Source organism: Cupressus sempervirens, chromosome 2 (genome assembly GCF_028749045.1).
Source record: "Cupressus sempervirens isolate cs-2001-9-10 chromosome 2, ASM2874904v1, whole genome shotgun sequence".
Classification (NCBI taxonomy): domain Eukaryota; kingdom Viridiplantae; phylum Streptophyta; class Pinopsida; order Cupressales; family Cupressaceae; genus Cupressus; species Cupressus sempervirens.
Window position 1 is genome coordinate 320544480 of NC_143119.1, and position 72089 is coordinate 320616568.

Here is a 72089-nt window from a genome sequence, read left to right on the forward strand (position 1 = left end):
TTTTTTTTAATGTATCATCCATTTGAATAGTCATGGGTTATTCTTTTCTCTCTTACTCATTCTTTATAATCTTCTTCGATATGTCAACTATTTCATCATGTAAACTTTGTACATCTTCAACAAGTAAGCTTGTGTACCTATTCTTTATTCCAAACTCTTTCTTATAAGCTTTGTAGAATGCTTTAGCATATTTTGGACTTAACTCAGGTTGTGTCTCTAATAGAATTCTTTATATTATCTCTTTGTCCATCTGTAGGTAGATGATCATCTTGCATCAATCACTTTCTATAACTCATTAGGAAAAATTGAACATGATTATCAATTTATATTATAATCCTTGACCATTTAAATTATATTATTATTGTTAAAATAACAAGAGCTATGTTGTGTAGTTGGATTCCTTGCCTTGAGTAGGGGAGAAGATTAGAGCTCTCATTTGGCAAAACATTGCACAAAATAGTGATTAACATTGGAGGAATCATTTCTAAGCTTACAATAAGGTAGGAAATGTGATGATTTAGGATAAGAAAACTTGACCATTAAAGTTGGAGCCTGGAGGAGATATATAAGGTTTTCTTTTAGCTCAACAAAGTGTCATAATAAATAGAGGTACATCTATGTATCATATCTTATAAGAATCTCATAAATAGGATGTGCATAGTGTGGCAATATTTGGTATGATGAGAGACTATATTCCACTTATGCCTCTCCTGATTGCAATAATTTGATTGAAATCCATATCACATAATAACATTGTTTCCTATCACATAAAATACTTCTACCATAGTAAGAAGATTTGTTCTCATTTTTGTGTAGTCTGAGGCAGCTCAAACACTAGACTAATAGGAAGAACCATGTTCTACACATGTAATGAAGCTATCTAACTAGGCTATTACCCTCCTTTATCATTGATTGACCCATCTAGATAAGTATGCATTACACACACATGTCTCCTCTATCTTGTACTCCCTCCTCTTTGTATATTTCCATCTCCTCATGCATGGGGTATCATTTAATCCATTGTCATTTTCTCTTCATCTCCTAAATATATGTCTTTTTTCAGTGCCTCTACATTCTATAAACTTAGTTTTTGCTCCTACACTACAAATAACAACACTAGTCAAATCCCATCAAAAGGAAGGATTGATCCAATTGTGCAATATAGAATCAAACAATTAAAAACTATACTAAACTTTTTTGTCAATTGATGTAGATCCTCATTCAAAAAATCATCCTATGCCTAGAATGGTAGAGCGCTCACTTGAGAAATGAGAGCTACAATGATTCTATCTTTACTGTTGAATTTTTTAGAAACATTTTCAACACTATGCATATACATTGTTTTTACTATTTGTCTAATAGCCACAAACTTTATTCTTTGATCTAAAGAGATTGAATTACCAAAAATCATGAGAATGAATCACCATAAGATATTCTCACCACAAATTCACAGAGATCCAAGAATTTTGTTCCAAATATCCTTCAAAAAATCAATGTGATGATTTAGATATTTAGGAAAAGGAATCCATTGATAATAATAATTTTAGAAGTTCAAAGTGAAAACCCTTTAATTGAAAATATTGTTAAAATTTTAAATATGCATTATTTATGAAGCACTTTCTAACCTCAATAAATAAATAAAATTAGGTTATACTTAATACTGCTCATATCTCTTTTATATTTACAAATTTGGCATTATTTACCCACTAAATATATTTATATAGACCAACAATTATCTATCCATGCACTTTATTTTAGCCACCATTCTTTTTATATTAAGACTAACCTTCAACATTTTTGAATTTTCAGCATACATTTCAGAAAAGATTATTTTAGAAATATTTTTGGTAATGTTTGATGGTTAGATTATCTCTTGAGTAGATACATTAGCAAGAAAATATCATTAGATTATTGAACTTTGATCTTGGCTTTCTATGCATCCTAAATTTGGACCAATTCATAGGATGAATGAAAAAATCATAGAACAAAAAGGAAAATTTGGAAAAGTGAAGAGTTATCATCACTGCAATGGCCACGAAGATATTTGATATTATTGTCATGCAACCAATATTTAACAGCTAACCTGGGAAAGGCGCCTACACCAAACTCATGGCCCACAATGCAAACTTAAATCAATACTAAAATAGAAGTTAGATATGCCATAATAATTTACAAAAAATACTAAACTTTTTTTTGAAGGATGTAAAAGCTTTGAATCAACACTAAAATACATGTCTTAAAAAACATAAAAACTTAGAACTAACACTAAATTCCATGTTTGGACCGTCATAGAAACTTAGAATGAATACTAAAATCAATGCTTTTAATGCACTAAAACCTTATAATAAGATAATAGTTTGTTAGAAGCACAACAATAATTACTAGTTGTCATGTAGCAAGATATGCATGAACCAACAATGTTTGTTATGCCAATGGAAATCATCTCTTTATTGCCATCAGCATTGTAGTTCTTGAACCCTATAAAATTTCTGCCAACTATTGTTCCTTCCTATATGAGAATCATTCAAATCAGCTAGAGGATTAGTAGCCAATGAAAAAATTGAAGGGACTAATTTTTATAGTAAGATGATGGTAATTATCACTCCCATCTCCACAAGGTTCTCTAGATATTTTCCATCAAACACAAAGTATTCAACTGTCAATGGGTTCAAGCCACTTATTAAGTGATCAAGCTATTTCAAGTAGCCACAACAATAATAGGAAAAATACATATATTTTACCTTACTAGAAGATCATGTTAAGAACTATAAGTAGACAAATAGTGTCAAGAAAATTCTACCATACCCTTCACGTTTCAACTTTGTTATATAGCTTGTATATTTTGGATAATAGTACTAAACATATAGTAAAGTTTTAGAATTCCTAGTCCATGTCTAAATGAAACAAGAAAGATTTGCATGTGCACAATCTATTGAATCCATAAAATTTTGATTCTCAATACTAATTAATATAACATTATTTATTATTATGCTAATCAAATATTGGAAAATGTATAGTTGTGAGGGTTTTTTAGTATCAATAGTTCTTATGTACATCAAGATGTATGAAAGTCCAAAAGGATAGAAAATTACTTTAATGTGATACTAAACTAATCAATATGATATTATGGTTATATAGTTGTTTATGGTTTTGATTGTTATAATATTTTAACAATAACATTTCAAAATGTTACAAGCAACCTTGGTTTGGGCACCTTAACAACTAAACCATTATATAATGTTATCCTAAATAGTGATATGTAAACAAAAAATGATATACTTTGGTGTGTTCCAAATTAAAAAAATGTTATCTCTAGGCACATATGGATAGTTCAATCTTTCTATTTAGTCTTGTAGATTGTAATAATGTGTCATTACACAAATGATTAATTCTACAAATACTTAATGTGAGTGATTTGAATACATTGTGCAAAAACCAATGGAAGACAAAAGAGAATAGTTCGTGATAGCAACACATACAATCTCAATTCAGCATTTATCAACATGTGTACCAAAAGCAAGCATAATACTAAATTTACAAAGAACTTGGATGTTAAAGGAGCAGTTGTCGATATCTATCAGATCAACCCATAAGAAGAAGAATCAAATCAACACCATATTAGACATTATTGTTGCTTCTCCTTGTGGGTATGAAATCTAGGTATTATATGGATAAAAAATGAAAGAAAAACAAGAAACTATGTTATAATGACATTAATGGTGTGTACTGGACCTTGCTAATCTCCAAAAGTTTGATGTAATAGACAAGTCATCGTTTCTTATTTCAATATTAACAATTGAAATAGATTTAAAATCAAGACATAGATTCATTTCTTTGTATCTGTGTCTTTTCTATTTTATTTTACTTTTCTTGTATACAACTTTCATAATGCAAGTTAGAAGTATATAATTGTAAATACTTTTCCCACAAGGTATAAATTATATATCCTATCTTAATAATTTGAGGAGTGATGAGTAGGAAAGAGAAAATATTTTCCAAGGACTAGAGTCTGACATCCCCACTGCATTTAAATACAAACATAAGAGGACAATAATAAGTTGGTAATATAGTTTATTCAACAAATATTTATTTTTCTGAATGCATTCAAATTATGAGCTTGTTGATTCATTGCATATAAACATACCGTGTAATTTTTTCCCTACTATTTTGTGCTTTTTTAACACAACATAATAAGTGAGAATGTCATGGGGGCTATAGGAGGAGTATAGAACAATCTGTACAAGTACCAGTGTTGAGGCCCTAACATGAAACCATCCTTGAGATGTGCCTACAGAGAAAGGATTTGTCCCTTCTATGGGATGTTCACGTATGCTTTGACTATGCAGGGTTATTAGGACATCTAATGTAATAAAATGAAAATATAGGGACCTAATTTAGAAAATCAATAGGAAAATATCTATAGAGCAACTCTTTGGCATCCATTTTTCCACCAACAAAAATTCAAGAATATAGCTAAAAGTGCATCACTGATTGGAAATAAGGAATAATTTTTTAAAATATAAACAAGCATTAGTGAAACTTGGACCTATTATAAAGAAAAAAGCTTGTGATCCCATTTGTATGTGCATTGGGAAGTAGATAATATCATTGACTTACCAGGAAAATTTGGATTCTACTTAAGCAACAAGAATTCTATAACTTTAGCTTCATTCCAAGCCTGTGCTTTCATTTCTCCTCTTACCCTAGGGTCAATGTCATTGTTATGAATAGTGAAGCTTTTAAATCTATATGCATTAGGAGCTTTATAAGTTTGAAACCTCTACTCAAAAATATTTGAAACCCTAAAATGACCAACAGGGGAAGGAATGGGAAAACTTAAATCTCCATGCAAATATAAGAAAAATGACTTGCAATCAAAATATAAATGTATAACATGGGATCAATAAATTACAGAAAAATGATACTTATAGTGCTAAAGCTTTCAAATCTGTAAGGTACACCAAAAAGAAGAAGAAACTATTGAAATACTCCAAATTCTATAGATAGAAGTGAATGATGACTATTAGTCTAGTATTAGGAACATTAACCCCAATCACATATATTTTCTACAACTACAACTACTATCTACACAATACAAAGTTTTGCCCACTATCAAGATGAAAATTGAATTACATATTTTTAAGTAAATTGAGTGAAAAGTATATCATTTCAAAACTCAAGCTATTTCTAATATTTTCCAAATAAACATGAGTCTACCTACTAAAAAATTGTTTCTATGCATGCACGATGGGATTAAAGCTAGATCTAATCTTGCTCCATTGCTAGTCTAGGCTTGCCCCATCAAAGAGTCGAAAACTATTATATATTAAATTGGTGTTTTTCCACCTGTTATGCATGCATGTGAAATATGGACACATTGAGAAGGAACATGCCATTGTCTCTTGTCGATAGTTGTTGCAAATCTTGAAGTTTAATTTTTAGAGAATTTTATCAGTGAGAAAAAGAAAAGAATGCCCAAAAAGCCAATCAAAAATTAAGAATTTTGGAGAATGAAATTCATTTTAATAGGGAGTGGTTATGAGACTATAGGATATGTGACATATTACATGATTTTTACCATTATCGAGGCTTGCGCTATTGTAAAAATAGACATTCGAAAACTTTAGTCTCCTGCCTAATAATAGGGACTAATAAAATTTTACTAACATATAAGCTAACAAAAATAGCATCATAATATCTAACTAATGAAGGGGAAGAATTCTCCACTAACATTAATGAAAAGAAGGCATAATATTTAACAAAAATAAAAATGTGGGAGAAGTGACCTTATAAAGCACCAATTGGGGACATATTTAAATAAGTCCTTCAATGGGAAAATGAACCACCACTGAAAAGTACAATTATTCAAATCATTCAATTGAGAAGAGGGAATATTTGGATTATCCCAAACACATTAAGGCAGAAAGGTAGTAATTACCTCCCTATCGTTTGCTGAAATTATGTCATTTCTTTTCGTAATTTAGGTAAAACACATAAAGGAATAAAAACTGAAGGAGTCTTAGTACAATAAAAAATATTGAACAGTGAGGAAAATTATTACATGGCCTTGGATAGAACATAAGAAATGAGAGTAAGACATGTATAAAATAAGGTAAGTATATATACCTTAAAAATATTTAAGTTCCTTATATGGGAAATATATGTTGGAGATAATTTGACTTATGTATATTATTTATTCACATAAGAATTAATTTATTTATAAGAAATTATTATTGTTATTGATTGAGAAGAGGATTATTTATATTTGAATTATAATTCTTGGATGGATTATTTATTAACAAGAGAAATATTATTTATTAAATGAACGTGTATATATGTATATATAAGAAAACTATGTGTTTTCTATAGATTGGGTGGACTACGTAAGTGATGCAGGAGCACCCAGAGGTATAAGCGCAATCCTGTGTCACCCAAAAAAAAAATGTACTTAGACTTAGTTTCTATTTCATGTGTTTTCATTTTTGGATACCCATATGGTTCAAATAAAGGTTCCAACTCTCACAGTTCCACTATCAGTGTTCTAGGATAGAGTATTAAAACACCTTGGGATACGTGTAAATGCCAAAAAAATAGGAGTATGTAATTGAGCCATCATTTTGGTGAACTAGAAGGTGTAAATTGGCTAGATGAATTTAATTGTAATTTAGAGCATTCTAGAAAAAGAATCAAGTCAAAAGGCCCCACGGTTTAAAAGTTATTGCAGTTTTTCAGTTTTTGGAGACCTCCTAAGAATGCTTCAAAGTCAGGTAAGGGGCATTAAATGACCTCAAAAAGGGCCAAAAAATGGGGGATGAGAAAATCTGGTCTATAGTATAAATCACTTCGAGAGATTTCCAAAAATGTAAACGGTTCGTCAATCAAAGCTACGATTCAAAAGTTATGCCTCTCGGAAGTTCGGTTACCATTTTTGGATTCTTCTAGATTTATACCAACTTCTAACATGGCTTCTGGAGTCGGTGGATGCCTACTAACACTTTCTAGAATGTACTCCTAATCCTTAACCCTTTGGGGTCTATTTATGGAGATTACTAGCATTGTAAAAGGCAGGTCGGAGTGGAGTTTGAGAGGAGGTACCAAAAAGAGAAATTATCTCTAGTTTTGTGCTAGTGTAAGCCCTTAGGGCATGTTTTGAAGTCTATTATCTCTGTACTGAATGTACTAGCTTATTTTCATAGTTAATAAAAATTCCCTTTTCCCGTTGTGTCCATTTTTTTCTTGGGTTGTGTCCCCATCAAGTGGTATCAGAGCTGGTTTTCCTGAGTGTGTAGATAGAGTGCCAACTGTGAGGCAGTTTGCACTAGGATTGTGTGGTTGTGGGTTTGAGTTAAGAAGATGCCTCCATGAAGAGAGTGTGGTGGAAGGGCTAGAGCTATTAATCCTGAGGAGGTTAGAGCCCTCCAAAGGCAAGTACAAGCATTACAGGAGGAGCTCCATAGAGGAACAAATGTTGTCATAGGTGATGACAGTGAGGATGACAATGAAGAAGAAGAAATTGGACCAGAAGGGGAATTCAATGGGGAAGTTCTGAATCAGGTAGAGGAAAGGCTTTTTAGGGCCATTACTAAATTTGGGAAAAGACCTATAATTGATGTTGGTGTATTTTCAGGAAATCTAAAACTAGATGAGTTGATTGACTGGATCAATGAACTAGAAGAATACTTTGAGTATGAGGATATCAGGGACCCAAATAGGGTTAAGTTTGCAAAGGCCAAACTAAAAGGCCATGCCAAAATTTGGTGGCAAGAGGTTCAATTGGAAAGAAATAGAAGAGGAAAGGAGAAGATCACAAGGTGGGATCGCATGGTGGACAAGTTGAAGAAGCAGTTCATTCCTGTGGACTATGAGCTTGATTTGTTTAAGAAGATGCATGGGCTAAAGCAAGCAGGAAGATCAGTCCAAGAATATATAGAGGATTTTTATCAACTTTTGATTAGAGTAGGGCATGCAGATGCAAATAAGGAGAAGGTTGCTCGTTATATCAGTGGGTTGCGATCTAGCATCCAGGAGGTATTAAGTCTAGTAAGAATGACCAGTGTTGAAGAGGCATACCAATTTGCCCTACGAGTTGAAGAGAAGCTAAATAAGAGGCTTGAAGGGAGAAAAAGAGGGCATGGTCAAGGAGGAAGGGGAAGTGGTAGGTCATCTAGAGGCCAAAATGAAAACCCAAAAGATAAATGAAGATGTGGGTACTAGTAGGAACCAGAGGAATGAGGGTTTCAACCGCTCCTGTGATCAAAAATTTGGAAATCAGAGAGGAAGAAGTAGAGGACATGGACAAGGAAGAGGAGGCTTCTATGGTACCTGTTTCCATTGCAATGAAGAAGGTCATCATGCCTTTGAATGCCCTCAATGACAAAGAAGGATAGATAGGAGAGCTGAACGTCAAGCTAGGGTTGCTCATGTGGATGAGGATGCATAGTCATCACATTCAGAGGATGCATAAAGAGGAGAGACCTTGGTAAATGAAAGGGTCCTACTAAGTGGTGAGATTGAACCAGGTCAAAGGAGGAGTTTGTTTCGTACCAAATGCAAGTGTGAGGATAAATGTTGTGATGTGATCATTGATGGTGGTAGCACTAATAACTTGGTATCAGAGGAGATGGTCTCTAAGCTGAAGCTCAAGAGAAGAAACATCCCCAACCCTATCAGATTGCTTGGTTGAAAGCTGATCATAAGGTCTTGGTAAGTGAACAATGTCTCATGAAATTCAAAATTGGGAGTTACCATGATGAAGTTCTCTGTGATGTTATTCCAATGGATGTTTGCCATCTATTTTTGGGTAGACCATGGGAGTTTGATACGCATGCAGTACATGATGGTCATGCAAACACATACTCTCTAACAAATGATGGAGTTTGCCACAAATTGAGGCTCATGAAAAAGGAAGGTGAAAAGGTATGTAGCAGTTCTAGGATTTGTCTTGTTGATGGAAGAAAGTTTTTAGATGGAATGAAACATCAGTGTATGTGCTATGCTTTGATTCCTAGGAAAGATAAAGAAGGTAGTAGTAAAATACCACTTGAAGTTTTAGATTTACTAGGTGAATTTGGAGATATTATCTTTGATAATGTTCCAGAAGGATTGCCACCAGTAAGGCAAATCAGTCATCAGATAGATTTAATCTCAGGAGCTAGTTGTCCTAACAAGGTTGCACATAGGATGACTCCTACTAAAACTGAGGAGCTAAATAGATAGGTTCATGAACTATTAAGGAAGGTCTTGATTCGAGAGAGCCTGAGTCCATGTGTAGTACCTGCAGTACTAGCACCAAAGAAGGATGGAGAGTGGAGGATGTGTACAGACTCTCGAGCTATAAATAGGATAACCATCAAATATCAGTTTCCTTTTCCAAGAATGGATGATCTTATGGACTACTTGACTAGAGCTCAGTATTTCACAAAGATAGATCTAAAGAGTGGTTATCACTAGATACGGATTCAAGAAGGAGACGAGTAGAAAATGGACTTCAAGATGAAGGAGGGTCTTTATGAGTGGTTAGTCATGCCCTTTAGATTGAAGAACACCCCAAGCACCTTCATGCGGCTTATGAATGAAGTACTTAAGTAGTTTTTGAGAAAATTTGTTATTTTCTATTTGGATGATATTTTAATTTTCAGCAAGACTTTGGAAGAACATTTATTGCATATTCATAGTGTACTTGAAAGGTTAAGGGAAGAGAAACTATTAATTAATTTGAAGAAGTGTATCTTTGCAAAAAGGGAGTTAGTCTATTTGGGGTTTGTTATATCACATGAAGGTCTCAAAATGGATCCAGAGAAGGTAAAAGCCATCTTGGAATGGCCCACTCCAAGGTCTGCTACTAAGATAAAATCATTTCATGGTTTGGTTAGTTTTTACAGGAAGTTTATTAAGAATTTTAGTGGCATATGTGCACCCCTAACTGACAAAATAAGAGGGGATAGAAAAGAGTTCAAATGGACTACAGCAGCTACAAGAAGTTTTGAAATGCTAAAGAAGAAGGTGACAGAACAACCTATGTTGGCACTTCAAAATTTTAGAAAGGTGTTCCAAGTGGATTGTGATGCTAGTGACAGTGCTATTGGGGCTGTATTAAGCAAAGAAGGTAAGTCTATTGCATATTGTAGTGAAAAATTGAATGATGAAAAGAAGTATTCTGTTTATGATCAAGAGTTCTATGCAATAGTTCAGGCCTTAAAGAAATGGAGTCATTATTTATTGCCAAAGGAATTTGTTTTGTATACTGATCATCAGGCATTATAGTACCTAAATAGCCAAGGTAAATTGAATTAGAGGCATATGAAGTGGGTAGAGTTCTTGCAAAGCTATACATTTGTGTTGAAACATAGAAGTGGAAAATCTAACAGGGTTGCAGATGCACTAAGCAGGAGACAGTTGTTGCTTACGGTAATGCAGGTTGAAGTAGTTGGGTTTGATGAACTCAAGAATCTATACCCTAAAGATCCTAATTTGTCTAAAGCATGGAAAGCTTGTAAAGAGCCTGTTTCTGTAGATAGAACTAAGTGGTTAGACTATTTGATTCAGGATGGTATGTTATTCAAGGGTAGCCAATTGTGCATTCCAAGGAGTTCCATGAGGGAAAATTTGATTAAAAAGAAACACAGTGGAGGGATGGCAGGACATTTTGGTTGAGATAAGACCATTGCCATTCTTAGAGAACATTATTTTTTGCCTCAAATTTCACAAGATGTGAAGAAATTTGTACAGAGTTGCGAGGTTTGTCAAGTTGCCAAGGGATTTAGCCACAATACTGGACTATATCAGCCATTGCCTGTTCCATCAAAGCCATGGGAGGACATAAGTATGGATTTTGTTCTTGGATTGCCGAGGAAACAAAGGGGTAGTGACTCAGTATTTGTGGTGGTTGATAGGCTCTCCAAAATGGCACATTTCATTCCATGCCACAAAACTCATGATGCTATCCATATTGTAGACTTGTTTTTCAGAGAGGTGGTAAGACTACATGGTCTTCCAAGGAGTATAGTTTCTGACAGAGACACTAAATTTGTGGGGTATTTCTAGAGAACATTGTGGAAAAAGTTGAGAACAGACTTGAAATTCAGTTCCACACATCACTCGTAGACTGACGGCCGAACAAAAGTGGTAAACAGAAGTATGGGAAATTTTCTAAGATGTTTAGTTGGGGATAAGCCCAAGGGGTGGGATTTGATTCTACCACAAGCCAAGTTTGCTTACAATAACTCTGTAAATAGGAGTACTGGTAGATCACCATTCCAAATTGTATATGGAAGTAGCCCAAGGACTGCACCAAAATTGAGGAAGATAGAGCAAGGGGAGAGAACAAGTGCTGAAGCTGAAGAATTTGCTGAACATATCAAGCATCTACATGAGGAGGTTCAAGCACACATTACCAAGATGAATCAAGAGTATAAAGCTAGGGCTGATCAAAGGAGAAGACATAAGGAATTCCAAGTAGGGGATCTAGTCATGGTACACTTACGAAAAGAAAGATTTTTAGCCGACACTTACAACAAGCTGAAAATGAAGAAATTTGGCCCCTGCAAAATTCTAAAGAAACATGACTTAGGAAATGCATATGAGGTGGAGTTTCCAGATGGTATTCACATTTCTCCTATTTTCAATATTGTAGACTTAACAAAGTATCATGATGATGGTGCAAATGAGGAACTAATGTTAGAGCCATGTCCAATTCCTACTTCTAAGAAGGAGGAAATAGCAGACATTCTATATCATCGTGTGGGTAGGAGTACCAGAAATAGGTAGTATGAAGATTATTTGGTCAAGTGGAAAGGACGGCCGATAGAGGACTCAACTTGGATTTCAGTAGCTGAGGTTTCCCATTTGGGATTTCCTCTACCATTCATAAAGTGATAGGGTCACTTTTTAATCTACCCTAGGTGTCTGATGCAGGAGCATCCAGAGGTATAAGGCCAATCTTGTGTCATCGAAAAAAAAAATGTACTTAGACTTAGTTTTTGTTTCATGTGTTTTCATTTTTGGATACCTATTTGGGTCAAATAAAGGTTCCAACCCTCACAATTCCACTATCAGTGTTGTAGTATAGAGTATTTGAACACCTTGGGATACATGTAAATGCCAAAAAAAAGGAGTATGTAATTGAGCCATCATTTTGGTGAACTAGAATGTGTAAATTGGCTAGATGAATGTAATTGTAATTTAGAGCATTCCAGAAAAAGAATCAGGTCAAAAGGCCCCATAGTTTGAAAGTTATTGCAGTTTTTTAGTTTCTGGAGACCTCCTAAGAATGCTTCAAAGTCAAGTTAGGGGCATTAAATGACCTTGAAAAGGGCCAAAAAATGGGGGACAAGAGAAGCTGGTCCATAGGGCTATAGAGCACTTCGAGAGCTTTCCAAAAATGTAAACGGTTCGTCAATCAAAGCTACAGTTCAAAAGTTATGCCTCCCAAAAGTTCGGTTACCATTTTTTTATTCTTCTTGATTTGTACCAACTTCTAACACACTTTCTAGAATGTACTCCTAGTCCTTAACCCTCCGAGGTCTATTTAAGGATATTAGTGGCATTGTAAAAGGTAGTTCGGAGTGGAGTTTGAGAGGAGGTACCAAAAAGAGAAATTATCTCTAGTTTTGTGCTATTGTAAGCCCTTAGGGCATGTTTTGAAGTCTATTATCTCTGTACTGAATGTACTAGCTTATTTTCATAGTTAATACAATTTCTCTTTTCCCATTGTGTCCATTCTATACTTGGGTTCTGTCCCCATAAAGTGGTATCAGAGTTGGTTTTCCTGAGTGTGTAGACAGAGTGCTGACTGTGAGGCAGTTTGCACCAGGACTATGTGGTTATGGAGTTGAGTTAAGAAGATGCCTCCACAAAGAGAGCATGGTGGAAGGGCCGAAGCTGTTAATCCTGAGGAGGTTAGAGCCCTCCAAAGGCAAGTACAAGCATTGCAGGAAGAGCTCCATAAAGGAACAAATGTTGCCGTAGGTGATGACAGTGAGGATGACAATGAAGAAGAAGAAATTGGACCAGAAGGGGAATTTGATGGGGAAGTTCTGAATCAGGCAGAGGAAAGGCTTTTTAGGGCCATTACTAAATTTGGTAAAAGACATACAATTGATTCGGGTTTATTTTCAGGAAATCTGAAACCAGATGAGTTGATCGACTAGATCAATGAACTGGAAGAATAGTTTGAGTATGAGGATATCAGGGACCTAGATAGGGTTAAGTTTGCAAAGGCCATGCCAAAATCTAGTGGCAAGAGGTTCAATTGGAAAGAAACAGAAGAGGAAAGGAGAAGATCACAAGGTGGGATTGCATCGTGGACAAATTGAAGAAGCAATTCATTCCTATGGACTACGAGCTTGATTTTCTTAAGAAGATGCATGGGCTAAAGCAAGCAAGAATACAGTCCAAGAATATATAGAGGAGTTTTATCTACTTTTGATTAGAGCAGGGCATGCAAATGCAAATAAGGAGAAGGTTGCTCGTTATATCAGTGGGTAGCGACCTAGCATCTAGGAGGAATTAAGTCTGGTAAGAATGACTAGCATTGAAGAGGCATACCAGTTTTCCCTACAAGTTGAAGAGAAGCTAAATAAGAGGTTTGAAAGGAGACAAAGAGGGCATGGTCAAGGAGGAAGGGGAAGCAGTAGGTCATCTGGAGGCCGAAATGAAACCCAAAAGAAATATGAAGATGTGGGTACTAGCAGGAACCAGAGGAATGAGGGTTTCAACCGCTCCCGTGATCAAGACTTTGAAAATTAGAGAGGAAGAGGAGGCTTCTATGGTACCTATTTCCATTGCAATAAAGAAGGTCATCGTGCCTTTGAATGCCCTCAATGACAAGGAAGGACAGATAGGAGAGCTGAGGGTCAAGCTAGGGTTGCTCATGTGGATGAGGATGCATAGTCATCACATTTAGAGGATGCATAGAGAGGAGAGACCTTGGTAAATGAAAGGGTCCTACTAAGTGGTGAGATTGAACTAGGACAAAGGAGGAGTTTTTTTCGTACCAGATGCAAGTGTGAGGATAAATGTTGTGATGTGATCATTGATGGTGGTAGCACTAATAATTTAGTATCAGAGGAGATGGTCTCTAAGTTGAAGCTCAAGAGGGAGAAACATCCCCAGCCCTATCAAATTGCTTGGGTGAAAGATGATCATAAGGTCCTGGTAAGTGAACAATGTCTCATGAAATTCAAAATTGGGAGTTACCATGATGAAGTTCTCTGTGATGTTATTGCAATGGACGTTTTCCATCTATTTTTGGGTAGACCATGCAAGTTTGATATGCATGCAGTACATGATGGTCATGCAAACACATACTCTCTAACAAAAGATGGAGTTCACCACAAACTAAAGCCCAAGAAAAAGGAAGGTGAAAAGGTATGTAGCAGTGCTAGGATTTGTCTTGTTGATGGAAGAAAGTTTTTAGATGGAATGAAACATCAGTGTATGTGCTACGCTTTGATTCCTAGGAAAGATAAAGAAGGTAGTAGTGAAATACCACTTGAAGTTTCAGATTTACTAGGTGAGTTTGGAAATATTATCTCTAATAATGTTCCAAAAGGATTGGCACCAGTAAGGCAAATCAGTCATCAGATAGATTTAATCTCAGGAGCTGGTTTGCCTAACAAGGCTACTCACAGGATGACTCCTACTAAAATTGAGGAGCTAAATAGACAGGTTCAAAAACTATTGAGGAAAGGCTTGATTCGGGAGAGCCTGATTCCATGTGTAGTACCTATAGTACTAGCACCAAAGAAGGATGAAGAGTGGAGGATGTGTACAGACTCTTGAGCTATAAATAGGATAACCATCAAATATCAGTTTCCTTTGCCAAGAATGGATGATCTTATGGACTGCTTGAGTGGAGCTCAGTACTTCACAAAGATAGATCTCAAGAGTGGTTATCACCAAATACAGATTCGAGAAGGACATGAGTGGAAAATGGCTTTCAAGATTAAGGAGGGTGTTTATGAGTGGTTAGTCATGCCCTTTGGATTGACGAACACCCCAAGCACCTTCATGTGGCTTATGAATGAGGTACTTAAGAAGTTCTTGAGAAAATTTGTTATTTTCTATTTGGATGATATTTTAATTTTTAGCAAGACTTTGGAAGAACATTTATTGCATATTCATAGTGTCCTTGAAAGGTTAAGGGAAGAGAAACTATTAATTAATTTGAAGAAGTGTATCTTTGCAAAAAGGGAGTTAGTCTATTTGGGGTTTGTTATATCACCTGAAGGTCTCAAAATGGATCCAAAGAAGGTAAAAGCCATCTTCAAATTGCCTACTCTAAGGTCTGCTACTAAGGTAAGATCATTTCATGGTCTGGTTAGTTTTTACAAGAAGTTTATTAAGAATTTCAGTGGCACATGTGCACCCCTAACTGACACAATAAGAGGGGATAGAAAAGAGTTAAAATGGACTGCAGCAGCTATGAGAAGTTTTGAAATGCTGAAGAAGAAGGTGACAGAACAACCTGTTTTCGCACTTCCAAATTTTAGAAAGGTGTTCCAGGTGGATTTTGATGCTAGTGGCAGCGCTATTAGGGATGTATTAAGCCAAGAAGGTAAGCCTATTGCATATTTTAGTGAAAAATTGAATGATGCAAAGAAGAAGTATTATGTTTATGATCAAGAGTTCTATGCAATAGTTCAGGCCTTAAAGAAATGGAGTCATTATTTATTACCAAAGGAATTTGTTTTGTATACTGATCATCAAGCATTACAGTACCTAAATAGACAAGGTAAATTGAATCAGAGGCATATGAAGTGGGTAGAGCTCTTGCAGAGCTATACATTTGTGTTGAAACATAGAAGTGGAAAATCTAACAGGGTTGCAGATGCATTAAGCAGGAGATAGTTGTTGCTTATAGTAATGCAAGTTGAAGTAGTTGGGTTTGATGAACTCAAGAATCTATACCCTGAAGATCCTTATTTTGCTGAAGCATGGAAAGCTTGTAAAGAGCCTGTTTCTGTAGATAGAACTAAGTGGTTAGACTATTTGATTCAGGATGGTATGTTATTCAAGGGTAGCCAATTGTGCATTTCAAGGAGTTCCATGAGGGAAAATCTGATTAAAGAGAAACATAGTGGAGGGATGGTAGGACATTTTGGTCGAGATAAGACCATTTCCATTCTTAGAGAACATTATTTTTGGCCTCAGATTTCACAAAATGTGAAGAAGTTTATACAGAGTTGCGAGGTTTGTCAAGTTGCCAAGGGATTTAGCCACAATACTGGACTATATCAGCCATTGCCTATTCCATCAAAGCCATGGGAGGACATAAGTATGGATTTTGTTCTTGGATTGCCGAGGAAAAAAAGGGGTAGTGACTCAGTATTTGTGGTGGTTGATAGGTTCTCCAAAATGGCACATTTCATTCCATGCCACAAAACTCATGATGTTGTCCATATTGCAGACTTGTTTTTTAGAGAGGTGGTAAGACTACATGGTCTTCCAAGGAGTATAGTTTTTGACAGAGACACTAAATTTGTGGGGTATTTCTAGAGAACATTGTGGAAAAAGTTGAGAACAGACTTGAAATTTAGTTCCACACATCACCCACAGACTGATGGCCAAACAGAAGTTTGGGCAATTTGCTGAGATGTTTAGTTGGGGATAAGCCCAAAAGGTGGGATTTGATTCTACCACAAGCCGAGTTTGCTTACAATAAATTTTTAAATAGGAGTACTGGTAGATCACCATTCCAAATTGTATATGGAAGTAGCCCAAGGACTACACCAGAATTGAGGAAGATAGAGCAAGGGGAGAGGACAAGTGTTGAAGTTGAATAATTTGTTCAATATATCAAACATCTACATGAGGAGGTTCAAGCACACATTACCAAGATGAATCAAGAGTATAAATCTAGGGCTGATCAAAGGAGAAGACATAAGGAATTCTAAGTAGGGGATCTAGTCATGGTACACTTATGAAAAGAAAGATTTCCAGCTGGCACTTACAACAAGCTGAAAATGAAGAAATTTGGCCCCTACAAAATTTTGAAGAAACATGACTTAGGAAATGCATATGAGGTGGAGTTGCCAGATGGTATTCACATTTCTCCTATTTTCAACATTACAGACTTAACAAAGTATCATGATGATTGTGCAGATGAGGAACTAATGTTAGAGCCATGTCCAATTCCTGCTTCTAAGAAGGAGGAAATAGAAGACATTCTAGATCATCTTTTGGGTAGGAGTACCAGAAATAGGCAGTATGAAGAGTATTTGGTCAAGTGGAAAGGACGGCCAATAGAGGACTCAACTTGGATTTCAGTAGCTGAGGTTTCCCATTTGGGATTTCCTCTACCATTCATAAAGTGACAAGGTCACTTTTTAATCTACCCTAGGTGTCTAATGCAAGAGCATCCAGAGGTATAAGGGAAATCTTGTGTCACCCAAAAAAAAATGTACTTAGACTTAGTTTCTGTTTCATGTGTTTTCATTTTTTGATACCCATTTGGGTCAAATAAAAGTTCCAACTCTCATAGTTCCACTATCAATGTTCTAGGATAGAGTATTTGAACACCTTGGGATACATGTAAATGCCAAAAAAATAGGATTATGTAATTGAGCCATCATTTTGGTGAACTAGAAGGTGTAAATTGGCTAGATGAATGTAATTTTAATTTAGAGCATTCCAGAAAAAGAATCAGGTCAAAAGGCCCCACGGTTTGAAAGTTATTGCAATTTTTTAGTTTCTGGAGACCTCCTAAGAATGCTTCAAAGTCAAGTTAGGGGCATTAAATGACCTTGAAAAGGGCCAAAAAATGGGGGACAAGCAAAGCTGGTCCATAGGGCTATAGAGCGCTTCGAGAGCTTTTCAAAAATGTAAACGGTTCATCAATCGAAGCTACGGTTCAAAAGTTATGTCTCTCGGAAGTTTGGTTACTGTTTTTGGATTCTTCTAGATTTGTAGTAAATTCTAGCATGGCTTCTGGAGCTTTCTACTTGGTCAGTGGATGCCTACTAGCACTTTCTAGAATGTACTCCTAGTCCTTAACCCTCCGGGGTCTATTTAAGGACATTACTGGCATTGTAAAAGGTAGTTCGGAGTGGAGTTTGAGAGGAGGTACCAAAAAGAGAAATTATCTCTAGTTTTGTGCTATTGTAAGCCCTTAGGGCATGTTTTGAAGTCTATTATCTCTGTACTAAATGTACTAGCTTATTTTCACAGTTAATACAATTTCCCTTTTCCTGTTGTGTCCATTATGTGCTTGGGTTGTGTCCCCGTCAGTAAGAATATTTATCATTTGTATATGTAGGTATATTGTCAATAATATAAATAGAATATTTAATAAGTTTAAAAGTATCAAGTAGTACAAATGAAATATATCCTAAAATTAATGTGACTACTACTTTCCAAGATAAGCTAAGGCCTTTGGTGGAATGGACTGTGTCACATCATACAAAGACACTAGGTAAGGCCTATAGTGGAATGGGCATGAGCTACATCATAAAAAGGTACTAGGTAATGAATGTGTTGGAGTGGTCATAGGTTACATCATACAAGGGCACTATCTTTGAATAATGGTCAGAGAGAGGTAACAACAATATGGGGAAATGGTGAGGCCCATTATTGGGTAACATAGCACCCTATTGTAGTTTCTCCTCCTATACCCAAGAGATGATAGACTAGAAATAATATAATATTTGAAATTATATTAATGATGAATTATATGTGCATGAGTTCTTATTAGATCATATTCTTTAATTTTAGAGTCAAATCCATTTTGCCTCTCTAAATTTAGATTGTAAATACCTTGTAGTCAATTAATATAAGGAAATCTCAAAAGGGGATATTACACTTAGTATTTTAGTCTTTGTTTTCTTAGTCATTGAGCGAGTTTGTTTTCCCTTTATTCTTATGTATGTAGAAAGTATGTTGGTTGGTTGGTATTCAATCACAAATATGGTTGTAACTAATGTGCCTACTTCTTCACCACTAGTTTGACTCGTTGGCATTGTCCTTGTATTCCTTTCTATCATCAATGTCTTTAACTCTTTTGGGGTACCTCCAAGAACTTCATTGGAAGTACCAAATATCTTTTCTTTCCTATAAAATGGTTTGGAAAATGATTTTTCAATATTCTTACTATCATAATCATCATCAAATTCATAGCCCATAGATGGAAGCCAAGGGGTTCTAGGGTCTACATCATGCATAATACAATGGTTTATATCCACTAGAAAGGAAATATCATTTTTATATTTATATACAACTTTAGTAGGGATTATTTATTATTTATGCATGTTAGATTGAAAATCTATAAATTAATCCCACATTACAGCATTTAAATTCTCACCTAATTCTCTTATTAATTCATCTATATGTGTGGTCACCAATCAATCCTTGTACTATGTAACTTGAGCTCTACCTAGAAAATTGAATAAATTTGGATTTGAAATTAAATACATACCAATAAGGCTCTGTAATTCATTTATTATTTATTTTCCTTCTTTATATATTTCATATTCTCCAATAGTTGAGTTCTAACCATCTCACACAGATTATGCATCACTTATTTTGCAACCTGGTAGGTTACATGGACGATACTGCTTAGAATATTAGTTGTTCTTCTTGACTAGTATACTCTATACACTATCATCATTGAAGAAAAATAAAATTGTTTGTCTTATATCTCTTCAATTGTCATAGCTCTTCCATCATATCTAGATTTGGTTAGGATAGTAACTAAACTAGTTTCTGTTCATCTTATCATACATTCTTCTCCATGCATTCAAAAAATTATTACTCTATGGACTATGGTTCTTTATATGTTGTACGGTTTGTCCAACCACATATATTGATCATGTACTTTTCTCTGCACATATAAAATCTAATATGGGTGAAATTAAGTAGGAATATCCACTGCATAAGCTAAACCCATAGTTAAAAAATGTTTGTGATCATCTTTCAATACTTCATCTTCACACATGTCTTTATATTCATTCTCTATTTCCTCTTCTCCCAATTATTTGATTTTTCAATGGATGTGTACTTGAACATCCTCCAACAATAATACACCTTGTGGACTAATGTACAACACATCAAACGTGTCTTCATTGACCTTCTTAATTGGTTGGGGCTTGTATTTTGGTCATAGTTCCTCTGCCTTATTGAATAAGACAAGTGTCTCAACTTTCTATGTCATTTTGACCAAATAGAATGATATATAGAATAAACAATAAACAAAAATGGTTATTTGTAATTAGGGTAATCTTTAAGAAACCCCCCTCCAAAAAAAGATATAAAATATTGGCAAATCTTTCATTATTTTCAAATAAATATTTATTTCTATTCATGAATCAATCAAAAAATTTAATTTTAATATTATTTATATTGGCTATTATTTTGGAATCATAATTTTTGTATTGAAAATATTAGTGAATCTCAATAATAATAGAAATTTTATTAATCACCATAGAATATTACAAATGAAAATTAAATATTTTTTAACTCATGGAATATTATGAGGATCATTACATTATATTTTAAATCAATAGTGAAAACTAAATATTGGTGATATATTCCTAAAATAACTAATAATTATGATAATTATTGGTGAATTAATTTTAATTTCTCCAATAATATATAATATTTAGGTGAATCAAATCTAATCATATATCAAATATTATAGCGAATCTTTGAATATATATATTTTTAATAAAATAAATTATTGAGTGATTTTAAATATTTTAGAGCTAAAATTTATAAAAATATGGCTATATAGGTTGTGTTAAATCTTAAATTATAAGCCAAATTACGAGCCAAAATTTTCTAAAATTAGCCAATTAATGAATATTAGCCACTAAAAAATACATTGTTTATAATAAAGGCTTACAAAAATACATTATCAATTCCTTGCAAAAATTTCAATTTGGTCTCAACAATTACTTGATAATACTCAAAATATCTTACAAATTCACAAATGAAAGTATAGATGCAAAATTGAATGACTTCCCTCTATTTATCATTATGAAATATATGTTGTGGTCATCAAAAATTTAAATAAAACCTTTACCAAAATTTAAAATTGTGCATTATTACAAGTTAATGAATACTCACCAATTAGTGCTTTACTAATAGTGATGACCAATAATAGCTAGATATATGAAATCTTTTAGACAAATCATCACAAAGTCATTCTCTTTTCTTAAAATCTTCATAGAAATCATCATAATAAATTCTTATAACATGATATCAAAAATCCTCTTATTACTCTTGACTATAGGGAATTGATAACTAATTTTTCTTTATGTGCTCCCCTAAGAAAGTAGTGTGCTTAGTTTGATGGCAAACCCCCTCCATCAAAGGATGATTTTTTTCTTCATGTTGGCATGACCTATTCCTCTGTCTTCTTCTTTACCCAAGTCTTCTTCATCTCATTTATAATTTCATCAAGACTTATATGATTCTTTATTTTCCTTTCCTATGACTAGTTAGGAGACTAACTCCTATATCTATAGTCTTTGGTGATGTGACCAATTTAATTTCAATGGAAACAAAGTATTGGGAGATAATCTCTAGTATTACTACTTTGTTCTCTAAATCTATAATTCCCAATTAGATATCTAAACTTACCACATACCAAGCATGTAGGATTTAATTGTCACTCTCTTCTCTTAAAGTTCACTGATTGAACATGTAATCTAAGATTTTTTACCTCAATTTTGCATTCCTCAACTTTGTGTCCATACTTGTTGTAAGTATAATAGTAGCCATTGAAACTAATATTATTTGGTTTACCATTAGGGCTAGATATACAATCATATGCAACATGACCATATTTGTGATAATTATAGCAATGACCTTCAAATGAATCAAACTTATTTGCAAGTTTACTTTAACACACATTTGTAGTATGTCCAATATTTCCAAAACAAGTAGGTTTGTTATATCTCTTACCCAATTTGTGTGTAGCTCCCTTCTAGTTGTTCTATTTCTTCTTATATTTTTCTTTGGATGGCTCAACGATAAAAAAAAATTATTTATTTGTGTAACCAATAATGGTTATGTCATTTTTTCTCTATTGGTTCTTTGATTAGTCATCAAGATTTTGCAAATTGTCATTATATTGCTTTGGCTTTTTATTTTCATCTTTCTCAGTTTGCAGATCCTTCTCCAATTTTCCATTCTCTTCTTTTAACCTTTGATTCTCGATAAAAACCTATTGATTTTGCATAGTATTTGCATGATGGTGTTCATGCATGATAGCATTCTCTTGGGATGTACTAAAAAAAAAATCATCCTTTTCCCTCAATGTATTCCTAATAGCTCTCCTTGCATCTTTAGAAAAATTCCTAACATCTCAACTTATATTTTTCCTTCAGTATCTTTATACATTCTAACTAATTGGCTTTCAAGTTATATTTTCAATTTTTCCACCTTGTTTTTTAGCTTCTTATTATTTTTCACTAATTTTGCAATTGCTTCTTTAGATTCTTTGTACACTTCTCCTTCAAATAGTTGATCAATGTAATCTTGGCTTTCATCTAGTCTGCCAATGAGTTCTCTTCTTAAAGTTATGGATTTTTTCAAATTTTCCTCTAACTTTTGAGTCATCTAGTTAGAACTTTCAACTTTCTTCTCATAACTGTAACTATCCATGATTGTGAATCTTCCCCTCAATTTTTTAGGCTTATTACCAAGTAGACCAGTGCTCTAATGTCAATTGTTAGTATTCTTAAGTACTAATTGGGGGGCATGAATAAATTCTAATGGGCATTTAAAATCTTCTACCACCAATGCACTAATTTAAAATATAGACCTCCAAATTGTTAAAAAAATATTTGATGCTAACAAACAAAATATGTAATATTGCTATAAGGGTTTAACTATGTAATTTATGAGTCAAGCTCATTGACCCATGTTTCATGAATCATGATTCACACAAATCTATCTAGCATAGGAATAAATGGAACACTTAGCACTAATTGGATGTAGGTGATGCTCACAAAGGTGAAGCATCGGGACTTCTCGAGAGCTCACTTATCCCAGTTTTACTCCAGCTTGAGTGCTCTTGACTACATAGTTTCCTCCATGGTTAAACCCACTCTACTTGTAACCTCATTTGGAAAACCTTCACCAACTATTGTGCCTTATGAACCATTAATTATAAATCCCCTTAAGCTCATCAATTGATATGTAGGAGATATTTTCCATAGCACCTCAAATTATGATATTGCTATCAAGGTTTAACTGTGTAGTTTTTGAGTCAAACTCATTGACCCATGTTTCATGAGTCATGATTTACATGAATAAATCTCTCATGAGAATAAATAGAACACTTAGCACTCATTGGATCTAGGTGATGCTCACAAAGGTGAAGCACCGAGACTTCCTAGGAGGTCACCCATCCTAGTACTAATCCAACTTGAGCATACTTAACTACAAAGTTTCCTCCATGGTTGAACCCACTCTTCTTGCAACCTCATTTGAAAAACCTTCACAAACTATTATACCTTATGACCCATTCATTATAAAGCACCTTAATCTCATTAATGAATAAGTAGGAGATACTTTCCATAGCAACCCTTGAATTATAATATTGCTATCAAGGTTTAACTATGTAGTTTTTGAGTCAAACTCATTCACCCATGTTTCATGATTCATGGTTCACAAAAATCTATCTCTCATGAGAATAAATTGAACACTTAGAACTCATTGGATCTAGGTGATTCTCATATTAATCAAGCACTAGAACTTCCTAGGAGGTCACCCATCCTAGTACTACTCCATCTTGAGCATACTTACCTATGGATTTTCCTCCATGGTTAAAACCACTCTTCTTGCAACCCCATTTGAAAAACCTATTGAGATAATGGTGTTGGATACAATTGTTAATTGTGTATTGTCTTTAATATTACACAAACGTCATATCAACCATCAGACAGAGTCTACCGAGCTCAGACGGTCAGCAAAGCAATTTATAGTGTCTACCGAATGTTCCTGAACATTACACAATAAGTTAGCCCTTACCGAGCTCACTTGGGCATCAAAGGATCTTGTAGCAGAAAGTTAATCTTAACTAAGCTCCCAAGGTTAACAAAGGGAAAGTCAATGTTTACCGAGTTCAATGTTTACCGAGTTCAATGTCTACCGAGTTCACTCGGTCATCGAAGAGAAAGTTAGCTTTTATCGAGCTCACTTGGTAAGCGAAGGAAGTTTAGCTTTTACCGAGCTCACACGGTAAGTGAAGGAAGGTCAGTGTTTATCGAGTTAACTTAGTCTCTGAAGGAAGTTGCAAGGTTTGCAGTGTTTACCGAGCTTCGCTTGGTTAACATTAGGGAACCATTCTGGAGTAGTGGTCACCGAGCTGGGTCAGACTGTGAAGAATTTTATTTTTCTAAAGAATTAAGTTTAATTGTTTTGTGTAGTTGACTGATTTAATGTTTTTTAGTTGTTGTAACTTGTAATTGAGCCGACTTAACAATCTGTAAGGTATATATGAAAGGTCAAGATGTGAATTCATAAGAGTAAGAGTGTGGATGAATAAGAGTGTGAATGTATGGATATAGAATGAGCGAATATTGAGTATATGAGAAAATGTTGAAGAAGGATTAGATATGCTTATGGAGCTGCAAAGTTATATTTGATTAGTGAGGATCTAGTGAAGCAGAACATAGATCTGTATTTAGCAAAGATAAGTTGCATATATTTCATATCACTTCATTGTTGCTTTCTAATCATTTTAACACTAATTCAAAAACTTTTAACAGAGTTAGTTTGAGAGCCATTTTGTAAATCATCTAACAAGGTGACAATTCAGTTGAATTGTTTTAAATACCTCTGACAAGGCCACTTCTAATAGGGTGATTAAATCCTATAACAGGGTCACACCTAACAGTGTGTTTTGTAACCTTTAATAGGGTTGGCTCCTAACAGGGCTCACTTCAGAAGAGTGAAAATTGGTAACTAGTTACTTGGTGGCTTTTCCCAAAATTGGGTTTCCACATTAAATTTGGTGTCTCTTGTGTTCAAGTTATCTCTTTATGCATGCACGTTAACCACTTTAAATGCTCAATAAGTTAACAAAACATCTATCAAATTTTAGCATTCATTTGTGTGGTTACCGAGTATCAACAGCAACCATATTTTAAGAAATCTTAGGATCTATGGATTGATTTTTGTGGTAATTGATTCACCCCTCCCCTCTCAGTTACTCCGTCTCTATTTCCAACAATTGGTATCAAAGCTTTTGGTGCTTACAGGAAAGATTTCAAAGATCTAAGCTAAAGATCAGAATGTCATACAAGAGGGAAATTTCAAAGCTTAACTGGAATAACTTCTCAGCATGGCAAGGGTTGATGAGACTTCATCTAGCTTCTATTGGAGACACAGGACTAAAATACCTTGATGAAAAATATGCAGAACTAGCCGGTACACTATCTGTTAATGATATTGCTGAAAAGAAGACTCAAAATATTATGATGATAGATATAGCATCTACTCTGAGTTATGAAGAATTTGATGATATAAAGGATTGCAAATCTACCTTTGAAATGTGGGAAAAGTTGAAAGAGATCTATGGAGGAGATGATAATTTTAGAAGAGCCAAAGAAGAAAATCTGAGAGGACAATTTGATCAAATGAGGATGAGAGAGGATGAAAACATTGCAAAATATGTTGAAAGACTTAAAGCATGTGTTAGTGCAATCAAAGCTTCTAGAGGAGATATTAGCGAAGAGACAGTCATAAGTAAAGTTCTCAGAACTCTACTTCCCATTTATGCAATCAGAGTTTCTGCAATTCAAGAAAGAAGATGTGAAGAAAATCACAAGATAAATCTAGAGGCTATAGTTGGAAGATTGACTGCATTTGAACTAGACAACTTTGATAACTATGTTCCAGCTTCCAAGAACATTGAATTAGCATTTGAAGCCAAATTTTCACTAAAGGAGAAAGGTAAAAAGAAAAAATAATCTCAGTCAGAAAGTGAAGATGAATCAGACCAAAGTTCAGACAGTGATCTTGAAGTAATTGAAGCCCTTCTAGCAAGGAAATATTCTAGAGGCAGAGGAAAATACAAAGGTAAAGTACCCCTAATCTATTTTTCATGTGAAGAAGTTGGTCATATTGCTGCTAGGTGTCCAAACAAGAAAAATAAAGATGAAAAGAAAGATCATGAATGGAATGGCAAGAAATATTTCAAATCATTCAAGGATAAAGGTAAGAAAACATGTTTTATGGCTAAAGATTCTAATGATTCTAATGATGAAGAAGAAGATGAAATTGTCTACATTGCTATGAAAGATGAATCTGATAATGATGAGAAAATGGCACTCATCTCTCATATGAGAAAAAATGATACATGGATCATAGATAGTGGTTGTTCTCATCACATGACTGGTGACAAAATGAAGTTTGAATACTTTGAAGACTACGATGATGGCAGTGTAAGATTTGGTAACAATGAACCTTGTTGTATAAAAGGAAGAGGAATAATCTCTCTAACCCAGGAACTTATATGTGATAATGCCTAGTTGGTAGAAGGACTAAAGCATAATTTTTTAAGTGTGGCACAGCTACTCAATAATGGATTCAAAGTAGAATTCATGCATGGTAAAGCAAGACTATTGGATGGCAAAGGAAAGTTGATTGGATCAGGTACTCAAACTAAAGGTAACTTATTCTATCTTGAACTAGGTGAATGTTCATGTTTCATTGCTCAAGTCGAAGAAAGTTGGTTATGGCATAAAAAGTTGTGTCATGTAAATTTTGATAATTTTGTAAAAATAAGTAAATTCAAGAAAGTAAGAGGCATTCCTAACATAAAAAAATCTGAGGTCGGTCTATGCAAAAAATTGTCAGATTGGAAAGATGGAAAAGACTAGTTTTAAAAGTAAAAATTATCAGTCTAAGGATATATTAGAAATTGTGCATACTGATTTATGTGGATCCATTGGAATTGAAAGCTATACTAGAGAAAAATTGTTCATTATTTTTGTTGATGATTACTTAATAATGATGACAGTCATGTATCTAAGAAATAAATCAGAAGCATTTGAAAAGTTTAGATGGTATTTGGCCAGAGTAGAAAAGGAAATAGGGAAAAGATTAAAATGCTTGAGGTCAGACAGAGGTGGAGAATTCATTTCACATGAGTTTAATAACTTTTGCATTGAAAGAGGAATCAAAAGACAGGTATCAGCCCCTGGAACACCCCAGCAAAATGGAATAGCTGAAAGAAGAAATAGATCCATCATGGATTGTGCAAGAACTTTAATGATTGAAAAGAGCATTGCTATCAAATATTGGAAGGAAGCTATCAGCACTGCATTTTATACCTTGAATCGAGTACAGCTGAAGAAAGACTCATTCAAAACCCCCTATGAGTTATGGTATGGCTATAAACCTAATATAAGTTACCTTAATGTATTTGGAAGTAAATGTTACATTTTGAAAGAATCTAGAAAAGGCAAATTTGATGTGAAAGGTGATGAAGGTATATTCTTCAGATACTCATGCAAAAGTAAGGCATATAGATTTTTGAACTTGTCTACTCACAAAGTCATAGAAAGTGCACATGTGAAAGTTGATGAGTTTGCAGAAAAGACTGAAGAAGAAAGAAAAAGGGAACTAGAAGATTATAAAAGTTTTGTCTTCAGTGAACCTGATACAGTACCAGTTACATCAGAGAATCGGGAAACTTCTACTCCCAAGTCATCTATAACTAAGTTATAGGAAGTTCAAACTGAGCCACAGCAAACCAAGTCAAATTCAATGTCTACCGAGCAAGTGTCTACCAAGCAAGTATCTACCGAGCCAGAACAGATAGAATCTAAAGTTGAAATGCAAGAAGATAATAATGAAATCCATTCAAAAGGAAAGGAACCTGTATTAGCTAAGTATGTCAGGAGACATCATTTAGCAGATCAGATCATTGGAGATAAATCTAAAAGAACCGTGACAAGAAATAAGTTGAAAGGTACTTGTTTACTTGGTGATTTTGAACCTAGAAATGTCAAAGATGCATTGGAAAATGATAGTTGGATTGAGGCTATGAATGAAGAGATAGAGAAAATAGAGAAAAAAAAAGACATGGACTCTTGTACCCAGGCCTAAAGATAAAAATGTGATTGGAACCAAATGGGTATTCAGAAACAAGTTGGATGAAGATAGTAAGGTATCAAGAAACAAAGCTAGACTAGTATGCAAAGGATATGCTCAAGAAGAAGGAATAGACTATGGAGAAACTTTTGCTCCTATTGCAAGATTGGAAGGAGTCAGAACCTTACTAGCATATGCTACTCACAAAGGATTCAAAGTTTATCAGATGGATGTCAAGTCAGCATTCCTCAATGGTATATTGGATGAAGAGGTTTACATTGAACAACCTAAAGGTTTTGTTGATCCATATAAGAAGAACATGGTCTGAAAATTACACAAGGCATTGTACGATCTGAAACAAGCCCCTAGAGCATGGTATGAAAGATTGCACAACTATCTTATTCAGATTGGTTTTCAAAGAACTAATGATAACAATAGCTTGTATATTAAGGAAGGACCAGATAATAAAATTGTCTTGGTAGAAATATTTGTAGATGATACTATTTTCACAGGGAATGATGATATGTGCAAAGAATTCTCAGAACAAATGAACAAGGAATTTGAAATGTCTATTTTTGGTGAGATCAAATTCTTTTTTGGTCTTCAAATTCAACAAAATAAAAATGGTATCTACATTACTCAATCAAAATACATCAAGGAGATATTGAAAAAGTTTGGAATGGAAGATTGTAAACTAGTTGGGACTCCTATGTGTACTGAATTAAAACTTACCAAGGAAGATGAATCAAAAGAAGTAGATCAAACATTCTATAGAACTATGATTGGAAAATTTCAGTATGTAGTTCATACTAGGCTAGATATTGCCCTTGCAGTTGGTATTGTAGCAAGATTTTCAGCAAAACCAAGAGAAAATCACATAATGGCAATCAAAAGAATAATAAGATATTTGAAAGGAACTGAAGAGTATGGTTTATGGTATAAGTTTGGAGAAAATTTGGATTTGAAAGTGTTTACTGATGCTGATTGGGCAGGAAACCTTAATGACAGAAAAAGTGCAAGTGGAGGTGCATTCTTTCTTGGAAAGAGGCTAGTTTCTTGGACAAGCAAAAAGCAAAATTGTACATCTCAATCTACAGCAGAGGCAAAGTATGTTGTTGCAGCAGTAAACTATTCTAATATTATTTGGTTCAAATAGTTGTTAGAAGGCATGAAGATGGAAATCAAAGAACCAGTTGTTATGCTCTGTGATAATACAAGTGCAATCAACATATCTAAGAATCTAGTGATGCATTCCAAAACCAAGCACATTGCAATAAAATATCATTTTGTCAGAGAATTGGTGCAAAATAAGGAGATTAGATTGGAATATGTTCATACAAAGGAAAAAATTGCTGACATATTCACAAAACCATTACCTAAGGATGCATTCTTATATCTAAGAGGTAAGTTAGGGGTCACTCCCCTATCTAAAGTTCACTAAAATAAAGTTTTAGTGATGCATCAACTCATACTAGATTGAAGATCTATCAGTTGATGCAGCATAACTAGGAAATATTGCATATGAATCAATACTAAAGGTATACTGAAATTCATTTGAGTTGAGTTGTCTTTGGCATGTGTTGTCAAAGAGGGAGAGTTTTACTGTCATATCTCTCTGAAATTTTTTCAAAATATAAAGAGTTTGCTATGTAATTCCTTCACAGAGGGAGATTATTGTAAGAGGGAGAGTTTTCTATCTTAGAGGGAGAATTGTTATGTTGACATGTTGTGTTTCCATATAAGAGAAAGACTTGTTTTCAAATTTTATTTCTACTATGACATGTTGTGTTGTCATCAATGCCAAAGAGAGAGATTGTTGGATACAATTGTTAATTGTGTATTGTCTTTGATGTTACACAAATGTCATATCAGCCATCAGACAGATTCTATCAAGCTCAGACGGTCAACAAAACAATTTACAGTGTCTACCAAACATTCCTGAACATTACACAGTAAGTTAGCCCTTACCGAGCTCACTCGGGCATCAAAGGATCTTGTAGCAGAAAGTTAATGTTAACCGAGCTCCCAAGGTTAACAAAGGGAAAGTCAATGTTTATCAAGTTTAATGTCTACCGAGTTCACTCAGTCATTGAAGAGAAAGTTAGCTTTTATCGAGCTCACTCGATAAGTGAAGGAAGGTTAGCTTTTACCAAGCTCACTCGATAAGCAAAGTAAGGTCAGTGTTTACCGAGTTAACTTGATCTCCAAAGGAAGTTACAAGGTTTGCAGTGTTTACCGAGCTTCACTTGGTTAACACCGGGGAAACCATTCTAGAGTAGTGGTCACCAAGCTGGGTTGGACAGTGAAGAATTTTATTGCTCTAAAGAATTAAGTTTAATTTTTTTGTGCAACTGACTGATTTAATGTTTTTCAGTTGTTGTAACTTATAATTGAGCCAGCTTGACAATCTGTAAGGTATATATGAAAGTTCAAGATGTGAATTTATAAGAGTAAGAGTGTGGATGAATAAGAGTGTGAATGTATGGATATGGAATGAGAGAATATTGAATATATGAGCAAATGTTGAAGAAGGATTAGATATGCTTATGGAGCTGCAAAGTTGTATTCAATCAGTGAGGATCTAGTGAAGCAGAACAGAGATCTGTATTCAGCAAAGATAAGTTGCATATATTTCAGATCACTTCATTGTTGCTTTCTAATTATTGTAACACTTATTCAAAACCTCTTAACAGAGTTGGTTTGACAGCCATTTTATAAATCCTCTAACAAGGTGACAATTCAGTTAAATTGTTTTAAAGATCTCTGACAAGGCCACTTCTAACAAGGTGATTAAATCCTCTAACAGGGTCACACCTAACAGTGTGTTTTGTAACCTTTAATAGGGTTGGCTCCTAATAGGGCTCACTTCATAAGAGTGAAAATTATAACTAGTTACTTGGTGGTTTTTCTCAAAATTGGATTTCCATGTTAAATCTGGTGTCTCTTGTGTTCATGTTATTTTTTTATGCATGCATGTTAACCACTTTAAATGCTTAATAAGTTAACAAAACATCTATCAAGTTTTAGCATTCATTTGTGTGGTTACCGAGTATCAGCAACAACTATATCTTAAGACATCTTAGGATCTATGGATTTATTTTTATGGTAACTAATTCACCCCTCCCCTCTCAGTTACTCCATCTCTATTTCCAACAAATGGGTGTTTCACACATTGCATGATATTGTTATATATTATTATGCAATATTGTATCTAGGAGCACCTAAATGGATGTGCAACATGTAAAGATTCCGATGTGATATACTTGATGAGTTGTATTGTAACATTGTGATAATATTTCATGTGATTGTTTAATATTAGGGAAAAAGAATTAAATTTCCAATATTAAATGTGGGGTCAATGGGTTAGGTATGACATAGTTTATGTAATACCACTTGGTGGTTTTGTGGGACTTGCTACTACATAAGTAGCCACAAGAGTAGTTGTTGGTGTGAGGAGAGAAGAAGGCAAAAAGGGAAAGAGTCGAGTGGGATAAGGCTTGATAGGTTAGTCAAGGGAACATTTGTGAAAGTTAGAACCATGACATAGGATGTGTGGATTCATGCTTGTTCACATGGATTGCTTAGTTATGGCTATGGCTTTGAAGGCTTTCATGGTTGTATTGCAATGGTATTTTTTGCTAAATAATACATGGTGATGGATGTTTTTGGAGGCTAGGTTTTTCCCTCAATGAGGGTTTCTTAGGGTATATCTTGTGTCACATTTTGTGGGTATGTTGTCTATTCTCTTGCATGTGGATTTTAATTGCATATTCATTTCAGATCTATTATGGGTTATGTGGAAATGGTTATATTATTTGTTGCAAGTTTCTTTGCATAGGGTCAATTTGTAGCCACATAAATGAACAGGGGAACAATCCCCCCTAGCACATCCACCATCATGGATCAAATTACACCATCTGCTCCATCCTGGTATCTACAACAAAATCAAAGTATCTTGCTTCTCAAACATGAATGAAGCCACCTTTTATTATGCCACTACCACTAAACATACATAGAAGTCATCAAAAAAGAAAGCCACCCAACCTTTCACATTAGAAGATCATAAAATCTTATACCAACTAAAATGTCAAGTACAAAAAACCTGATCCAAAGGTACTCACATGTATCTATAGTTGTCAAAATATCCATAGCTGAAATAACACCCACAGCAAGTGCCAAACCCATCCAACTATCCATACCTCCAAAGGTATACCAAGTGAATCTCACATCATCAACATATCTAATCTATAACTTACAATCACAAGCCTCAATAGAAATACCTGCCATATATATACTAAGAAGCTCCCACTACAAAAGATAATGTCAAATCTATTACCAATCCACTCACAACATCTCAAATAACTAAATCCATGTAGTCTCAAGGACATCCACAATACATAAACCAATAACCTATCAGAAAAACTCTCATAACAAGTCTCCAACACTCTTCCCAAGTTCTTCACAACCAAAAAAGGAAAGAGATAAAGGAATAACCATGTCATCTCTCACATGACATACATGAGCACAAACCAGTGATCACAATCTCTAACCAATCTCAAATCTAATGTATATGAAATCTAACATCTAGGAAAAAAACCAAGATCCAAGAGAAATTATGCAAATCATAGCTTTTATCATGTCCTACACAAACCTCTAGATGTAAAATTTGCAAGTATGATCTCCTTCATAAAACCCCAACCAAGAAGCCACAACAACACCCAAACCATACCATATCACTAATCATGGATGTAATCCTCTCACAAGAAGATCAAACTCATAAACCATTCCTAATCCAAGGAATATGCCTAATATAAAACCATCACCCAAACTCAACCAGCATAACAACATATGCAAATGGAGATAACCAATGCTAAAACATCTCTCAAATGAATCCTCCAGAACTAACTCATGTATCATAGCTCAAGATCCATATCCATGAAAAAAACAAACATAAACATAGTACAATTGAGATAAACAATGGACTATACCTCTCAAGTAGTAAACCATCAAGTAGACCAAGAGTGGGGATAAGAATGCTCATCAAGATATCCAAGTCTCCAATCAAGTCTCATCTGAGAACAATCTCCACTCAAGTCTATATCAAGTGAATGCTCCTCAGACTCTCCTACTAAAACCAAAAAACTGTCTCAACAAATACTTCTCTAATCCAAGAGAAATTGCATCACCACTGTCTCTAAGTATCCATGAGCACCTGTAACCAATCAATCCATACTAACTCCAAATGTAACACATCAATATCATGAAGTATCTAGATTATGATCAATGTACTCAATACTAATAAACCAAACCAAGATCAATGTCAAAGTTCCAACTACAGCCTCAAGAACATAACATGACAACATGTTCTAACCTTCTCAACCAAAGAGATAACATGCTCCATGTGAACATACCATAACATGTCAAAACTCTAAACATGTATCAAGAGTATACCATTACATAAAAAATGAAACCATCCTCACACCAAGGATAGCATGTCAAATGAAAGCATAAACCACACCTTTACCAAAAACTCCATAAGTCCTCAAGATGCAACCATCTCCATACACACCATGAAGAAAACCATCTCCATATACGATGAAGAACCATCTCCACACACCATGAAGATAACCAAGAACCCAATGAGTCCTCAAGATCTAACCATCTTCACACACCATGAAGATAACAAGTGCACCATGCAAATGTTAAAGATACTTCTACAACAACAAGATCTAAGGAAAATCTCTAACATCTACAAACATTCAATAAATATATCAATTCCAAAAGAAAATCCCACTCAACTATGCTATCAAGTAACCTATGGCATCATAAAATCCATATCCTATATGAATATCCTTCGGGTATACACTCATACCAAAGTGTGAATACTAAGTGAAACCAAGATCTCCAAACCAAGAAGATAGAAACCAAAACTAGGAACTAATCCTGCACTGACCCCTCATCATTGTCACAAGCTCCCACTAAACTATGTATCCATGCTGTCCATGACATCATGATGAAAAAATCCATCTTCTAACCTCAAGAATAGACCAAGGCATCAAACCATCAAAGAACTCAAAGTGCACATCATGAGCTCCTCAAAAGGAACCAAATAACCATGATCCTCAACCAAGAAGATATACCACCATAACCAAATCAGGAATCTAAACTAATGAACATCAATGATGTACTTATATATCCAATAATTTCATGCCAAAATCCGTGGCACCATTATTACATCCCTGAATTGAGCATCTGACTCTCAAAGTGTCCAACTTGTCAACATAAAATACTCAACCACAATCCTCTACCATGACTATACCTAGTAACAAAATCTCATCCCTTCTACATGAAGAAAAATTAGAAAATCATATGACTTAGGGCATAGACAACCCAAATTCAAGCCACCAATTTGAATATGCATCAATAATGAAAGATCAATGGGAAAAGACAACCCATAACCAAGTTATAAATCCACTTACAACATTGCACAATTTGTAGATCCAACAAGTCATCAACATATCCAAACCAAACACTTATAATTATATCATCATGAGACCAATCTCAAATATGAACTAAGTATACAATGACATCAAATCTTAAATCTAAACATACATTGTCATAAACTCACAATGCTACCATAGTCAATATATATATCATAACCTGTTCAGATCAACATATCACCAAATAAATCATGCCAAACTTGTATCAAATCTAAACCATTGTGTAGAGCTTTCCAAGAGCTTTCCATTGACTAATAAAATTCTAAAATCTTACTCCATATGCCCAAGTTATTCCCTAATTTGTGCTCATAAATAAATAACATCTGACTTTTGGGCTCTTAAAACTTGATAATATGTTAAAATCATAAAACCAAATCCACACCAATTTGTAGTGGTCTAAATTAGCTTTCTAATGCCTATAAGAAGCCTAAAATTTGATATTCTAAGAGAAAGTTATGGTTATTTTACTAAGATACTCTTTTTACCAATTTCACTATGATTATTATATTTTTTTGTGATGAAAATTTCAACAGGACTAAATTTGACAGTTATCATGAACTAAAACTAAAAACCTCTCATTTCCTCTTAACATGGCCAAAATAGGGCATATTATATATCAAAATTTATAGAAACATCGAACTAGATCCAATGGTGATGTTTATTTTTACCTAAGAGGTCATTTCTACAAGCTCCCCCTAAAATCATCATTTAAATTAAACTTCCAAAAAAATCCTTTTCTCCAACAATTTCACATGCCCAAAATCTACCAACATCCCATCATAACAGTAAACCTAAAACCCTCAGATTTGCAATGAACAACTCATATATATTTCTCTTTCTTTTATGCTCTCATTCATTCTTATGGATTCAATTTAGGTTTATAATAATAAAACCATAGCTCTAATACCACTTGTAAGGAAAGTTGCAACAAAGAATGTAAACATTTCCGCATAACCCATAATAGATTTGAAATAAATATGCAATTAAAATTCACATGCAAGAGAATAGACAACATACCCACAAAATGTGACACAACATATACCCTGGGAAACCCTCATTGAGGAAAAAACCTATCCTCCAAAAACATCCATCACCATATAATATTCAGTAAAAAATATCATTGCAGTTTAACCACGGAAGCCTTCAAAACCATAGCCATAACCAAGAAACTCATGTGAACAAGCATGAATCTACACATTCCCTTGGCTAACCTATCAAGCCTTATCTTGCTCAACTCTTTTCCTTTTTGCCTTCTTCTCTTCTCACACCAACAACTACCCTCGTGGCTACCTATATAGAAGCAAGTCCCATAAAACCACCAGGTGATATTACATAAACCATGTGCTACCTAACCCATTGACCCCACATTTAATATTGGATATTTAAATTCTTTGTTGCAAGTTTCCTTACAAAACCTTTACCAAATGTTGTGCCTTATGAACCATTCATTAGAAAACCCCTTAAGCTCACGAATTGATAAGTAGGAGATATTTGCCATAGCAACTCAAATTGTGATATTGTTATCAAGGTTTAATTGTGTAGTTTTTGAGTCAAGCTCATTGACCTATGTTTCATGAGTGATGATTCACATGAATCCATCTCTTATGAGAATAAATGTAACACTTATCACTTATTAGATCTAGGTGATTCTCGTAGAGGTGAATCATCGAGACTTCCTAGGAGGTCACCCATCCCAATATTACTCCAGCTTTAGTGTGCTTGACTATGGAGTTTCCTCCATGGTTAAACCCACTCTTCTTGCAACCTAATTTGTAAAACCTTCACCAATTATTTTAACGTATAAACCATTCATTAGAAATCCCCTTAAGCTCATCAATTGAGTAGGATATATTTTTCACAGCAACTCCAATTACGATATTGCTATCAGGGTTTAACTGTGTAGTTTTTGAGTCAAACTCATTGACCCATGTTTCATGAGTCATGATTCATATAAATCCATCTCTCATGAGAATAAATGGAACACTTAGAACTCATTAGATATAGATGATTCTCATATAGGTGAAGCATTGAGACTTCCTAGGAGGTCACCCATCCTAGTACTACTCCAACTTGAGCACACTTAACTATGGAGTTTCCTCCATGGCTAAACCCACTCTTCTTGCAACCACAATTTAAAAGAATTTGCCAATTGTTGTGCTTTATGAACCATTCATTATAAATCCCCTTAAGTTCATCAGTCAATCATCACAGAATAACAATAAACCACCACACAATCATCACCAATTGTTGTGCCTTATAATAACAGTAAACCACCACACAATCATCTCACATAACACAATGATTTTGGTATCATGGGAACCCTTTTTATAGGGTGAAAACCATGATTATATCCACAAACTTACGACTAAAGTAAATGAGTTTCCTTATTAGGAGAATATGTAATAACTCTTTCGAAGAGGTCACCCTATCAGGAGTGATTTCACCTTCTTAAAAGTACAAAATAATTTTCTAGATAAAAGATTTTGACCACTCTTTTAAGAGCTTACTCAATTAATAGATTTACTACTAGAGCCTATTAGGGTTAACCTAATTTAGGGATTTAATTGTTATAACTATATGGAAATAACTAAATTACTATCTAAAAATCTCTTTTTGGTTTTGTTCTAACTGATTCTTATTCAATTTCCATTTTGGGGTCTCAAGATTGGTAGAAGGCTTATGTGGTGGAGGAGGGGTGGACCCCATGTTAGATTATGGTGACTGATCAAGAAAGTACTATACATACTTCATAATTAGTGGGAAAAAAAAAATTTGGGCTATGGCCGACGTTGTAGCCAACATATGGCCGACATGTTGTAACCCTAAAATGGATAAAATACTTGTATAAAAGGGTTTAGGGTTAGGTATTTTCATTATGTTGTGATGAAAAATTGCTTCTTGCAGCGGTATTGAGCTATAAGCGATTACGGACTATAATCAAGTCGTAATCACTGGATTTTAATAAGATTAGACTTGTTGTTTGGTGGACGTAGCCTAGGGATTGGGTTAACCACGTTAAATCTTGGTGCCTTGTGTTCATTTATATGTGATCTATTATTTTTTTGTTATTGGTTATATTTGCATGTAGTTTTTATTTATGTCTGTGGTTTATCTTAACACCCCAGTTGTGGAAAAACATCATAAATAGTTGCCTCCATGATTGATATGATTGTGTGCTCCTAAAAGAAGGGAGTTAAAGGAAAATCTTAAGTTTTCCTTATTTTCTTAGCTTATGGGTTCCTATTTTCATTCCCATTGGGCAAGTTGTGCTTTATGTTTATTTTATCCTTGTTGTTGCTTTTTTTTTTGTCTTGAATAGTATTGTCCTTGACAGTATTCCTTTGGTATGTCTTAGGCTACTTGTTGGTAGTATTATATCTTGGGAACTTCGTTCAATATCTTTATACTCTAAAAATTGTTAAGAGTTTTAGGTCCCCTCAAAACCTATTTTTTGGTCTTCTAGTTTTCATGGGTCCAGCAATGTTCTTCTCTATTTTTTGTTTTTTTGGGGCTCTATTGAATATTTGATGTATTATATTTGTAAGGTTTTTTTGGGTCCCCTAAAAACTTTTTTTTTGATCTTAATCCAAAATTAGATCACTAATCTAGATATTAAACTCCTTTCCTATGAGATCTAATTAGATCTCTTATCTTCTCAAAATGTTCTTTTCTTTGTATCCTGATCATTATCCTCATACACTTGACAATTATAAATAATTCACTATTCTCTCTCATCAAAATCTTCTATGTTACAAACCTTCCTTTAGAACTACTAGGTTAGGTATATATTTTTTCCTCTTAATCCTAACCATACATTCATACCTTAAGTTTCCTTCTCAACCTCCCTAATAAATTCACATATGTGATTTATTCTTACTGTGTCAACCTTCAACAAGATTTCGCTAGTGATCACTTAGAATAGTCTTAATCTATCACCTTCCCCAATGCACTACTTTAGGGTTTCCTTATACTTATCCAATGAATTAACCAATGTTAATGCATCATCACATATCTTTCATACTTTATCACTACAATATCCAATAAGATTGCACATTTACTACCTTTTCTTAATCTTGAATCTTTAAACTTTTCTCAAGTGTTCTTCCCTACTTGACATTTGGAATAATTCAATTTTTTTACACCAGTCAACCAATTAGGTTGTGGTCATAAATATGCAATTGGATAATTTCTTGGAGTCTATATTGTTTAAAATATAGATGAAGTAACTAAGAGGGGAGGGGTGAATTAGTTACCACAAAAATAATTCCAAAAATCCCTTAGATGTCTATAATAATTACTTACTGCTAATACTCAGTAAATAGTGCAAGAATACTATAACTCAGTAGGTTAAATAATTATTGATCATCTATCATTCATTGTTATTAATGTGCATGCAAAGGTTAAATAAATGAACACAAGAGACACCAAATTTAATGTGGAAACCCAATATGGGAAAAACCACCAAGTAACTAGTCACCAATTTTCACTCTTCTAAAGTGAGCCCTGTTAGGAGCCAACCCTATTAAAGGTTACAATACACACTGTTAGGTGTGACCTTGTTAGAGGATTTAATCACCCTATTCAAAGTGCCTTGGTTAGAGGTCTTTAGAACAATTCAACTGAACTATCACCTTATTAGAGGATTTACAAAATGGTTGTTAAACCAACTCTATTAAGAGATTCTAGATTCACTATTACAATGATTAGAAAACAACAATGAGGTGACCTAAATGATATGCAACTTATCTTTTGCTGATTATAGATCTCTGCTCAGCTTCACTGGATCATTACTGATTGAATACAACTTTGCAGATCCTCTAGGATATCTAATCCTTCATTAGAATTCGCTCAATATTAACTTATTCCATCCTCATCCATATATTCACACTTTTTTTTTTTTAAATTCACAACTTGAACATCTAAATATATACCTTTCAAATTATCAAGTTAGCTCAAATATAAGTTATAACAACTAAAAAAATCATTATATCAGTCGGCTGCATGAAACAATTGAACTTAATACCAAAACAATAAAATCATTCACTAGCCAACCCAGCTCGGTGACCACTGCTCCAGAATGGTTTTCTAGTGTTAACCAAGTGAGGCTCGGTAAACACTACAAACCCTGCAAAAATCTTTTGGAGACCGAGTGAACTCGGTTAGCACTAACCTTCCTTTTCTTACCTTGTGAGCTCAGTAGAAGCTAACTCTCTGCCACATTTCCTTTGATAACCGAGTGAGCTCGATAGACATTAACTTTTCTTTGTTAACCTTGGGAGCTTGGTTAACACTAAATTTTTGTTACAAAATCCTTTGATGCCCAAGTGAGCTCGATAAGCATTAACTTTTCTTTGTTAACCTTGGGAGCTCGGTCAATACTAACTTTCTGTTACAAAATCCTTTGATGCTCGAGTGAGCTCGGTAAATATTAATGTTTCTTTGTTAACCTTGGAAGCTCGGTTAATACTAAATTTTTGTTACAAAATCCTTTGATGCCCAAGTGAGCTCGATAAATATTAACTTTTCTTTGTTAACCTTGGGAGCTTGATTAATACTAACTTTCTATTACAAAATCCTTTGATGCCCAAGTGGGCTCGGTAAGAACTAACTTTACTAAGTAATATTCAAGAACGTTCGGTAGACACTGTAAATTGTTTTGTTGATCATCTAAGCTTGGTAGACTCTATTTGATGACTGATATGACATTTGTGTAACATTAAAGACAATACAAAATTAACAATTGTATCCAACAATCTCCCTCTTTGGCATTGATGGCAACACATGTCATAGTAGAATGAAATTTGAAAATAAGTTTAACAAGTCTTTTTATGTTAGTACAACCTTTTATATTAGATAGCAAACTTGCCCTCTTTTAGTAATCTCCCTCTGTGAAGGAATTCCATAGCAAACTTTTCTTCTCAAACAAATTTCAGAAAGATATGATAGTAAAACTCTCCCTCTTTGACAACACATGCCAAAGAAAACACAACTTAAATGAATTTTAATGTACCTTTAGTACTGATTCATATGCAATATTTCTTGATTATGCTACATCAACTAATAGATCTTCAACTTGGTATGCATTGATGCATCACTAAAACTTCATTTTAGTGAACTTCAAATAGGGGAGTGACTCGTAACTTACCTCTTAAATACAAGAATGCATCCTTAGGTAATGGCTTTGTGAATATGTCAGCAATTTGTTCCTTTGTATGAACATATTCCAATCTGATCTCTTTATCTTGCACCAATTCTCTAACAAAATGATATTTTATTGCAATGTGCTTGGTTTTGGAATGCATCAATGAATTCTTAGATATGTTTATTGCACTTGTATTATCACAGAACATAACAACTAGTTCTTTGATTTCCACCTTCATGCTTTCCAACAACTATTTAAACCAAACAATATTAGAACAGTTTACTGCTGCAACAACATACTCTACCTCTACTGTAGATTGGGATGTACAATTCTACTTTTTGATTATCCAAGAAGCAAACCTCTTTCCAAGAAAGAATGCTCCTCCACTTGTACTTTTTCTGTCATCAAGGTTTCCTGCCCAATCAGCATCAGTAAACACTTTCAAATCTAGATTACCTCAAAATTTGTACCATAAACTATAATCTTTAGTTCCTTTCAAAAATTTCATTATTCTTTTCATTTCCATCATGTGATTTTCTCTTGGTTTTGCTGAAAATCTTTCTACAATACCAACTGCAAGGGCAATATCTGGCCTACTATGAACTACATACTACAACTTTCCAATCATAGATCTATACAATGTTTGATCTACTTCTTTTGATTCATCTTCCTTTGTAAGTTTTAATCCAGTACACATAGGAGTCCCAACTGGTTTACAATCTTCCATACCAAACTTTTTCAATATCTCCTTGATGCATTTTGATTGAGTGATGTAGATACCATTTTTATTCTGCTGAATTTGAAGACCAACAAAGAATTTGATTTCTCCAATCATAGACATTTCAAATTCCTTGTTCATTTGTTCTAAAAATTCTTTGCAAAGATCATCATTCCCTATGAAAATAGTATCATCTACAAATATTTCTGCCAAGACAATCTTATTATCTGGTCCTTCTTTTATATACAAGCTACTATTATCATTAGTTCTTTAAAAACCAATCTGAATAAGATAGCTATGCAATCTTTCATACCATGCTCTACAGGCTTGTTTCAGACCATACAATGCCTTGTGTAATTTGCAGACCATGTTCTTCTTATCTGGATCAACAAAACCTTCAAGTTGTTCAATGTAAACCTATTCATCCAGTATATCATTGATGAATGCTGACTTGACATCCATCTGATAAACTTTGAATCCTTTGTGATCAGCATATGCTAGTAAAGTTCTGACTCCTTCCAATCTTGCAATAGGAGCAAAAGCTTCTCCATAGTCTATTCCTTCTTCTTGAGCATATCCTTTGCATACTAGTCTAGCTTTGTTTCTTGATACCTTACCATCTTCATCCAACTTGTTTCTAAATACCCACTTAGTTTTAATCACATTTTTATCTTTAGGCCTGGGTACAAGAGTCCATGTCTTTTTTTTCTCTATCGGCTCTATTTCTTCATTCATAGCTTCAATCCAAGTATCATTTCTCAATGCATCTTTGATATTTTTAGGTTCAAAATCAGCAAGTAAACAAGTACCTTTCAACTTACTTCTTGTCATGGTTCTTTCAGATTTATCTCCAATGATCTGATCTGTTGAATGATGTCTCCTGACATATTTTGCTAATACAGGTTCCTTTCCTTTTGAATGAATTTCATTGTTATCCTCTTGCACTTCAACTTCAAGTTTTGGCTGTTCTGGCTTGGTAGATATTGGCTCGGGTCCTTTAGACTCGGTAGACACTTGCTTGGTAACATCAGAATGTAGCTTGGGTTGATGTAGCTCGATTTGAACTTCCTGTAACTTGATTACTGATGACTCGGGAGTAGAAGATTATTGATTGACAGGTACTATATCAGGTTCAGTGAAAACAAACCTTCTATAATCTTCTAGTTTTCTTTTGCTTCCTTCTTCAGTCCTTTCTACAAACTCATCAACTTTAACATGTGCATTTTCTATGACTTTGTAAGTAGACAAGTTCAAACATCTATATGCTTTAATTTTTCAAGAGTATCCCAAAAATATTCCTTCATCACTTTTTACATCAAATTTTCCTTTTCTAGATTCTTTCAAAATGTAATATTTACTTTCAAATACTTTTAGATAACTTACATTAGGTTTATAGCCATACCATAGCTCATAGGGAGTTTTGAATGAGTCCTTTTTAAATTGTACTCGGATCAAGGTATGAACTGCAGTGGTGATAGCTTCCTTCTAGTATTTCATAGCAATGTTCTTTTCAATCATTAAGGTTCTTGCACAATCCATGATAGATCTGTTCCTCCTTTTAGCTATTCCATTTTGTTCAAGAGTTTCAGGGGCTGATACCTGTCTTTTGATTCCTCTTTCAATGCAAAATTTATTAAACTCATGTGAAATGAATTCTCCTCCTCTGTCTGACCTCAAGCATTTCAATCTTTTTCCTATTTCCTTTTCTACTCTTGCCAAATACCATTTGAATTTTTCAAATACTTCTAATTTGTTCCTTAGATACATGACAGTCATCATTCTTAAGTAATCATCAACAAAAAGAATGAAGAACTTTTCTCCATTATAGTTTTCAATTCCAATGGATCCACATAAATCAGTATGCACAATTTCTAATATATCTTCAAACTAATATTTTTTACTTTTAAAACTAGTCTTTCCCCTTTTACCAATTTGACAATTCTTGCATAGACCAACCTCAAGTTTCTTTATATTAGGAATGCCTCTTACTTTCTTGAATTTTCTTATCTTCACCAAGTTATCAAAATTGACATGACACAATCTTTTATGCCATAACCAACTTTCTTCAACTTGTGCAATAAAACATGAACATTCACCAAGTTCTAGATAAAGTTTCCTTTTGTTTGACTGCTTGATCCAATCAATTTTCCTTTGCCATCGAATAGTCTTGCTTTTCCATGCATGAATTCTACTTTGAATCCATTATTGAGTAGTTGTGCCACACTTAAAAAATTATGCTTTAGTCCTTCTACCCAATAGGCATTATCACATATAATTTCTTTGGTTAGAGAGATTCTTCCTCTTCCTTTTATACAATAGGGTTCATTGCTACCAAATCTTACAATGCCACCATCATAGTTTTCAAAGTATTCAAACTTAGTCTTATCGTCGGTCATGTGATGAGAAAAACCACTATCTATGATCCATGTATCATTGTTTCTCATATGAGAAATGAGTTCCATTTCCTCATCATTATCAGACTCATCTTTCACAGCAATGTAGACAATTTCATCTTCTTCTTCATCATTAGAATCATTAGAATCTTTAGCCATAAAACATGTTTTCTTACCTTTATCTTTGAATGATTTGAAGTCTTTCTTGCCATTGTACTTGTAACCTTTCTTCTCATCTTTGTTCTTCTTGTTTGGGCACCTAGTAGCAATATGACCAACTTCTTCATATGAAAAACATATTAGGAAAACTTTACCTTTATATTTTCCTCTGCCTCTAGAATATTTTCTTTCTAGTAGAGCTTCAATCACCTCAAGATCGTTGTCTTAACTTTGGTCTGATTCATCTTCACTTCCTCACTGAGATTCATTTTTCTTTTTACTTTTTTCCTTGAGTGAAAGCTTGGCTTCAAATGCTGACTCAATGCTTTTGGAAGCTAGAACATAATTGTCAAAGTTGTTTAGTTCAAATGTAGTTAATCTTCCAACTATGGCCTCTAGATTAATCTTGTGATTTGCTTCACATCTTCTTTCTTGAATTGCAGAAACTCTAATTGCATAAATGGAAAGTAGAGTTCTAAGAACTTTATTTATTAATGTCTCCTCCTTGATATCTCCTCTAGATTCTTTGATTGCACTAACACATGCTTTGACTCTTTCAACATATTTTGCAATGTTTTCATCCTCTCTCATCTTCATCTGATCAAATTTTCCTCTCAGGCTTTCTACTTTGGCTCTTCTTACATTATCATCTCTTCCATAGATTTCTTTCAACTTTTCTCACATTTCAAAAGTATATTTGCAATCCTTAATGTCATCAAATTCTTCATAACTCAGAGCAGATGCTATATCTATCATCATGATGTTGTGGGTCTTCTTTTCAGCAATATCATTGATAGATAGTGTACTAGCTGGTTCTGCATATTTTTTTTTAAGGTATTTTATTCCTATATCTCCAAGAGAAGCTAGATGAAGTTTCATCAACCCTTTCCATTTTGAGAAGTTGTCCTTGTTAAGTCTTGGAATTTTTCTCTTATAAGACATCCTAATCTTTGACTTAGATCCTTGAAATCTTGTCTTGCAAGCACCAAAAGCTCTGATACCAATTGTTGAAAATATAGATGAAGTAACTGAGAGGGGAGGGGTGAATCAGTTACCACAAAATCAATTCCAAAAATCTCTTAGATGTCTATAATACTTACTTACTATTGATACTCGATAAATAGTGCAGGCATACTTTAACTCGGTAGGTTAACTAATTACTGATCATCTATCATTAATTGTTATTAATGTGCATGCAAAGGTTAAATAAATGAACACAAGAGACACTAGATTTAACATGGAAACCCAATATAGAAAAAACCACCAAGTAACTTAGTCACCAATTTTCACTCTTTTGAAGTGAGCCCTGTTAGGATCCAACCCTGTTAAAGGTTACAATACACATTGTTAGGTGTGACCTTGTTAGAGGATTTAATCACCCTGTTAGGAGTGGCCTAGTTAGAGGTCTTTAGAACAATTCAACTAAACTGTCGCCTTATTAGAGGATTTACAAAATGGTTGTTAAACCAACTCTATTAAGAGATTCTAGATTTACTATTACAATGATTAGAAAGCAACAATGAGGTGACCTGAATGATATGCAACTTATCTTTTTCTGATTACAAATCTCTGTTTGGCTTCACTAGATCCTTATTGATCGAATACAACTTTGCAGCTCCTCTAGGATATATAAACCTTCATCAGAATTCACTCAATATTCACTTATTCCATCCTCATCCATATATTCAGACTCACTTTTATTTTTAATTCACAACTTTAACATCTAAATATATACCTTTCAAACTATCAAGTCAGCTCAAATATAAGTTATAACAACTGAAAAAATCATTACATCAGTCGGCTGCATGAAACAATTGAACTTAATACCAAAACAATAAAATCTTTCGCTAGCCAACCTAGCTCAGTGACCACTGCTCCAGAATGGTTTTCTAGTGTTAACCAAGTGAGGCTCCGTAAACACTGCAAACCTTGCAAAAATTATTTGGATACCGAGTGAACTCGGTTAGTACTGACCTTCCTTTGCTAACCTTGAGAGCTCGGTAGAAGCTAACTCTCTGCCACATTTTCTTTGATAACTGAGTGAGCTTGGTAGACGTTAACTTTTCTTTGTTAACCTTGAGAGCTTGGTTAACACTAAATTTTTGTTACAAAATACTTTGATTCCCGAGTGAGCTCGATAAACATTAACTTTTCTTTGTTAACCTTGGGAGCTCGGTTAATACTAACTTTCTGTTACAAAATCTTTTGATGCTTGAGTGAGCTCGGTAAATATTAACTTTTCTTTTTAACCTTGGGAGCTCAGTTAATACTAACTTTCTGTTACAAAATCCTTTGATGCTCGAGTGAGCTTGGTAAATATTAACTTTTCTTTGTTAATCTTGAGAGTTTGGTTAATACTAACTTTCTGTGACAAAATCCTTTGATGCCCGAGCGGGCTCGGTAAGAACTGACTTTACTGAGTAATGGTCAAGAACATTCAGTAGATACTGTAAATTGCTTTATTGATCATCTAAGATTGGTAGACTCTGTTTGATGACTGATATGACATTTGTGTAACATCAAAGACAATACACAATTAAGAATTGTATCGAACATATATGTGTGAATGCATCTCTTGATTCTTCCTTTGCCTCATTCACTACAAAGGTGCATTATAACTATTAGTTATTTTGTTGTAGTCACTAATCATGTGCTTATTCTCCAATCATTAAAGCTTCACTAATCTATTGACATATCAGTCAAGTTTGTTATTAGTGAGACACACTTATTCAGATTGTATATAGCTACTGAGCTTATTGTATATCTATTAGTGTTTGCCAAGCATTTCAGTTATTATAGAGTTCTATAGTTGCTACTAAGTCCTTTGGACAAATCCTAGTGGTTACCAATTAGTCATAGTTACCTTGAAAATCAGTAGTGTAAACTATGCATCTCAATGTATGTGAGCTTACCAGTGCAAGATGAGTTGTGCAGTGTTCATCGAGTTTGTAGTGTATGTGATATGAGTCCAGTGTTAACTAAGCTACTCAGTGTTATCCAAGTGACTCATTTTATACCAAGCTTGAGGTGATAGTGTTTACCAAGTCTTGCCATGGTAAATATGTGATTCAATTTATATGACAAGTTTCATAGTATTTACCAAGTCACCAGTGTAGACTAAGTTCAAGACTACTTTGAAGTGATCAGTATGGACTAAGCTTCTATGTCTATCAAGTGCATGACAATGTCAAGCATTGACAATGGATGTTGAGTATCAGAACCTTATTGAGTCAGTCTTCAGATCCCAAGTGTCTTCATGTGGGCCAACTTTGTAATATTTGTGTTAACTTATATTGTGGCCAACTTTGTAGTTTGTATAATTGGATTGGTATATGTATGTAATGTATTGTATCATATCCAAAGTGTGTAAGTATGATAAAAATGTGAATGCAATGTAAGAAAACATAATTAGAAAAGAAAAGAAAATTACAAAGGCTATAGTAGTATAAGGAGTAGCAAAGTCATATCTATCACATCATGGTGATTGGTACATAAAGGAATCTCATTTAGAAGACCCAGTTGTAGATTAGAGATCATCTACTATTTCATCCTTATAGGTGGATTAGTCAAATTCTTTAACAAGGTAGACCTAATAGTCTTCTATAAATATCTTTACCGAGTGCATACTTAATTGTATGTTTGTAAATATTTTCAAAAGGTGGACCTAGCAGTCTTTATTGCTCCTAACAGAGAAGATCATCAGAAGTGATCAATGTAAACTTTAACAGGCTAACTTTACACTACAGTACTAAAGCCTATGGGTATCATCCCACCCTAGTTTTACTTTCTATTTGGAAGGTTTCTAGGTCACCAAATTTTTGTGTCACAATGTTATGAATTTCATGATTTTAGTTTCTTATGCATGCAATTAGATCAGATTATATGTGATGAATTATATGGTAATTTATTGTTGGATTAAGACTTATATTGTTGAAATTCTAGAAGTTACTAATTCACCCCTCCCCTCTTAGTAACTTAGCATAGTCTTGAATATTTCCAACAATTAGTATCAAAACATTTTACTTCTTAGGAGAAAGCTTAAGAGCTTGAGCAAAGATCAAGGCCATAGAGATATTCATACTTGACAAAGCTATTGACAATGAGAAGCTAGATTTGGAAATGACCATTGCCCAACTCAAGAAAGAAAAGGAGCAACTCTCTTAATCCTTGAAGAGAAGAAAAGAACTTGAAATTCAAATGAATGATCATCTCTACATTGAAGAAAGAATTGAATACCTTCATTCAAGTAATTCAAATGAAACCAATGAAGAAATCAAAGAACTCCTAGAAAATAATGGTTCCCTGTAAGAAGAAGTAAGGAAACTAAGAAGAGAACAAGAAATTCAATCAGTAAGGTTATGTGAAATCATGGAGCAGAAAAAAAAAGATAAAAGAAGAGATAGATGGAAGGAACAATGAAATCCAAAACTAGTCCCTTTAGCAAGTAGACCTTACTGATTAGCTCTCCAATGTAAATGAGAAATCATGAGCCTAAGATTTGAAAATGAAAGAATAAAAAATGATCTAAATTCTAAAAGGTAAATCAATGAAAGATTACATAATGATTTCAACTCTAAGAGGCAAATCAATGAAAGAATGATGAAATCACAAGAAGATATGAATCAATTGAATGAGAAAAATCTCTATAGACAAAAAGGGAAAGCAAAAATTGGATATATAGAAGAAGAAAAATCATCCAAACAAGGAGCTCAAAAGAACCAAAGACCTACTTGCAATCATTGTGGTAAGATAGGTTGTACATCAAATGAATGTTGGACCAATGGAAAAGCAAAATTCAATGGAAAGTGCTACAATTGCAATCAGCATGATCATAAGCCTAATGAATGCAAAGAGAAACCAATATTTGAAGGAAAATGCCACAAATGTAAGAAACATGGACACAAGTCATGAGAATGTAAAACCAAGATATTGAATTTAGTAGAACAAGTTGTGAAAGCAATATTTGGTTAGGACTACAAAATCTAATGCAGATATCATTACTATGGAGAATTTGGACATATTAGTATAAATTGTGTAAAGCATCATTTAAGTAAAAGAGATACTACTAAAAGATGTTTTATTTGTACAAAACTTGGTTATTTTTCCAAGAACTGCATGAATATTGATAGAATTGAAGATGAGAAAAAGGCAAAACATGATAACATCCAAAAATAGATGAGGTAGTAATGGGTTCCAAAGTCTATCAAGGATACAAGTCCAAGAAATGGTGTTCAAGTCACTCAAGAATTGGGTGACTCTACCATTTCTACTTAAGTTCTTAAAGGAGCAACTAGAACTATGCTATCAAAGAAGACATCCAAAAATAGTTCTCAATTGAAAGAACAAAATGATCCAAATTAGTATTTAGGATACAAACGGATCACCAAGTACAAGTGTCTACCAAGTTATCTTCTCTACTAAGTGAGGTTGGGTCACAGACTCTACCAAGAAAAGTTGGGAGTAATAAAGATGCTTATGGTTATTGAGTCATGAAGACTTTGTTGAGTGTTCAATGCAAGTGTAGTGGATGACAATCTATCAACATGATGCCAATTGATCTACCCTTTGTACTAAGCATTTATGGAAAAAATTTAACAAAAGGCACGAAATCAAAGTCATTTCTTATTGTCAAATTTTGAGTGTTATTGGGAAGTGTGATCTTCAAAGCTTTCGAGCGATTTGAGAAAATTTCTAGTGAAATTTTTCAAATTCCTGCAAACCCTACTAACTAAAGATGGCATCCAATAGGAGCAAGGTTAAGTGAAAATCTGACATGTTGGTTCATGGAGTGGAATGGAAAGCACTAGATTTCAAGCTCACTCCTACAATCACTAAAACCCTAGATTCGAGTGGAGCGCAGTCTCAAATCCCTCCAAAGGTACTTTTGATCAATGATATTCATACTCATTTCAAATGGATGATTCCCTAGGCTAGCTTTTTGGGAATGGAGTTTTGAAACCTGAGCACCAACACCTAGAAATCAAAGGGTTAACTCACATCCCTCACATGCCCCATGAATTTCAAGTTAAATGGATTAGGTTTATCCTTAGTTGGGTGCATAATGGACAATTGTAGTTAGAACAACCATTTTTGCTCACAAAGAAGATGATTCATTGAATCACTAGCCTTGACCCAATGCTAGCCAAAGCCAAAATGACAAAAATGCTAGGTTAGGCAGAACTTGAAAAGAAAACCCTAGAAGAATGGGACAGTGGAGGAATGAAAATTAGTAGTATTTTGGATATGGAGTTAAAGTTTGGTATTCACATCATTGCACATAAGATTCATAGCTCTAGCAAGTTGAATAGTGTGTCATGTGAAGCTGTGGACTTGGTGTACAAGGTTGTAAAGAATGATTTATCATTCGACCTTGCTGAGCTATTACTAAGACAATTCAACAAAAACATGGAAAGCATAAGGACTTCAAAGAATAACCCATGTAAGTTTGGTTCCTTGATAACTTGTCCATTCTTTTATGTTCAAAAATTCTTCCCTTCAAAAGGCACTATTGTTTGGAGAAAAGATGTGCCTGTGTTATATCAAATAAATGATTTTATTGCTGAAGTCGGTGAAAAATATAATAGTATTATGGACAATTACTTTGATGCATTTAAGGAGGAAATGAACAATAGGTTCCAAATCTCCAAGAAACTAGTTGATGATTATAAGGATGATGTACATATGTTTCATGGTGGATAGTGACAAAGTGTACATTTAGGTAGTTAAGCCTAGAATTGTGTGGGTAGAACCTCTTGGTTATGAGGTTAATATTGATGAAGCTAAAGACATCATTGAAGCTCTTTTGAATGAGCTAGTTGATCCTAAGGTAGCATATTTTGGCACATATGATGAAGCAAAAGCCAGGATTGAACTTGAAATAAAGCTTCCTTAGGTGGTAAACAAAGGAAAGAAGAGAATTGGAAAACTAAAATCCAGTTCTACACTTTTGTTAACCGAGGGAAAAGGTAAAGATGAGGAAGCAGAGGATGTGGAAATAGAGAAGGAGGCAGAATCTAAGGAAGAAGAGTCATTAAAGAAGAAAGGCATGGTAATTATTACCAAGCCAACCAAGCCATCCACTATAGTATTCACAAGGAGATCTTCAAGGAAGAAATATGACAAGGAAGGAGGAGACATTGTATTCAGAAAACTTCCACCCACCTTCCAAGAAATATTGAAAGATCTAGAAATAAGAGGTGGAATAACAAAATTTAAACCACTAAAATGTGAAATCAAGATAGTAGAGGAGTAGAAGCAGATTGAAGACCTAGTAATGGATAAGATGGGAAAATGGAAATACTCATTGAACCAACTTGCTTCTCAAATTCTTAATGATTTGTTGGGAAAGATAAAGCCAAAATGGGAAGTTGCTATGAAAACTATCAGAGATATATATGGGAAAACCTTGAGGAAGCTATTACCAAAAATATAAAATGCAGAGGTAAAAGAGTCATTGAAGAAAAATGAAGAAAATTTGACTCTAAAGTTTAATATCTGTCTTATTTTAATAAAGGATATTGAACATGTTGTAAAGAATTCAACAAACACTTGGAAGAATATCTATCTATTACATAAACCTAGTGATTTTTCAATTGATGTTAAAGATGATGATGATGAAGAGGATAAGGAGAAAGATGAAGAAGAAAATATTGAAGAAGTAACTCATTTTAACAATGAAGAAGATGAAGAGGATCAAGGACAAGAGGCTACCGAGGAAGCAAAGTAAGATGATGAGGAGATTGATCTAGTTAAGATAGCTACAACAATCATTGCCTCACTTCCTCACTGTCCAAGAAAACTAGTGACAACATCAAACGTGGAGATAGCCCCAAAAAGTTTGATTGTGACCACCAGTGCTCATCCAAACATCCAATCACTCTTTGCTCCTACTCACTTTAGCACATCACTGATAGAAGTGACCTCCACTTCATCTACGAAGCTGTAGACTCTTCCTTCATCAACCGAGTTGGCTACTTTAGTTTTGAACACATCAATTTTGGATTCTTTAGGTATTTCTATAAATATTCCTTCAATAAGCATAGTATCAATCTTTATAGCTAGTCTTAGCATGTCTAGAATTGTTTCTATTTCAGGTACAAAAGCAATTAGTGTAAGAATACTTGAGCCCAAGGTTCAACTGAGCACAAATTTTTTTGGAAAAGGAAAAAATTGATTTAGATGAAGAAATTGTAATCCCAAATTGGGACATTTCCAAGCTTACTCCAGACCAAATGTATTCATTTGGTGAACTCCTCTAGAAGAAGGCTAAACAACAAAGACTAAGAGAGGATAGAGATAAGGAATTCAAGATAATTAAAGATGCAAAGAACATTTTGGCAGAGGCCATAGGTATTGAGGTTGACTCTTCTCAGCCAATTTGTATCAGCTAGTAGAGGTAGTACAAAAATTTACTAGAGATACTAAGGGACAAGATAAGCTAGTATAGAAGGCAAAAAAGAAGTTTGATAATAGAGTGTTAGAGCACATTGCTCAGCAGAGAGCTATATATCAAGTAGAACTTTCTATAATTTTGGGCAATTTAGAAGAATCTTATACAAATGTGTCATCACTTTTTGGAATGTTATGTGATGTTTTTGAGTTTACTAAGGAAATAAAGGACAAATTGTCCAAAATAGATGAAGATCTAAAGGCTAGTGCTCAACAGCTACAACTTGACCCTAGTTCAAGCTCTGCACATTTCAAGAAAATAAGATTTTTGTCAAATATGCAAGCAAAATTGCTCAAATAAGAAGCAAGGATTAGATCCACGTTGATAAATATACAAAATATGATCCTTCCCAACATGGATGTATTGCAAAAACATATTGCATATTCAAAAACTCTCATCCATGACAATAATTTCTCCATAGTGGGCCATATAATAGAATTGTTAGCAAAAGTACAAATTGCATTTCACATATGTAAGGTCCTAAAAGATAATTAGGATAAAACATTGGCAATCATTCTCAAGGTACATTCAGAATTTTTATCTCATTTTGGTGTTACTATGTAAATAAATAGAGTAAATATTTGGCATTAATTTCAAAAAGGGGGAGAAAGATACATGTATGGAGAAAGACATATGTTATGAGGGAGAACATGCAATAAGTTGTAAAAACAATGGAGGAGTAAGATATGTATAGTAAGATATGTTGTATATAGCAAGAAGATGTATAGTATACTATATGAAAGAACCTTACCATGTACAAATATATACCTTACAAAACAAATTTTGAAAAATCTCAAAAATAGCATACTCTACTGAGCTAGTATCACAAGGTGATGGATAAAAGGCATTCAAGAAACTTTTGAATTTAGTGTTGGATGATAAGTGTTTTTGTCACTAATGCCAAAGGGGGAGATTGTTGACATATCAATCAAGTTTGTTATTAGTGACACACACTTATTCAGATTGTATATAGCTACCAAGGTTATTGTATAGCTATTAGTGTTTTCCAAGCATTTTAGTTACTATCAAGTTCTACAATTGCTATCGAGTCCTTTAGACAAATCCCAGTGGTTACCAAGTAGTCATAGTTATTTTGAAAATCAACAATGTAAATCGTGCATCTTAGTGTATGCCGAGTTTACTAGTGCAACCCAAGTTGTGCAGTATTTATCCCCACCCCAATTTTACTTTCTATTTGGAAGGTTTCTGGGTCACCAAGTCTTTGTGTCATAGTGCTATGAATACTTTTATGATTTTAGTTTCTTATGCATGCAATTTGATCAGATTATATGTGATGAATTATATGGTAATTGGATTGTTGGATTAAGAGTTATATTGTTGAAATTCTAGAAGTTACTGATTCACCCCTCCCCTCTTAGTAACTTAGCATAGTCTTGAATATTTCCAACATAATCATGTTCCTAATATATATTCTATTCTTTTATTATTCATATGAGTTACCATCAATATCAACCATAGATCATTAGTATTCTTTACCATTGTTCATCATTATTTGATATCATCATGCTCATCATAATACCAATATTTAAAGATCAATTTCATGATTATTGCACTCATTAGATTATGATTATGATTATGATTTGTGACACCCCTATTGACCCATTATGTTCTCATATATACTCTTCTTTTTATATTTCTAGGATGGGGGGAGGCATTCATAGTCACTCATGTGGGAGATCTACAAATTATTTCAATCCTCCTTCCTTATCTACAACTGTTTTTAAGTTTATATAAATACATATGGCATTGTATATATCTTCATTTAGTGATGCAAGGATGTGCAAATATGAGAGATCAACTCCACCTGGCTGCACAGGTATAGGTGTGCCTTAAAATCCTTACAGAGTTGTTGATTTAGAGATAGTCCCAAAGTTAGCACAAGGGGTACTCAATAGCCTTAGACTTGTATTCTAACAATTTATTTGATCCCTATGGGTTTATTGATTATTTTTTATTTATTTTTGATATTTGGTTTATATTTCTTATGTCTCATAAGTCTTATTTTTAAGGATGTTGTTCTTTATATATTTCACTATTTGTGCATGTATTGATATGTACATAAGTATGCATTTATGGATCCACACATATATGCATACCTTTATATATATATATATATATATATATATCATGTTGTCAAGTTGTAGTCATTACTGAGTTGTAGCAATTTTTGAGAGCCAATAATTTTGTAGTATCTGTCAAGTTTAAGTTATCCCATGTCATGATTTGGATTAGCATGTTATCCCATCTCACTCTACAGTGTGTGTTGAGCTCCACAGTGTGTGCCAAGCTATCCATTGTGTGTCAAGTTATCCAAAATTGGCTAGGTGTTCCTTCATGTGCCAAGTGAACCTATTGATGTTGAGTGTCAGCATTTTGAATGATTTTTCTATGTTTTGGTTCTTAGTGGGAACCAACTTGTGGGATGAATTCTAATCATGACTTCTATGATAAGATCCTATCTTGGGATGCGTGCAAACCATTTTTGGGTTGGCCTTTCTATTTTGTAATGTTCTAGAATCTTCTATAATCCATTTTGGAAAGTATAAATAGGGTATTTAGGCTTAAGTTAGAAGTAGATATTTTGGAGAAATTTCGAAAGACTGAGCAAGTTTGTGTCATATGTGTCTAGAAGTGTGAATTTGAAGCTAGATCTTGGATCTTAAATGTATTTTGTATCTAGTTGTAACCCAGAAGGTCTTATAGTTGGACATGCATGTTGATTACTTGATGAAACAATAAAGAATATTGTTCTCTCTCGCTGGTTTTGTACTCCTTGTGTTTTCTTTTGTTGTGTTAACTCTGCAAGGTTGGTTGGATTGTTAGGTGTGCCTTTGGCTCTAATTCTTCTTGGACTCCTTGCATCAGGTGGTATCAAAGCTTGAGGTTCATCCTTGTGAAGGTTGGATTGTGTAGAACCCTAATTCAAATTTGATTATAGGGTTGCAAATCTACAGATTTGACCTATAACTTGCAAAGGGTTACAATCATGCAAGAACTTGATTTGTAAAGATGATTCAAGGTAGAGGAAATGTGGATAATGTCATGTTGGATACATTGAGACAAATTGCAACTAGATTAGATGTTGTGGAGACAACCTAGAGGAGAGGGGTGCATATTGATGATGTGAGTGATGATGTAGTAGCACCAGACCCTAATCCAAAACCTAAAGAAGATCAACATGAAGATAGATTGTTGAGAGTACTGTATAGGGCATATTCAAATCCTATTGTAGAAGTTGTTCTTTGTGATGGGAAATTGGATACCAATGTTGTGTTGGATTAGATCTCTAATATGGAGAAGTTCTTTGAGTATAAAAACACTCCTGATAATAGGAAGGTCAAGATTGTAGTTACTAGGTTAAAAGGTCATGCTTCACTATGGTGGGAGCATTTTCAAACTAATAGACAAAGGAGAGGAAAGGAAAAGATGAAAACTTGGGTGAAGATGGTGAACAAGGTAAAGAAAAAATTCCTTCTTGTTGATTACCAAGCTTTCTTGTTAAGAAAGATGCAAAATTTGAGACAAAGAGACATGAATGTGAAAGAGTATACTAAGGAATTCTATAGGTTGGACATCAAATCTAGACATGTATATGATGATGTTGAGAAAATTGCAAGATATTTAAATGGATTGAGATCTATAATTCAAGATGAGATAAGTTTTGTGAAAGTGGAAAGTGTAGAAGAATCATATCAATATGCCTTGAAAGATAAGGAGATCATGACAAAGAAGCATGAACAAAGACAAAGAGGTAGAGGTGGTAGATTCCAAAGAGGCAGAGGTAGATCTTATGGTGAAGGTGGTAGATCTAATAGTTTTGTACAAGATAAGGGAAAATCTGATTGGAAGAATGATGAAAAAGACAAGACCAAGTGGAAAGGTGGTAGTTCTTATTGAGGAAGATGCAATTCTTATTCTAGAGGTTGTTTTCATGGTAATTGTTTTAGATGTGGTAAAGAAGGGAATAGATCTTTTGAATGTAGATCTTCTAAAATTTGAAAAAATAATAGAAATATTATAATTCAAGGGGACATTGAGAGTTCACTGAGTGAGCCTGAGGCTAGAGAAAATTTGATGGTGAAAAGAACCTTATGTAATAAGAAAAGTAATGAGGAACCTATCATTAGAAGAAGTCTTTTCAAGACAAGATGTAAGATGGCTAGAAAATTCTATAAGGTGATCATTAATAGTGGAAGTTTTACAAATTTGGCATCAAAAGAGCTGATTACAAAGTTATAGTTGTAGAGGCTAAAACATCCTAAACCCTGTAATGTTTCATGGATCAAAGATGAGCATAAGATATTAGTAAGTGAGCAATGTGTTGGGAAGTTCAATATTGGACATTACTTTGATGAAGTGTTGTGTGATATTATGCCTATGGATTATTATCATATTTTGTTGAGAAGACCTTGGAAATATAATAGATATGTTGTACATGATGGAAGATTGAATCAATATAATCTTTGGGTGAATGGGAAGAAGCAAATTTTATTGCCTTTGATTGAAAATCCAGATGAGGTTAAACATACTACTATGAGAATTTGCATAGTTAATGGAAAGAAATTTGAAAAAGAAGTGAAAAAGAATCAATTTTGATTTGTTATAATTCCTAGAGGACTGAGTGTTGGTAGTAATGGCCAAGAAATAGAAGCTGGTAATGACCGAGTGATAGTAGAAACTAGTGATATTGACTGAGTACCAGTAGAAATTATAGAATTGTTGAATGAGTATAAAGAGATTGTTGTAGAGGACATTCCTGATGGTTTACCACTAGTAAGAAGTATAATTCATTGTATGGATCTAATTTCTAGAGCTAATTTGCAAAACAAAGCACATTATATATATTGAGACCTATAGAGAATGAAGAACTTAATAAACAAGTGCATGAATTGTTGTAGAAGGGATTAATTAGAGAAAGTTTGAGTCCATGTGTTGTACCTACTATATTAGCACTAAAAAAGAATGGAGAATGGAGAATGTGTACCGATTCTAGAGCTATTGACAAGATCACAGTGAAATATAAGCTTCCTATGCCAAGGATGGATGACATTATGGATTGCTTGAGTGGAGAAAAGTATTTTACCAAGATTGATTTGAAGAGTGTCTATCATCAGATCAAAATCAGAGAAGGTGATGAATGGGAGATTTCTTTCAAGACAAAAAATGGTTTGTATGAATGGTTGGTTACGCATTTTGGTTTTACTAATGCACCTAGTACTTTCATGGAGTTGATGAATGAAGTTCTAAAAAGATTTTTGGGTAAGTTTGTGATTGTTTATTTGGATGATAGTTTGATATTTAGTAAGACTAAGGAAGAACATCTTGAGCATGTTAGACAAGTATTACAGAGTTTTAAAGAGGAGAAGTTGATGATTAATCTAAAAAAGTATTATTTCATGCAAGAGGAGATTGTGTATTTGGGATTTTTTATTTTAGTTGATGGTTTGAGAATGGATCCTGAGAAGGTTAAAGCAATTCTTGAATGGCCTACACCTAAGAATGTAGGTGAGGTAAGATCCTTTCATGTTTTGGCTAGTTTTTACAAAAAGTTTATGAAGAATTTCAATGTTATTTGTAATGCTATGACTAAGAAAATGAGAGGAGATAAAAATGAATTCAAGTGGACACATGGAGCTTATAAGATTTTTGAGACTTTGAAAAAAAAGGTTGTTGAGTTACCTGTATTGACTTTACCTAATTTCAATAAAGTATTTCAAGTTGAATCTGATGCAAGTGGTAGAGCAATAGGAGCTATATTAAGTCAAGATGGTAAACATGTTGCTTTCTTTAGTGAGAATTTGAATGATGCTAAAAGGAAGTATTTGTTAGAAATAGGGAATACTAGGGGGGCTGAATCATCATTTTACAAAATTTTGTCACCAACTAGATATTATTAAATACTTTGAACCATGCATAGAAAATTAATCAAGTAATTTTGAATAGTAGTAATAACCATGCATAAAGAGAACTCATAACACCATAATTTGTTAACTAGGGAAATCCTAGCCAAGGGAAAACCCCAGTGGGGATGATACCCACTAGATAATATACAAATATATATGTTCCTTGTTAGAGAATGGACCTTATTAGGAGCTGATGAGTAATTTTAGTCTAAAGAGTCCCATTAGGAGACTTTAAATCCTTACTAGGAGTTTTAGTATAGTAGATGCAAGAAAAGCTCACTACACAAACATGCACTTCCAATTACAAGAAGAGCTCACTACCCAAAAAAGTAATCAATTCTTAGGTATATAGGTGTTGTAACTTCATTCTCAATTTATCTTTGACCTCAACTCGATCTCGGATCATAAAATCAAGTTCTCAAAAAATTTGCATAAATCGTGTCACAAAAAATTTAAATATCACTTATTACAATTACAATTGCACACTTATTTTCTTAAGATGTCTTTTGCATAAATACCATGCCTTTTCACAAATTGCTGCAAGGTTGACTAAGACCATAATATACTTTTCCAACTTAGAGTAAACATATAGGTTGTCAACCCTAATTGGTCAAGTAATTATTTTGTAAACAAAGTATTTCCTTTCCTTTAATTTTGTTATTTTTCTTCATTGGTAAACTATGAATATCTCATTTTTGTACTATATGTACTGATGTCAAAGGTTATACACATCATAATCAACATGTATACTATCTCCATATTACTTTGCTAGTCATAATATGATGTTAGATACATTTTACATATAAAATAATGTATTGTTGTAAACCAAGTTCATACTTAGACAATTTTTTGAGTACCAAAAAGTATCTTTATTTCTAAGGTTTACCACAAGTATGCACATCATGTGTTTCCATTAATGACAACAATTACATCACTGCATATTGCCAATTGTCAACAATCTCCTCCTTTGGCATTGATGGCAACAAAGAAAGGAAAATTGGCTAAGTGACAAAACCTTAACAAAAACTTATAATACTTAATATCTAATACATTACATATACTTCATATTAAAAATGCTCAATCGCTCAACTGCTCCCCCTCTAGATATGATTTCTACATACATAACTTACTACACAATTTTCTTATGCAACTTCTCCCCCTTTGACATCAATAACAAAGGTTGAAAAGTCAAAAAACTATCAAAAAAAGGTTGTCTGATTGTTGTTAAAACAATGTCTTGCTGCCTTACGCTGTTAAAATATTCATATAGTCATCAAAATTTTCCTTTAAACTATCCATACCTTTCTCCCATGTATCCTTTGTTGCTTTTGTATTAGTGATCATTTCACTTAAGTCATATAATGCAATCTCAATGGCATTGAGGTCGGAGTAGGTGAAGTTTTCATAAGTGTCTTTAACTTTGACAAATTCTTTCAATTTTCTTTCAAAGGTTGATATCTTCAGACCAATAGACTCTCTAAATTCTTATAGTCTCTTCATAATTAAATCTTTTGCAAATTCTAGTTTCCTAATGTCAGAGTATACACTAACAACTTGTCCTTCTAACTCATCAATTCTGCAAGAGGGTTGTTATACGTGATTGGTTAGAGCTTCTAGCTCACTTAGCTTCCCTTGAATCTTTTTATCCACATCTTTGGTCAACATATGAGATCAAGTACATTTTATGTATAGTACCTTGCCAGCTTGTTGATATCTTAAAAGTTCCTTGCTACAAATATCAAGACTTAGAAAATCATTATGAATGTTTTGAAAAATTATGCTAAAAAGGTTAGCATCATGTGAAATTTGAGCCTTAGACTTAGCAACATTCAATAAATTTGTAAATTCATTATCAAACAATTTCACAACTACTCGTGCTTTCTATTCAAGATCTACTTCAGTGTGTTTGGTTGTAAGGGTGTTATGTAATCTATCAATCACCTCTATTAGTGCTCTTTATAGACTTTTCACCTTTTTATTCTTCTCAAACAATTTTGTCAAAGATGACATCAAATTAGATTGATCATCATCATCACCTATAAGGTTTGTAAGAGATGTAGGAGAGGATGAGCTAGATGCTTTCACCTCATCTTACTTTAGTTTCTTCTATGCTGCCTTCCTTGACTTTCTTTCTTCTTCTTCCTTCTCTTGTCTTTCTTTCTTTTCTTCTTCCAACTTTTTCTTTTTTCTTCTTCTTTTCCTCTTCTAATAATTTCAGCTTGTCTTCTTCGATATTCTTCTTTTCCTCTTCTAGCTATATTTTCTCTTCCTTAATCAGTCTCAACTAATCCTAAATATCTTTGAAATGGGGCTCAAGTTGATCGAATGGGTCTTCGTCAATGTTAATTGTAACATTTTTCTTATCAATCTACATAGCATCACCACTTACTAATACTTCCAAGGTTTTCTCTATAGTGGCAGGTTTTGTCTTTTGTCTACTCATCATTTGATTGATAGTTACTATAGTTTCACTTGTAATAACATTCTTTTCTCCTCCCATGAATAGAAATGGCCTCATCTTACTTCGCAAGTAAGATGCTAGTTTCTTCACTAATTTCTTGATTTCATCTTCATCATCTATCATACACATAGTTCTCAACATTGACTTCTAAAATTCCTTGTATTCTTCATGAACTAGTGTTTTCTTAGCTACAAGTTTGTCATAAAATTTCTGATTCATCATGCCTTTGATACTCTCATGTTTTAGGTTATTAAGAATCATATATCTCATAGTAGGGATATCAATATGTTCTTTCTCCATTTCATTGTATAAATCATATAGTTTATTCATCTGTACAAAGTTCCCTTTATTAAGAATAGTTATGTTAATCTTCTCTATCTTAGGTTTCCAGGGTTTCCTTATTTTACTTGTTGGCTACTTAGAAATAGTAACTTTCTCTGGATATTTGTCTTCTAGTTCCTCTTCTTCATCACTAGAGTCCTCAATTGTCAACAATGTCTTATTTCTCTTTTCTGGTCTAGTAACTTGTTGCTTGACTCTCTTTGACTGTCTTTTGGATCCACTTGGTTTTTTGGTTGATACAATAGCATATGGAATGCTCTATTCTATAGGAGTTTCTACAATAGATAGATCAAATGCTTGGCCAACTAATAGAGGTGTCACATACATTACACCTTGTTCACTAGTTTGTTTCATTCCAGATATAGTTTGTCTTATTGCTTGTGATTCTTCTTTTAATATACTAGCATTTGATAGTGCTTTTTTCATTATATATGTAATCTTCTTATGAGATTCCTTTTCTAATGATGCATGGTAGTCTAACTGGGTTATTTCCTCATATGTTTCAAATCTGTATGATGCTTGATCTATATCTAATTTCAATAATAGATTAATATAACTAATAGTTATATCATCACTCAATTCATAACCTAGAAGCTCAAGAAATTTTTTCCAAGGTTCTACTAATTCAATATAGGTTAGGTTAGTATCCACCATAAAACATATATCATTCTTGAATCTATCAACAATTGTGGGGACAATTCTATATCTCTATTTTATTTTATTGTAAAATATTCTCACAATCAAATTTTCACTATCCAAGATTTTCTCTACTAGATGTCTTTTGCATACATTTTTTATCTTGTCCATAGTACATCTTTCACTACTCATAATATCAATAACTAATAATAATAGAAATATCTTAAGTACATGAAAGAAAATATGATTAATCAGAGATTGAAATCTAAATACACCATTCTTGGTTCTCTTAATTTTCTCTAAGTTTTCAATAAGTTGTACTCTCATAATTTCACTCAAATTTACTTGTTCTTTTTGAACACATATCTTATAAGATGCATAAATAAATCCTATGGATAACTCATCATTCTTAGAACTTGCACGTAGAGAGTATGGAATGATTATGCTCAAGAATCTTACATCATGTTTTCTAATGATGATGATAACCATTTCTTTACCATTGTAAACTGCCTTAGTGTAATTTCAACCTTCTTAACCAATTTCTCACCAATAGGTACACTTCCTTGTTTGCTAAGACCAGTGACCTCATGAATAAGGTCTACAAAGATGTCAACTACATTATCTCCCATCCAAATCTTTCCATTATGGATTATGCTTAATATAATTTGTGTACATTCATCAGTATCAAATTCATAGTAGAAATGATATTTGACTAAGTCTAAGTCATTCAAATGCTCATATTTGGGATTAATAGTCATATCATGATTGAAAACAATTTCCATATCTCTATTCATAAACTCACTTCCAATAGTTTCAAACTTACTACATAGATAACTTCCTACATCTTCCAATAACACTACATTGTTCAGAATAATCAACGTTGAATTAGGGTTTTATTATAGGGGTTTCATAGGAACAACCTTTAATTTGGGTCTCTCAATATTCTCAATGTTCTAAACAAGTAACATATCCATGATTATTTACTGTAATCTAAAACATATCCTGATTATACTGAAAATAAATTTATCAAAGAATTTCTATGTGGAGAATGATAAAATACCTTTTTTGGAGTATGGTTTTCTTGAAATTACTTTTTGAAAATGGATTATATGTGCTCTTAGTTTCTAAGATGATTGCAATGTAGAAATAATTGTTGAGCTGTCATTTTGCACAATGCTTAACAACATGAATCCTTTCGAACTCCTCTCTTGAAAATCTAATATGGGATCAACTCCAAGGTTCTAGGTGATCTTAAAACCTATTGGAATCCACTTAGTTGAAGATAAATTTGAGCATTCATGAGGAGGTCTTTTCTGGTTCGTTAAACAATTTAGATAAGATGTAGAATCTACTTACTATTTCAAAAGAATAAAACACACAAAAAGAAATATATTTTTGTACTTTTTTTGTTTTTATGATGAATGCAATCTAACAATGCAACTATATGAATTCCTAAATTAACCAAGTGTTTGTAAAAGAAAATAACAAACGTAGGGTAAAAAAGAAGTTTGAGAAAATAACATGAAAGTAAAATCCTAATGGACATAAACTACAAAAGCACCACATTTCCAAGTTAAGCTTTCAAAAAGATTAGTGGGTATCCAATAAAAATAGGAGCAACACTTTCTTAATTTCACTAATGCAATCATCGATGGGAATTCAATAACCGTAGGATATTTCACTTTTCATTAGATCACAAGGCCACAAAAAGTGCACTCATGCGAGATGAAAAGCTATGCAGGAACAATATGGTGATCTCTTCTTGAACTAAGTACATCAGCAAAATTTGTAAAACCATAGAAAACACTAGAATTAAAAGATCGCACAACCAGAACAATGCAATAAAACAATTGGCTCAATTACACTTCATGAACATACATTCACAAAATATAACATACTTAGGCAAGAATCACTACACTCCAAATGTGAGCACCAACAACATATATTATTGCATCAAAATAATGGTGGCCTAGAATACATGTTACATTCCTAAATTTATAAGAAATCTTCTCCTCAATTTGTGTTGTGAGTGAGAGATATATTTATGCAAACATATGCTTCTAAACTATTTTTTTTTTAAAATCTAATTATGTACAAACTAACTCTCTAACTGGTGCTTAGTAGGACTCCATCCTTATTTATATCATTTAATTGGATGTGTGAGCCTTTACATGTCTCAAAAAAAAAAATGATAAAATAAGAAAGAAAAAACCATTAGATGATATATGAGTGTTTAGAAGTGACAAAGATAGAAGCTCCATCTTCACTAGGTGTCTATAGGAGTTAAACTATTGTTAGAATGCATTTCTGATGCATAGAAAGCTCTAAATTTAGAATTGGTAGTTAACTATCAATGCACCTCTGACTTCTTCAAAATCTTCTAGAACACCACTAAAAATTTTCACCTTCGCACCTCGAAAGAAAGTTCAAAAAATGCAAAATTTCACTAAGTGTCAAAATTGAAATTTTGGCTTCTAGGTTTTGTTCCCCTTTATACTAGAGCTATGTCTGGGTATTTTCCCTTGAATTTCTCAATAATCTTAGTGACTTGAGTTGCATCTAGAAAATCTAAGGCCTCATACTTGTCCTTGACTTTCTACCTATAATTGCCCACTTGATATGAATCGCTACAAAATCTATAAGTTTCAAATCCAACTCTAATAATGCTTCTTCCATTCTGAATGCTTGCCTAATGTCATCATCATTAGAAGCTTCCTTAAAAAAAAATTAAAATTTCTCAACTGCTACCTCTACTGGTATTAACTTATCTCAGGAATCATCTTCAAAATGTCTAAACATGCATCACTATAATGCCTCTCTGCCTCCAAAATTTTCTCTTGGGTTTGATCATTGAGCTTATGAATCTTTGCATGTAATATTTCCATTACTTTATTGCCATCCATAATTTTTTCTCTATCCAATCATCAATTTTATCTAACCCTTCTCTTCTATATACTTCCATCAACATCTAATACCTTTGACCCTTCATTGTTTGTAGTGCTTGCAAGTCTTTGCCGCAAGTATGTACTTCATCCATCAAACCAAAATCTTGTAAGGCCCCTTCCATAGTACTATATGATAAACCCTAAATAACATGAATATGGTCAAAATTGGGAAGAATAAGGAGGTGAAATGTCATGACTTTATCTCTCATGCATGGTATGTGAATTATCGAATGTTATCATAAACCTTATGATAGAATGATGATAGGTAGGTTTTAAGATTTAGGTATGTCACAATTGACATCCTTCTTATTAATATTGGACCTAACATCTTATTAAGGCTGATATATATTGTAGTCATTATTGTCATAAGTATCATATTCAAAATTTTATCAAGTTGATAAGTTAATACTCTATGGAACAAAGAATTGAGATGTTATAACTAAGAAAACTATGCCAATGGGTTCATAGTATGTTATAATCTATTAGGATAGTTTTTTTAAGAGGCCATTATGAAGAGATGAATTAACACTAGCTTGTGTAAGTACTAACAATAATTATAGATAGAAATTGTTATCAAATTTGATAAAGGCCTACTCAATAGAGCTCAGCATGATAATAAGTCAATTGTTGTGAATATAATATGGGTTTACCTAATGACTAATTTTGAACCTATGTAGACATGATTATGAAAACATCTTGATTTCCTAATATTAGTGATTATCTCATAATGATAATGAGATACTATTAGTAATTAAATTATATTTAATTGAATCAAGTATACTAGTTGTGATGATTACATTTTGGTGGTTTTGATCTAAAGTATGTAATCAGAACTAATTTTCTTGTTGGCTAATTTACCAATATAGATTCATTATGATAAGAAATGGATTATGATGTGATGTGAAATGTTAAATTGATTATGATGAATTATGATTAAATGTGATGTGCAAATTTTGATATTTTAACATTTTGAATGTCTTATTCGAAATGATTAAGTAAAGGAATTCTATCGGATTATGTTATTATGGATTACATAACATTTATATTCATATGCATTTATGATATTTATTTTACATGACCTCCTTGGACTACTGATGCTCAAGTTTAGTGTACAGGAAGTGGAACCATAGAAATCTTTGGGGGAAACAAGTTCCAAACCTATGTGAACACTATTAGCCAAAGCAAATCTTTGGAAGATTCAAAAGCCTTGTTGTGATGTATGTTATTTCATAAATGTAAGTTGGTATGCGTGTGAAATTTTCAATCTCAAAGATGCATTAGGGACATGGCATGATGATGTGGAATGTGCTTTTATGTGTCACTTGACACTTGTGAATTTTGTGTGTTAATGACATGTTATCTAGGGTTTGGTCATGGTAGCATGTTACCCTAAAACTAATTACCTGGTTAGTGTTTAAGTAAACCCACTTGACAAGGGATAGGATGGGTCACAATCAAAGGAAATTCATATTTAGACTTGACTAGGATTTTGCAGGGTCATTAGGTGGTCCCAAAGTGTCTTTTGTGTGAAAATAAGCTACCCATATTATAGTATAACATGTTACGGACCTAATTTTGACCATAATAGTTCTTAGATAGCCTGGGGGGGGCCTTTACCAATGCCTTCTTTCTTTAATTCGAAAATGGAGTTGTCTCTTTCCCATGTTCCCACTAAATCAAAAATAACAAACTTAGGGGAAGACAAGTTTGTAAGAGGAAGTGGCTTGGTGTTTTTGCTAAAATAGTTAGTGGGAAGGCCTTTTTAGAGAGTCTTGGACAAACTAGTGGGGTGTTCACCCACTCTCTAATTTTAGAGATAGTTAGGGTTTTGGAGGGAGGCTAAGAGAGCTCTTCATCAACTATCATTGCCTTAAGCTTTGACCAATGTTGGTGCTCAAATAATGACCATTTTACTTTTTAACATTACATAATGAATCTGCAAGTATGGGGTGTTTTTATGGGATCATGTATTGTCATTGTAAACTTTGTTTTGTGTTGCGATTGTGTATTATTTTCATGCATTTTCTTGGTTTTCTTCCTTGATCTCCTTGTATGTTTGAATGTTGAAATTGTTCATGGATGTGAAGACTTCACTCACCCTTGGGAGGGAAGAGAACCTTGGGTGAAGGGGTTAATTGGGCTCAACATTGAAGTTGAGATATTTTCCTCTTGGAGAGGGTTTTGTTGTTCATGGATTATGGGCTCCATTGAAGCCATATGCCTTGTTTGATAGCCTTGAAGAGGCATTTTTATTATGAAAGGTATAAGTTTATTGATGTGATGAGGAGGATGTATTTGATACCCTTGAAGAGGCATTATGTAATTGCAAATTTATATGTGTATATGGATATGGCATTCTCCTCCTTGAAGAGCCCACCTTCACCCAATGTGTTAACGATTCCAATCGTGAATCAATGTGTGACCATAGAAGGGATTTTTATGTGTGGTGTTGTATGTTTTCATGCATTATCAAAAATTCTATGTGTTTATCTCATTTCGACTTGTTTCTCCTACTCAATGGGTGGCTTCGTAGAATCCTAGGATGGGAGGTGAGCCTCCATGGTTCCCATGTGAATGTGTTTTGCAAGTTCTATACCATTTGGATCCATGAAGATATGATGGTTTCTCCATTGCATTGTTGAAGTAGCAAAGATATGTCATTATGTAATGTATGTGGAAGGATGATGTCCTCTTCCATGCCTTGAGCATTGTATTTGCAAAGTTGAAACTTTTGTGGTTGTATTGTGTGATGCACTCCTCCATGTCTTTGAACATTGTATTGTGCTTTTCAAGAAACTCTTTAGATTTTATGTATATCACTATGAGGAATGGTTCCATGAGGAAGTAAAGATATTTTAGATATACCTTATGTTTTGTGATGAAAGACTTAATGTTATGCATGAGATGAAAGGAAATGAAAAGATAATAATTGATGATATAGTTGAAATATAAAAGAATCACTCCAATAGATAGATGCTTGTAATTATGTTCATAGAATTGACTAAGAATAGGTGAAAAATGTTCATTTTTTTTATTATAAAATAATACAAGCAAAGTGCATTTCAAATATGCTTAGAAATTTCATTATCTATTGGTTCAATAGGAAATTTCATTTAATAGATTCATTCTAGCCAAAAAAGAATTGATCTAATTGTCTTCATAGTTGATCTTGTACAAGTATAATACAATACTCCAATTTAGTTTCTTGCAAAAAGGTAGTAGATTTGACTCTCAAGTTTTAAGTCTTGAATGGATTATGATAGTTTAAATAAATTATTCAATTTGAGGTATCAATCCAAATATTTGTATTAACACTCAACACTATAGTTGATTACCATGTCACAAAACCTTCAATAAAGGACAAAAATAAACAAATAAAAATAACTAAATAGAAGTTCAAAATGCAAATATGCATGAGCAAACAAGTCTAGAAGTGTGCATTCTATTCTCTGGAATTTATATGGGAAGTAGGAAATAATCCACTTCCCTATTATGAGAGAATATTCTTTAGAATCATTCAAAAAAAAAGGTATAAATAAATAGAATAAAGTAAAAGAGTTAAGTCATAGACTATCTAAGATAATAACAACATATCAATCAAGCAATATGACCAATTCACAAGAGTCTCATGACTTAAATGGGTCACATCCAAAATAAAAATAAGAAAAAGAAACTAGAAAATATCAACTTTCCCTAGGAGTGGGGTGACCAATGCCTTGGTAGAAGGAGATTTTCAAAAGGTAACTTATATTATGGTAATAGGGTAGGTAGGCAACCACATCCTAAAAAAAGAAAATCATGATGATAGGGAAATCGCATCCCAAGGGAGGAAGTCAACTTTGTTTAAAAGGGAGGAGACCTTGGTAAAAATGCTACATGTGTGGAGGGAATGGAAAGGCAAGCATGTTGCAAACTATCCTCTCTCTCATTTTTCATATAAAGTGTCTTCCCCATTTTTGGAGCAAGGCACTCTAAACTTGGGAATATGTGCCTAGGAGTTGTATGCATCTAGGAGTAGGGGGAGGGCATGTGTAAGGGGAATAAAGGTGGAAGGTACTTGGAGATAGAAAGTTAGTGGAAAGTGGGATATGTTAGTAGTATTACAACTCTTTCATTGTTAGGTTAGTTACTATAGTACCTTGTTCTTTTTTTAACTTTTTGTTTAAGGGGTAATATATAGTAAGGTAAAATAAATATAGTAAACATTGTTTATGTAGATTAGGGGAAAATCTTAGGCAATTAGTTTAGTATGTAGATACTAATGGTAAATCAAGTGTTTAGGGATAGTGAATGTTAGGAAGTTTGTGTTTAGAATTTGTTAGTTGAAAAGGACATAGTGTATTTAGAGATATGATTAGTAGTTAGCACCATCATAGTTGGGGAGAAATATGGTAGTGTACAATGCTATTTTAGTAATAATTAAGATAGTTGGATAATTAATTTTCATTAAGAATATGTATAATAGATATGTCATAGTGTAGTTATACTAAGTACATTATGATATATTTTATACATAACGACATAAATAGTAGATATATTTTAAAGGTGATTTAATATGTGGATTTAATGATGTGACCATATACCAGGTGTGGCTGACTTATATAACCTACATTTTGAGATTTAGTATTATATTAACTAAGTACATAAAATGGCTAAGGCTAATGTTTTAGGGCGTACACTTAATATAAATGTACATAGTATAGTATTTATTAATTCATATATTTAATCATTGATCATTATTTAATCAACTTAAGTTAGACATGTGACCCCATCATTGGAAGAGTGACTAAGTGTGTTAAATTTGAAAATTGCAAATTGACTCTCTCAAAGGTATTCACCCCATCCATACACAACCCATAGTTTCCTTGGTCATAATGGTACCTAGAGTTTAGTGTCAAAAACATTAAAATTAAAATATCAATTATTGATTGAGGGTCAGTAGGTGGTAATATATTATAGTAGTTTGGGAAAATAAATAATTTATTGTTAACCTAGTCAATAACACCTAGTTCTTAATCCATCAATATAGTTGAAGATAATGAAGAGTAAGACATAAGAAATCCATTAAAATAGTATACCTATATAATAATTTACCTTAATGGTGTTGGACATCGAAGGTAAAAAGTTAAGGACTATATATATAGGACAATTATTGAACATCTTCATATTCCTAAGTTATTGAATTATTGTAACCACATTGGTGCAAAAATTGTACTTCACATTTACATGTGCAATGTCTTATTTCCAGTATACAATGTGGATTCAAAATGATATCATCATCTAGCTCCTATATTATAACATAGATTACCAATGAATGTTAGAAAACTTATTGGGTTTCCCTTGGAAACTTGGAATCTAGAGCGTTCGAGTGAAACCAATTCTACCACATCAATTTGGATTAATTATCTCAACTCAATCATTGAATAAAGTAACATTCTAATATCCAAAATAAGTTGTTACATTCCAAATCTCCCATAGTTTGGTGGCATATTTGTAACAAGCATAGATCTATATGCAGTACCCTTTTAGTTTCCCTTTCAAAAAAAAAAATTTAGTTTTGTTTTGCCTTGAAAATTTTGGGCATGAAAAATTTTGATTCAAAATGGCCACTAGCCTATTTGCATTATCCTACATATGGTGTAGCAACTTGAGACTTCCCTATATAATTTGTACACCATTCTCCTCAAAACTCTCTTGCCATTTCTAACAAGCTTTCAAAAATGAATCTAATTGGCCTATACCCCTATCTCTTCTTTCCAATGTTGCGTTCAAAGTCTCTTTAGGATTTGTAGGGTCTAAGGGACCAAAAATTTCACTTAGATATTCTTTTAGGATCTCATTTTTCCATTGAAGTGTTATTAATTCTACCCCATCCTATTCCAAGTGCCTAAACACTTCTTTAATTCCCATTGTGACCGTCAGCTTAGTAGTGTCCAATGTAGGTTTCCCAAGCATGACCTTCCTAATCTGATAGTCTCTTGGAGTAAATACTTCAACATCTATATTTGGAGGAGGGATATCCACGTGAGAAAATAAGTCCTAGTTCTTATCACTCATGATGAAGGCTAATGTCAGTGCATCATTTGGTGGTGACTTAAGTTTCCTTAGAATCTATCCTCTTCCTCAGTGGTGAATTGTTGCCTTTTGTTTCTAATGACCTCTTTTTTAAGCCATCTTCGTACATGCTCTATTGGGGATTTACCTTTTGAGGATGAAGGGTTTTTCTCTACTATGCTCTTCCCTTTATCCCTCCTTTTTGGAGTCCTCTCCTTCTGTGAGGGATCCACACCAAGAGCATCTATATTTTTTGAATCCATAACTCTCACCTCTATGTCTTGGGAAGTTTTCTGAGGTTGCTCACTTATTTGCGCTTCCTCTAGCACTTCATTGGCAGATGCTAGTTGTGGCTCTTCCTCTTGTTCTTCTTGAACCTGTTCTCCTTTAGTGTTTGGAGAAAGAGGCATAGCTAATCCCTTATCTACACAAAATATAACATAAATGAGCAATGGTAGAGCTACTTTGGCTCCTTGTGGCTCAGGTGGCAACTAACTCCAATCCTCCTATTGAGGTTGATTGTTTGGAGTATCTTTGGTTTTATCCTTGACCAATTTAGTACTTATGTGTATACAATCAAAATCTAACATTTGAAAGACATCAGTTCCCTCAGCATCTTGCTTATCTATCCATTGTTGCATTTCATCCTCAAAGGTTGTAGACTAAATGGGTTGCTAAGGAATGGATGTCAGTGTAATTTTGGAACCTTTCTCCATTCTATCTCTGTGGCTCTAGCAAGACAAGTTCTCCAATTCAATGGAAGGTTATCCTCTTCTTCCTCATCATCCTCTTCTTCATCTTCTTCTGGGATAGCTTCTAGGAATGATGGGAAGGGAATCACTCTCCTAATGATATTTTTCCTCCTCTTGACTAGAGTATTATTTTTTCTTCTCTTAGGAGTGAAAGGGGAGGCTTGTACCTCTTGTTGAGGTAGGAACACCTCCTGTACTTCTATTTTAGCTTCTCCTTAGTCTTGTTTAGCTAGTGGCACTTGAGGATTGTCTTGGGCTTGTGTGACTTCCACATCCTCTAACCCTTGCACATTTTCTTCTCCTAGCTATGGAGGTGTTTGAGTTGTTTCCTCTTCTAGCTTAGCTTATTGAGGAGAATTTCTCTTCCTCTTACATTTACCCTTCTAAGCCCAATAATATCCAATTGGTTTATCAAGTTGGTACACCATTTTTGGTCTCACTAGTGACTGAACTATAAATGTAGGCACTATGACCTTAGCTCCTTGACCTTTAGTTAGGTAGTTTTAGGCATGGAAGACCACTACTTGAGGAATTGGATCAAGTTTGAAAGGTCTCTTGATCTAATCCTTT